Genomic DNA, 72,089 nt, shown 5'->3' with positions numbered 1-72,089 from the left:
AATTTGTACCCGTGTCCTAATCTTGCTTGCTTGAACACCTGATTGCTGTAACTTTGTTTTTTGCCTTTATAAGCCCTGTGCAATTGCAGCTCGGGGCTTCCTCCTAACCTCCGCTGTGTTGGTGGGTAGGACGAGGCCTGGGCCGTGGCCCGCTTGAATAAAGCCTTGCCTTGCTTTTGCATTTCGAAACGTCTGAGTCTCGGTGGTCTTCTTGGTGGTCGTTTAGCGACTTGGCATAACAACCTAAAATTATGGCTCCAAAAAACCTTGTCACCCACAGCCTCTGTTTACTTGTGGCTATCTTCCCAACTGCCTGCATGCCTCAGGCCTTCTTGGGGATCCCCATTTTTCCTGGACCCCTGGTGAGTGAGAGCTCACACTCTGAGAATCCCCTTGGTAGTGTGGGGACTATGGAAAGACTTTTCTGTCTGTAGGCATGTGGCATAACTTTCCCATCCTCTCAAATGCTCTGCAAACTCCAAGACAGAATGTGTGTGATTCTTGGTTGGTTCTGGGACCTGTTAGGAAAGAGGCTTTGCCAGTGATGGCCCATCTAGCTGGGCTTATGTGTCCTAAGGCCTTTGTGATGACCTCTTCTTCTCCAGCTCTAGTAAAAGGCCGAGGAGAAGTGATGACCTTTTGTTCTGATGAGATGCTGCATAGATGCAGGCAGAACAGAGAGTGGCACTGAGCTGGCTCCATCTATGCCCTGGCACAGGTGGGGCCTCCCATGCTCCTGGTGTAGTGTGACAGAAAGGCCTTCACAAGTATTGGGCTTCAGATGTGAGGGTGTGCACAGTATTTTTTTCTAAGGCAAGCATGAAAGGTATGTCCATTTGCATTTCGTCTGTCCTTTGGGGGTCACTCCAGGGCACTCAGGTTGTTAGTGCTGAAGATAAAGGATCCTTCTCTCTTGTCTCAGTTATATTTTAAGAAGCCTTCAGCACCTGTCTTGATAGTGCAGGTTCTAGGTAGTGACAGGTGAGTCTGGAGGACAGGGGCTATTCACTCCTGTTGGCCTTTCCAGGCATGCTGGGCTCCCAGGATGGGTTAGATCAGCCAGAAATCACCATCCTTTCTATGTTGAAAGCCCTTTTTCAAAGATACAATCATCTCCAAGGGGATTCCTGTATGAGGTGAGTCTCACACAAGCTGGAGGTCTCTGATGTCTCCCTGGTCAATCAGGTATGGTCTGCCTGCACACTTCTGAGGTGTGTAAAGTAAGCACTGTGAGGGCCACGCTGAATCATGCACAGATGACATGAGTCCTGGTGATAAAGCAAGTACTGTGAGGGCCACTCTGAATCATGCACAGCTGACATGAGTCCTGGTGATAAGTACTGTGAAGGCCACTCTGAATCATACACAGCTGATATGAGTCCTGGTCAAAGAAATATCACAGGTGTGTTTCCAGAGAACAATTTAGTATCCTTCTCTCTGTCCTACTTGGATACAGGAAATGGTACAAAGACCCTTCAGGAAGCAGACAGCAAATTAGTGGTGGGATGGTCAGAAAATGGAATGCTGTAGAGAATGCTCATAGAATGAACTAGATCTGTACATGTCAATAATGATAGCCTGAAAGGAAGGATATTGAACTTAAAATGCTAACAGCAGAATAAAAGGACAGTACAATACCAGGCATAGAAATCAATGCTATATATAGTCTGGAGATTATAAAAGTGAAAGCTCAACAATGGGAAGGATAGAGACTAGTTCAGGGAAGAAGTTGCCTCTGGGGAGGCAGAGAAGAGAATGAGCTGGATAGTTTTTTAAAACAAGGAGCTAACTGTGCAATAAATGTTTGGTTATATGAAACTATACAACATCAATCACATATTTCATCATAGGTTGTTTCACACTCTCGCTTGGCCTTTTACTTAAGGTTGGTGCTCTTATCACTTGAGCTATATCTCCTCTTTCAGCTTTTTGCTGGTTAATTGGAGATACAAATCTCATGGGGGGTGGTAGGAATATGGCCTAGTGGTAGAGTGCTTGCCTCATATACATGAAGCCCTGGGTTCGATTCCTTAGCACCACGTATATAGAAAAGGCCAGAAGTGGCACTGTGGCTCAAGTGGCAGAGTGCTAGCCTTGGGCAAAAAGAAGCCAGGGACAGTGCTCAGGTCCTGAGTTCAAGCCCCAGGACTGCCCCCCCCCCCAAAAAAAAGAATCTCATGGGTCTGCTATGACTGGTTTCAACTCAGATCCTCAGATCTCAGCTTTCTGGGTAGCTAGGATAGCTGGGTAGCTATGAGCCACTGGTGCTTGGCTTCAGATTTTTTCTTGCGGGGGGGCGGGCGGTGGGTGGAGGAAGGGACAGTCCTAGGGCTGGAACTCAGGGTCTGGGCACTGTCCTAGAGCTATCACTCTACCACTTGAGCCACAGCTCTATTTCTGGCTTTTTGGTGGTTAATTGGGAATAAGAGTGTTACAGACTTTCCTGCCTGGATTGGTTTCATACCATGCTCCTCAATCTTAGCTTCCCAAGTAACTAGGACTTCAGGCATGAGCCACTAGTGCCTGGTATTAGATGTTTGTATGTAGTGAAAAATATATTAAAATGAGTCTGAAACATGATACAGAATGATTGGAAGCAAATATGGCAACATGTGAACATCTACTAAGATAGGTCATAATGCTAATAAAAGGAGAAAGGTGGGTAACCTTTCAAGTTGAGCAAATGAATAAAGCAAATTCTGAGTGTCAGCTAAGCAATAAAGAACTCAGCAAGGTGACATGATGTGTGACTGGTGTAGAAGACCATGACCCTGCAGAGGCAGGACGGCGAGATCTCCTGGTCAGGGACATGCATTCTGGGCAGAAGGAGCAAGCTCACAGATTCCAGGCAGTCATGGACTGGGTAAGCATGGGCTATGCTGTATTGAGGAGAGGTGGGGAGGAAGACAGCTTGCTTGCTTTGCACACAGGATGGCTTTAGGGCTTTCTAGACCAGATCAACACATGGGATTGTTTTGTTTTCTAGACTATGGTCAGAAGAAAAGCATGGGCATATGCTAATGGAGTAATGAGACTTTCCTTTTCCTTTTGAGATAGGCTTCAAATTCATATTTTCCCCTGCTTCCATCCCCTGAGCGCTGGGATACAGGTGTGTACCACCATGCATGGCCTAAAGAGGCTTTCCAAAAAGATCAAGTACTAAAATCTAATCAAACAACTACCACTCAAGTAAGTGAACAAACAAAAAGTCATTTGACTGTCCAATGGAGACAGGAAGGTAACTATAGTTCTGTGTGTGCAAAAAAGAGTGAGCATGGCTATCCCAAAATAGGAGACAGGTGTGCTGCTGTGGAAATGAGGCAAAAACACCTCTGTGTTCCCTGCCAGTGCTCCAGCCTGCATCCAGTCACTAGCAACTATTTATCCATCTATTCCAAAACTAACAAGGCACTGTGCCAGTCAACCACCATGTGGAGTAGAATTGGGGCACAGAAGTCAGAAGACACAGCCTCAAACTCTGGGAGTTCAGTATGTAGAAGGTCAGATCTGTAACTGGTCAAATGAGAGAGAGAGAGAGTCAAAGAGGTGGAGAAAAAGACAGAGAGAGACAGACATAGGCATGCAGAGAGACAAAGACAGGGAGAGGCAGAGGTAGAGAAAGAGGGGGGAAGAGGGAGAGAGGGGAGGGGGCCTATGGGATCTATGAAAATTAGTTTATATAGCTAAAAATATTACTCTGAGTATAGCCAGGTTGAACAGTCTGAACACTTCAATAGTCTTGACATGCTCAGAAAATTTGCTATCAATATGGTCAATATCCACAGGATCTCAGAGTCATTTCTGGAAGCATTGTGTCTCATCTGTTAGCGGAGATTAATTCAGGATCTGGCTCATTGGAGGGGCACTCTCTCTACTTGCAGGCAACCTCAGACCATGGCCACTGGGGGTGATGCCTATTCTGTCCCTATAGGTGCTGTTTGGTCTTGTTGCTCTGCAGATTACCTAGCTCCCTTCTCCTTGTCACAGCCAATGTGGCCCACATGCAATGTTGCCAATACAATACCAGCCAGGTCCTCTATAATTCTGGCTTTGCTAAAATTGAGCTCTTTACTTGAAATTTCATCCCTCTATTTTGTATTTGTTTAGATTTGCTAGTCTTGAGGACAAGCTTTGTATGTGGGTATGTGTGTGGATATGTATGTGTTAGGGCTTTGATGTAGGGTCTGGGTGCTGTCTCTGAACTTTTATGCTTGAGGCAAAAGTGGAGCTGGCTCCACTTCTAGCTCTTTCATGGTTAATTGGAGATTACATTCTCATGGACTTGCCTGCCTGGGCTAGACTCAAGCTGTGATTTCAGCCTCCTTAGTGGCTAGAATTACAGGTGTGAGCCACAAGCTCCCAGCAGGCAAGACTTTTTGATATTCAGTCTGGCATTGACCTGTGTGTCAGGTACTATGTTGGTGGCACAGGACAGACTTAGCCCTGCCTTTGCAGGGCCAGCCTGACAAAAGTAGGCATGAATAACACAAGAGAGACTAAGGAAAATTAGGCCAAATAGAATAAGAAAGATAAAGGACAACCTATGAACCTGTAGAAGGGGTTTGAGGTCCATTCCAAGAGTAAGGAGACATTTGAATATCTGACTGAGCAGAAGTAAAATATGAAGAGAATAGCCGTGCTCCCAGGTAATAAGGGGTGGGGATGTGCATCCCTTATGGAGTAGAAAGGGTGCAGGCTGGAGCACAGAGGACTAAAAAGGGAGGAAGGAAGGGAGAATGAGGATGGGCTGTACTGAATCCTCTGCTGTAAACAAAAATCTAGGCAGTTTTCTATTGTTGTGACAAAATACCCTGAGATGACCAAGTCAACAAGGCACAAGATTAATTTTGGCTCATGCTTTCAAAGGTTTTGGCCCATGGTCGTTTGGCCCAGTGGGAACACAGGCTTTGGGCCTGTGTGCATGTCATGGAGGTCTGCTTACCTCATGGTAGCAAGGAAGCAAAGAGAGAGAGGAAAAGGCCAGATTCCAATATTTCCTTCAAGGGCACACCTTCTGTGACTTCACCTCCTACTTCCTATTGTTAGGTGGCTTTGGGAAAACTAATTGACCTCAGGTCACTTCTGTTCTGCATTGTCAGTAGGGTTTCTGAGGATGAAATGATAGGCAGAAAAGTGCCTGATACCCAGGTTGTATCAGATTAGTTCCTCAAGCTTTGCCTCTGCCATAAATGTACCCACACAGATGTGTAGTGATGAGGGCCAGGGAGGTGGGACTTCCTCATGCCCTACTACAGTGGCCGGGTCATGTGACATGCTTCGTTGCTGAGGGACATTGCATTGCTGCCAGGAAACCGAGAGCCACTTATTAGATCACTTTTGACGACTTGTTAGTCCTGCCTGCTGGCTGCTGTGGGATCCTTGTGGGGCTGCTTCAGCCATCTGCTACCCGCAGACCAAGAACCGTGCTCTGGTGCCACAGTGAGTAACATCTGCCCTGCTACCAGTCAAATACAGCAACAGGGACTCTGTATACTTGGGAGAAATGGCTTCTTACACACTTTCAACTTCCTTTTGGTGTGGTTTAGGCAGGCATTTAACCTCCCCTGACTTCCCACCTGCCATCCACATGCTTACAGGAGTTTCGGTGAGACCAAGTGCTCAGTGCCTGAATGCAGTGAGGCTGTGACAATCACCTCTCCTGGAGGAGGAGGGGCTCGAGGACTTGTCTGTGTTCAGTTTGAACAGTAAGCTCTCCCACTTTTCACTTCCTTCCAGGCTCCCAGAGGGCTGCCGCCTCAGATACTTCCAAAGGGACCAGTCTGTGTTGCGCGCCCACCTGTGTCAGTGTGCATGTGGCCTCAGCCCCCATGATGCTGGGGCTGTTTTCACTTGGGGTGACTGTGGGGAGAGAGGAGGAGCAGTGGAACCCTGGGGATCATCAGCCGAGGAGAGGCAGGGCCACCTTCCATTTCCAGCTCCATTGACTCAGAGCACAGTTAGACTTTTCAAGCATGACTGTCCCTGGGTGATCCCATAGCTGTGCCACTCTGCCCTTTAGGAGGAAGGGAGGTTTAGGCTGAAGCAGGGGGAGCAGAGGGTTAGAGCTGGGGGTTTCTTTCAGGCAGCAGAGGCAGTTTCCTATCATAAAAGGATTCTCCGCAGAGGCAGGCTCTTCATTACACTCAGCAGCTCACTCACCATGGCAGTTAAGCCCTTCTAGTGCCCATGGAAGTTGGCCAATTATGTCTGCCTTGGGCTATCAGAAAGATTTATCTCCTGGTCATGTTTTTACCACTGGGTGGTCTTTAAAGGAGATCCCTTCTCCCAGAGAATTTGTATTTAAAGACATGGGCCACAGCTCTGATGCATCCAGGGTGTCTGCCCAATGTGCATGTCAGGGAAGCTTTGTGAACACCCAGGACCTGGGCAGGTTATACATGCAGAGGAGTCCTGGGAAGTGCTAGGGAGCACCTTAAGCGAGTGTAGGCTATCACACAAGGGCAGGAAAGCAGGGGGTGATGTCTGGCACTGAGGTTACATAGGGGAGAAGATATACTTTCTAAGATCTACCTGAGTATCTTAATCATGAGCCACCATCACAGCACAGGCAATGCACCACCCTGACAAAAGCTGTAAGATTGTATGTGTTCTGGTAGGCCCAGTCTCTGGTTGGGGTGGGCATAGTTCCTGGTCTGGGTGAGTGCGCTCCAAAGGGAAGGGAACACTCACTCATAGAAAAATGGGCCTCACTGATGAAGAATTTCAAACTCCCCAAGTTCACCGGTGTGTGGAGTTGGGGCATGATTCAGCCTTTCTGAGCAGCACCTTGTCATTTCTACCTCTCAGAGGTCAGAGGGCAGTCAGTCTATTTAGAGCATAGGAAAGAGTTCATATCAAAGTGGCCACCAACATGTCTGTGATGGCCCACATCCCTCTAGAATAGGTGAACTGACATGATGGGCACTCAGTGGAGACATGGAGATCCTGAGGGCAAGGGAATTAATTAGTCAAGACAACTCAGTTGATGAATCAAGGCAGAAATAGATTTCTTCTGATATCTACTGAGGATGGTTCTGCAGCTCACTAGGAACAAAGAGAGGGGGCAGGTGTGCATCTCACATTGTTCAAGAACCTATGGTCTGGATGAACTGAGCAGCTATCCCCTCTCTCTGCACCAGGAAGATCCGTGCTTCCTGGCAGGACCTGTCATCTCCCCAGGTCTTCCTTCTAACCTTAAGAACATTTGGCTTGTTCTCAGGAGGTTTCCTGTGTACCTGCTGTCTCATGGAGTGGCCAGCCTACCAGGAATTGTGCAGGATTCTAGGCTGAAAGTCTCAGGGGTAGTAGGTAAGCTGGTTCAGTAGTGATGACATCTATGGTCAGAGAGGATCCAAGGCTTCAGAGGGTGTTGAGGATACGGGAACTGACACCTATGGGAGTGTTTATGTCAGAGGGTGCTGAGTATATGGGAGCTGACATCTATGGAGCATTTACATTAGACTATGCACTGCCACTAGCTTCATTATGTGGGAGCTAAAGTTGATCTCAAAGTAGAGAGTTTAATAGTGGTTATCAGAGCCCAAGAAGGGTTTGGAAGAGAAAGGGATGAAGAAGGATGGTTAATAGTTATAGGAATACAGTTAGAGAGGGAATATTTTTAATGTTTTATGGCTTGACAGGATAATAATTGTGGTTGAAAATATTAAATTTAATACTTCAATTTAAAATTTTGAACTTTTCTAACACAAAGAAATCACAGATGTTGGATGTACCAAATCCTTGAATCTAATCACTATACCTTGCATACATGTACTGATCTTTTATATTATAAACCATAAGTTTGCATATTTATCATCTGTCAATTGAAAATATACTAGTTAAAATACTGGTGGATGTTTGCAATATTCCCATGAGGCTTATATTGACAGCACTTATGTCTGACAGATGAGGGAATTGGCACAGAGTTGTAGCAATGCTTCACAAGGCACCATGGCCTGCTCAGTTAAGCCTGAGCCCCTTTACACTTCCAGCCAGGCAGCCTCAGGCCGCACCTGATGCACCTCACTGTCTACACAATCTGTTGGTTATGCTGCCCAGCAGCCTGCCTGAGCTGAATTCTTCCCACCTCCCTTCTCTCCCTATCAGACCCCATGACATTCTTGCCTGCCAGGCCTACTTTCCTAGTAGCAAAAGGACGTTTGCATCACAGAAAACACACAGGTGCTGGGAACTCATACCTGCAATCCCAGCTTCCTGAGAAGTTGAGATAAGGATCACAGTTTCAATCCAGCCTAGACCAGGAGGCTTTTGTGACCCTTTCCCAACAGGAAAAACAAAACGCATGTGACAACCAATGCAGCCACAATGGGAAAAGTGAAACAGGAGGGTGTTATCTAGATTAGCTTGGGAAAAAAAAAGCAAAACTCTACCTCAAGAACAGCCACAGTGAGCAGGTTTGGAGGCTGGGCTTGCATGGAAGAGCACCTGCTGACGACATGTAAAGCAAGACATCAGCTGAGACTCTGTGGCCACGGTGTGCCGCCAGAAAAGTCCTGTGTGGAAGGGATGTGAGAGACACATTGGCTTATGCACATACCCCTCCCACACACACAGCAAACACTCAGGAGTCTTTGAGCAAGGATGTAAATGACCCAGGCCCCTGTGGCTGGCCTCCTTTCAGAGTCCCCAGCAGGCCAGTTGCCAGCTGCACCCCCAGCACAGAAACTCCAGTTCCCTTCCATGGAGAAGCCCAGATCCCAGTCCATGCAGCAAGCACTCATTGCATGTTGGCTGCAGGCTGATCACACAGCCGTGGAAACATCAGCAAGGTCATGACATCTCCTGTGCCTTTGGGAAGGGCTTACCACCACACCCCACAGTTGCAGAGTAAATTGCTGGGAGCTGAATTTTAAACCATTGTTCTTATCTTTAAGGCTTTCCCTAGACCAGCATCTGTGCAGAGAAGCAGCACAGAACCCTGAGGACAGATTGGCACTCTGGTGGGCACAGAACCATCACCTTGAATCACAGCAAGCTGTGGCTGCCAGGAAGCATGAGGAGTGAGCTGGCATCCTGCCTGCTGGCTACAACAGCCTGGCAAGCTCCTATTCCACAAATCAGCAAGACACCCTGCATGTCCCAGACAGCCAGAAATGTGTCCCAGGGCCCGAGGGACCTCGGGGTGCCTGCCTCTGTGCTGCGCTGGCTCCTGCTTCCCTCCAGCCTGCTGGCTGCGGCCACATTTTCCCTGAGCCCCCTGCTGCTGGTGGCCATCCTCAGGAACCAGCGGCTGCGGCACCAGCCCCACTACCTGCTGCTGGCCAACATCCTGCTGTCAGACCTTGCCTATGTCTTCTTCCACATGCTCATCTCCTCCAGCAACCTGGGTGGCTGGGAGCTGGGCCGCATCCTCTGCGGCATTCTCCGGGACTGCGTCTTCACAGCCTGCACTAGCACCATCCTGTCCTTCACAGCCATCGTCCTGCACACCTATCTGGCAGTCACCCAGCCCCTGCGCTACCTCTCCATCATATCTGGCAGGGCTGCCCGGAAGACAGTGGCTGTCATCTGGCTGGTGGCCTGTTTCTTTCCCACATTTCTCCTTTGGCTTGGGAAGCAGCAGGACACCAAACTGGAGGTACAAGGGGCTGCCTGCATCCTGCCGCTGGGCCTGGGCACAGAGCAGAGCCACGGGGCCTTGGTAGCAGCTACTCACACCTGCATCCTGTGTGTTCTCTTTCTCTGTGCCACACTTGTCACCTACTGCTTCTGGAGGATCTATGCAGAGGCCAGGCCCTCGGGCAGCTGCACGCAGGGCTGCTCGCGAGCCCGGGGCACCCTGCTCATCCACATGGTACTGATTACATTGTACGTTGGCACAGGGGTGCTGTTCTGTATGGATGTCATGCTGAACAAATACCATCTCATCACGACCAGCACGTACGTGTGGCTCCTGGCAGCCAACAGCCACTTGCTCATGATGCTTCCCCGAGCCATGCTCCCGTACCTGTACATGCTGCGCTACCGCCAGCTGCTGGGGGTGGTCCGCCGCCACTTCTTGCCCCGCAGGCGCGGGGACATCTACACCATCTCCCACAACCTGGAAGGCTGAGGGGAAGGCTATGTGCGGAAGGCAGCACCGACTTCCCAGATAACCTTGCCTGGTGTCGTTGAGCATTAGACATAAAGCCTGATGAAAGGGGGCAACTGTGGAGCCTACCAGCCATGATACTCGCTTCAAGCAGGAAGGGAGACAGTCCCTTGAAGATGCTTGTGTAGACTATATCCTTTAGGTGGATGTTGAGTGAGATTTCAAACTATTTTAGTGGTCACAAAAATCTCTTGTGATTGGTATGGGTCTCCTGGGGGACCCGAACTTCAACGTAGGCCTCACAGGACAACAACCCCCAAGCAAGGAGTATACATAGTGACTCAAAACTCACAACCTGCCCAAAGATATCAGTCATGGTGTAGGAAAGAGCAAACATGAAGAGCAAGACCATGTTTCATACTACATGGAATTCCTTAGATCTTAGATGTTAATATAATAGAGCTCAGCATGCTGTAAGACATGCAAAAGTGACACTACAATATATAGAGAATGCAACACACTTTTAAAGTAATCTAGCAGCTAGGCACTTGTGGCTCACTCCTTTAACTAGCTACTCAGGAGGCTGAGGTCTGAGGTTTGCAGCTTGAAGCCAGCCTGGGAAAAAAAGTCTTTGAGACTCTTATCTCCAATAAACTACTCAAATAAAGCAGAAGTGGTGGTGTGGCTCAAGTGGTAGAGCGTTAGTCTTGAGCACAAAGAGGCTCAAGGACAGCGCCCAGGCCAAGTTCAAGCCCAGGACTGGAAAAAAAAAAAAGTAAACTAGCAGATTTGGAAAATATTAAATGGAACTTAAGTAGGTATAAGAGGCATAATAGAGGCAATTATGAATGATAAGTTGGACTTAATATAGATTAGTAGCATATTAGACACAGCAGAGAGTGAATTTGAAAATTGTGACATAGGTCCAGGTGAATAATTGGAAATGCAGCCATAAGGACAGAGGAGCAAACAATGTAAAAGAGATATTGAGGTCAGAATGGAAAAAATGTAATACATACCTAATTTGGAAACATAATAAAAAGTATTGGGAAAAATAAAGTATGGATAGATATTGGCTATTGGAATATTGGAAGAGATAAAAGATGTTAATTTTTTTCAGAAAGAAACCAGAGATGCAAGAAACTGAACTAGTTGCAAATAAGATAAATGACAAATAATGTACCTTAGATATACTGTATGAAACTACAGAAAAGCAAATGCAAGCAAGACATTGAAGGCAGGCAGGCATAAAAGATAATGGATTCCCATCATCAGGGGTCTGAGGCATGAGGATTGTTAGTTCAGGGCCAGCTTTGACTACACTAGGTTAAAATTAAAAAAGAAAAAGCAAAGTCTATCCATTAACTCAACAATAACTTCCTAAAAACACTGGGAGCCTGACACAATGGGAAAAATACTATCCATATGCTAAGAGAAAATAACTATTGACCTAGAACTTTACATACAGAAAACAATTTTCTCAGTTACAAAACACAGACAGTGACAGAATACAAAAGCTTTCAAGGCAATATTCCTAACAATACATGTGCAAAGAATTTTACAGGATGCACTTCTGGCGTAAGCAAATTTATTCCAGATAGAAACTCTGAGGTGTATGCAGACGTTGTGGGATAGAAAGTATGTACATAGATCAAACAACCCCTGTCAAGTTGGATGTATGAAAGTAATGAAAATGCCTATCTAGGCAGTTTGGGAGGCAAAGTTCTCTGCAAATGTAGTGTATACATTGAAGGCTGTAACTCTACCCAATATGCTCTAGTTCTAACCATTTTAGGACAAAGACTGTTTAAGACTTCAATGTGGACCTTAAAATGTTTGTGGTAAACAATAATAGACTAGACAAAAATGAGACAGCTTCCTAAACAATCTTAGAACTAAATGGAATAAGGAAAATATCATCTAAAAGAAGGCAAAAAAATGTATAGAAAGTCAGGGCAAAAGAAACTATAAAATAATAGGATTGAATAAAAATAAATTTAAATTGATTAAAATTTGACTGTGAGAAGATAAGTGTTATCAATTTTTTCAAATAAAATGTGTCATCTATAATAGATTAACCTAAACAAATGACAGAAAACAGTTGGAAGTAAGAAAAAAACTCAATCATTTGAAGGTGCAGAAAAAGATATATGTATTTATAATTTAGACCTAGCATCCACATATGAAAGAAAATGTGCACTTTTTGTCTTACTGTCTCATTCTTCTTTTTTTTTTTGCTTTTTAATAATTTTATTTTTTTTCTAATTTAGTTATTTTAATTTCTCATAGCACCTTGGCAATGTTGAAAACAAATACAAATACAAGGATGTACTTATTTTAACATTTTATGCATGAGCATGTGCCACAACATTTTGGGGGGAGGGGGCAGTTCTGACAACAGGAAAAACCTAAGCAATGGACAAAATAGAAATCCAGGTAACTAGTTTTGACACCCCACTCCCCAACACTTGAGATATGTCACTCAGGGACACATGAATCAAGATTTTAAAACAAAACAAAAGAAACATTGATGTGGGCATTTCTTTGTATACACTAATCAGTGTTCTCTGCTATAAAACTGAAATAACATTTAACATAGCTTGTAGATATCTGAGTTGCAATTTTTGAAACTTTCTACTTAAAGATTCATAAAAAGTTCTTGACTTTCAAAACTAAACATTATTTAATAATCAGATAAAATTCAAGAGAATTTATTGTCAACCTGAAAACAAATTCAACTTCTTAAAAAGTCCTCATTCACCTAATGAAAACTGACATGTCCAAGAGTCTTCTTCAAAGCTCAGACTACCTATATAGGCATATGCCAAAAAAAGCCTAAGTTCAATTAGTGGCAACATAACGGTAAGGAAATATAAAAAATTAGAAAAAAATCCATCATATATTATTGTGGGGCACTCCCGCCCCAGGTACTTTGTATCATTAAGAGGCGGTTCTACCCCTCCCCTTCCACCGCCCTGCCCTCCGACCCCTTTAAAAGAGCAGCTCATTTCTGCCATTAAAGGAGTCTTAGCATTGACTGGCTCTCAGACTGTCTGTTTGTCCTCCGACAAAAGGGGGGCTGGGGTGGCAGTTCGTTGGCCCTTTCCTCTTTTTGGCTGGTCCGGCTGGGGTGTGTTTTCCCATCTTTCCCTCAGGTCAGGAGAGCGTGGGAGGCTAAAAACCCCAGCAGTTGGTGCCCGAATGTGGGACATACGAGGTGAATCTATCGAGGCCAATCAAGTTATGCGGTAAGGGTACCCTTGAAAAGATGGGGTAGGCTCAAACTCAGCATGATGACTGAGCACTCAAAGCACTGAGCTTCATGCTACAAAATGTAGGTTTGGGGGTCTCGGACTCCCAGACCAGGAAGGTCTGGGAAGCGTTGAAGCACGCCACGCTCTGGCTGGCGGTTGCCGGCCTTTTCAGCCTGGCTGCTTGGGAGGGGGGCAGCCCTCCCGCTGCCCAGGAGGAGAGGGGCTCAAAGCCTCACTCCGATGGGCTCTTAGATGAGCCTCCTTGGCCTGATCCACCAGATCCCGGGCCAAGCGCCTCGGCCCCAGGACACTCGGTGGACGAGCGAGGTGGGGGGTGGTGGTGGTGGTAGCTGTGGCAGCCGCAGTGGCAGCAGCCGCCTCCTCACCCCTCCTCCACCGGAGGCTTCCCATCATCTTTTGGGGAGCTGCCCTGGGGACAGTAAAGGCCCTTTTACTCTCACTCCTCCCACTTCTGAGGCCTGGGAAGCATTTGCTAAGGAATGTCTTGGATCGAGGGGAGACAGCTGCCTGGCTGCCCAGGAGGAAAAGGGCTTATGTACTTAACATCTGTTGTTGGCTAAATCTGCTTTGAAAGAGACAAAAAAAAGGCTTTTGGTTCTTGTTGATGTTTGCGAAGTTGGAGATTCGGTTAAATTCTGCTTGTTTGGCTAAATCCTAAATTTTCTCTAGCATTGAGCACATGGTGGACAACAGAATTGGTTGGAGGTGGAGCCCACCCATCCCCCAGGTGATGGGCGTGCCAAATTCCTCAAGGTTGGGCAGGGACTTGGAGGCTCCTGATAACCCTGCCCCCGCCCCCCCAACTCTGTAATTGTGGCCTTGCAATGAAGATGTCTTGCTGTGATCCGGCTAAGGCTCTGATCAGCTCTGCCGCCATTAAGCCGTGTCATGTGTCTGTTCTGCTTGTGTCCTGTCTCCCATCTCCTGGACCTTCTCTGGTCATAGCATCCCATTTCAGCTCCCCATTGTTGCTGAACTGGTTTTCAAAATGTGGCTTCTTCATTTCCTTGCCAGATAATCTGTGAAAATGTTTGTTTCCTAGGAAAAGTTTTGTTTTCTGAGCACGTGGTTCTAAAATACGGGCAAAATAATATCATTTTGCCACTGGAATTCCAGGAGACTTACATGGCCAATTCAGAAAAAGAAATTTTTTTCTAAGTGCGCCCAAAGCTGTGCACAACTGTCTGTATGTCTGTCTCTCTGTATGTCTGTCTGTGGCTAAAACATGTAATAACTAGCATCATGGTTTAAAAATCACTTGCCTTTTTAACTATTTTATTTTTTATGTTAAACGGATCCTTGCAGCCTGTAGGTGGAGTCACAGTAAACAGCATGGAGGCATCCTGATTTATCACCAGACTCCAAGCCAAAGAAAAACAAAACAACAACAACAACAAAAAACACCAGGTTTTAAACCCAAACTGGGTGCAAGCAAATGTGTCTAACAAAAACTCCAAAAGGTTCAAATATGCAGCATGTGGTATACAATGATGTAAAATCAGTGTGTTATTTTTTATGTCTATCTATGCTAAAAGTCAAATGTACATCTGATCCTGACAATTCTTTGGTATAGGTTAAGATTTTGCTTCACCACTTTTCTCTCCTGTGCTCTCATAAACTCTTCAGGATTAATATTTTGCTCCATAGGACACAGGTCAACATGTGTGCTAGCTGTGTGGACTGTGGCGGTTCATGAAGCTGCCTCCACAGTCTGCTCCCAAACTGCCTGGCTTCACTGATTCCTTTTCTCTCTCTCTTTCATAGAAAACTTCACAGGGAATCTAGGAGTCCTGTGAAGATTTTGACAGGCCCAGAGTGCTCCTGCTCTGGCTCTGCCCCACCCCCTCCCAAGATTAGAGTTGGGTTCATAACAGTCCTATCACTCCAAGGTTGAAAACATCCGAGTTATGTTTGGTGACCACAAGGTTGCCTTGGGGTAAGCATTGGTCTTCCCCCTCCATGTCTCAGAAACTGTCGTGGCTGCTGCAGAGAGCAGACTTGGTTGGCCTTTGGTCTGTGTGGATTTTGTGACTAGGAAGATGGTTAAAGGCCCAAGCCTTCTAAAATCTGTTTAAAGTTGTCATCCTGCTTAAACCAGTAGGGCACCAGCCTACAAAAGCCAGAGTACTCAGAGTAAGCAACCAGGGAATACTGGGAGATTTCAAATGTCTTTAACCAGTCTTATGTAGAATTTTGCAGGCAACCTAGCAGGAGGTGTGACAATCTATCCAGGGGACTCTGAGGGATGCCACTACAGCCTTGCCCAGATCCAATCCATCTCTCCTGCCTGCTTCCATCACACATGACTAATGAAGCTTGCTGAATCAGGATGGAAGAGACAGCCACTGCTGAAGCTGAGACTTTTACATTGTCCTGACCCTTTGCCCTCTTGATTGTTATTCATTTGTGCTCTCTTCTACCTTCCAGTAAGGTTAAATGATATGATTTGATGGCACATGGATCTCATTCAGTCTGCTGTTCTCTAAGTGTTACAGCAGAACTCTGGCAAGTATTTTTTGGTCAATTCTCAACAAGTTACAGGTAAGCTCCATTCCTATTGTTCTTGTTGCTTTAATTGGAAATAAAAAGGGCTTTTATGGCTAAAACTCCTCAGATTGCAGTTCGAAGCCAGCCCGGGCAGAAGAAAAATAACAAAACAACTCCCTCTAAAACTCCATCTCCCAACTAACCAGCAAAGAGCCAGACTGGAAGCTTGGCTCAAGAGAACCAGTGATATGCTGAAAGCAGCACCGTGGCTCAAATGGTAGAGTGCTAGCCTCGAGCACAAGTGCTCAGGGACAGTGCCCAGGCCCTGAGTTCAAACCCCGTGAATGCCATCCCAGCAACAAGCACCTAGACCCCTGGGAATCAGCCAGTTCAGGGAACAAGGACCATGGAGAGGAGTAAGAAGAGATGAAGTCTCATCTTAAATGTAGTCAACTTAAACTTGCCCTTCCAAAATTAATCAGAGCCGGGAGATCAAGAGGAATAGTTGCTTGCCCACCTAATGTCCATACCCATCCACTTTCCATCTGGACAGGAACTTGCATTCTTGCCCTTGTTACCATATATATATATATGCTTGTTACCATATATATATATATATATGTATATATATGCTTCTGACTGGTTACTCCCAACCAGTCCACTATCTCTAAACACTTCCTTCCTGCCCCCAGTCCAGTTATTCCTCCTTCCTTGTAATGGGCCACAATTAGGTTTATGTTCCAAATGGAACTTTTCTGGCTTATGCCAAGGGTGTGTTCTCCCATGTTGTTCATGTTAACTGGTCCTGTGAACTTGTCAGCCTTTTGCCTTACCTTTTCAAAAGCCTCTTTTAACAGGATAACATCCCTCATCGAGGTCCACCACCTGGGAACTTGCAGTTCAAGGCCATCCTCTTACTACACTGCTGTGCCCAGCGCAGATCTGGACCCTGAAGACCCCAGCCCCAGGGACTCCTTGATGTGCCCAAGCTGCAGGAGGTAGCCAGAGACCATGACACCCTTTGGCCCTGATAACCATTCTCATAGAAATGATGAGGACTTTTACCAACCAAACTGGATGGTCCCAAGCCAAATGATGAATCAGGGACCCTTGACTACTTTGCCCCTTTTCAGCAGGAAGCAGTTCCAGAAGAAACAACCTCTGCCCTTACTCCCAGCCTGGTACCCATCTTCTATTATTAGAAAAACAAAAGGGGGAGATGTGGGGCACTCCAGCCCCAGGTGCTTTGTATCATTAAGAGGCGGTTCTATCCCTCCCCTTCTGCCGCGCTCTGACCCCTTTAAAAGAGCAGCTCATTTCCACCATTAAACGAATCTTAGCATTGACTAGCTCCTGGACTGTCTGTTTGTCCTTCGTCGAAAGGGGGCCTGGGATGGCAGTCTGTAGGCCCTCTTTTCCTCTTCTTGGCTTGTCCGGCTGGGGCATGTTTTCCCGTCTCTCCCGCAGGACAGGAGAGCGCGGGAGGCTAAAAACCCCAACATATTATATTTAAGAATTTATAACCACTCCTCAAAAGGATTTACACAGTCCTCTTTTGAGTTTTACCTTTTGCATAAAAAACCAAAATTGGTACTTTTAAAATATGGTTAATATATATTTCCAACACAAATACCAGAGAGACTTAACTCAGTGTTGTTTAACTGTGTCAAAGTAAAGCCAGTGGGCATTTAGGTCAAGAGACTTAATTTTTTAAGGCCATAACTAATAAAACTACAGAAAGTGTTGAATATTTTGTTTCAGGATTGTTATTATTCTCTTTTACACTGATGAAGATGCTAACATTCCATTACTAAGCCTTTTGCAAAAAAGACTTGGTTATTTAGAGTTAAAGGAATGTGAAACAATAGTCAAGCTACCTTAACTTTAGAAACCAAAAATAAATCAGAATTATGCATGTCATTTGATTACTTGCAAATTGAGCATGTAAGATAACAAACTCTTAGCATTGAAAAGTCTTATCTTTCTTCCAAAATCCAGTTGAAAAAGGAAATTTACATGGGTTGTTTTAAATACCAACGTCTGTATCTGGCAGGATGGAGATTTCTTAGATTACAGACAGATCTTAGACACTATGAAAACTTTACTTACCAAGACAGAAAATGGAGACAGGTTTTGCAATGTCTCTGAGTACCTTCGCTATGAAGTGCAAGGTGATGAGCTTGTATTTTTACTCTTTCGTACAGTTAGAACTATGGCAGAAAACTGTAGCACACATTTAGGTATCTTTAGCCTCCAAAGGCCAAGAAAATGTTAAGCCGTGAGAGTGAAAACTTTGATATTTAAATTCTTCCTTCTAAAGAACCAATAAATAGCTGAACTACAATGAACACCCACCCACATCAGAGCAGTGCTGGGAATAAGCCAATAGTTTCACACAACTCACAGGCATCACTTAGATACAAACCTTGAATTTACTGCAATAAAATAAATGCTAAATACAGTTGTGAATATATATATTACACACACACACACACACACACACACACACATATATATATATACACTATTCCTCCCTTTACATCCCATCAAATGGGAACTATTTAGATATGAAGAGGCAAATTAGTTTTATGGGGAAAAAAATCATGTCTTTCTACAGTCAATAACATTTTGGAGAAAAAGCAAGAATTACATTTTCTTTCCTCAAAAAGTTTGTATGTCAACTAGCCCCATTCAGGAGCTGGGGGTATAGACCAGTGGTAGAGCATTTGCATAGCCATGTGGAAGTGGAAGGCCCTGGGTTCAATCTCTGGCACTGTTTAAAAAGAAAGAAAAAAACAAAAAGCTAACCTGTAGATTTTTATATGTTGGTGAACTATGAATGAAGAAGCCAAAGAAGCATAAAAGTGATGCAAGACTACATCTCTCAGAAGGGGGAACCTCCATTTTAAGTGTAATAATTAACTTTATAAGTCCTTACCAAGTGATTTTTGCAAAATGTTTATTCTCTTAAATCCAAAGCATTCACAGAGTGTTAACACCTTAAATGTTAATTTCTACCAACTGCAGTGTTTGTTACCTAAGTAAACCAGAATGAGCTCTTTTTATCAGATGTAGCCAAAGATTAATTGATGTTTTTTAAAGGACCTAAAGTTCTCTAAACTTTTAGTATAAGCAGTTTTGTTTGTTTAATCTAGCAGATAATTGTTAAGATGTGTATAGAAATGAAAAGCTTCAAACTGAGTGATTATACCATGTTATCAACTTACCAAATGAAAAGCAATTGCCAAGCTGAATAAGTTACAAAGAAATCATAATAATTTTGGCTTGTACAGATATGTGCAGTGTTTTCAGAGTCCTTAATGGCTACTTGCTAAGATAAATCTCAAAAGCTTGACTTAGAAGATGAGTTTCACAGTAATATAATTTTAACCTCCAAAACAAGTTCACCTGGCATTCTTTCTTTTTTTTTTGGCCAGTCCTGGTCCTTGGACTCAGGGCCTGAGCACTGTCCCTGGCTTCTTCCCGCTCAAGGCTAGCACTCTGCCACTTGAGCCACAGCGCCGCTTCTGGCCGTTTTCTGTATATGTGGTGCTGGGGAATCGAACCTAGGGCCTCGTGTATCCAAGGCAGGCACTCTTGCCACTAGGCTATATCCCCAGCCCTCACCTGGCATTCTTGATGAACTTCCAGGCAGTGAGGAAAATTTGAAGCTAATAAGTCAAACTTTGGTGTTGGAGCTTTTGTTTCAGCTGAAGGATGAGGTCTTGGGATCCTGTCATCTTCCCATCTTCTTCGACCTCTAAAGAGTGTTCTCCTGCCCCTACCATAGTCCCCATTCTGTTCCATCTGCAAAGGGGGACTCTCCTTTGGAAAGTAAGTAGTTCTTGATTCCCTGTGACTGTAGGGTTATGCAGTTCAGGTAGAAAGTTCCTTGAACTAGATCTGTTCAATGGTCCATCCCCCAAGGACACAGAGCCCTCTGTTGAGTGTTCTGAACTGCTGGATGATCTAAAATGAGGCTTCACACAATTTTTTTTTTGAGTGGTCAACCCATATTCATAGCAACAGCACTTGTTTTATATGATCACAAAACTGCCATTGGGAAAGGGAGCCAGTGGTGTTTCAAAGTAAGGTGCAGGACTTGGAGACCAAGATTGAGGTCTTTGTCTATAGACAGAGTACTGATGGTGGGGACTACATACAGGTTGCATAAACACTGGTGAGGGATATTGGGCTTGAGTCTGGATGGGCTGACTATACATACTAGAATCCATTAACCTGTAACCATTTTTTAGCAAAAATTGTATTGATGGCTTTTATCCTTGCCATGACTGGTTTGTGCTAAAATGTTTTAACTTCTTCTCTTAAATATTTAAAAGCCTGTTGTGTATCCATGTCTGACTGGAATGTGACATACCAGTTGCTATTGTGTGCAAATTCAAAACTTATCACTTTGGGGCAGTTTTCACTTTTAAACAATGACTTCACTTCCTCTACTGGTGTTGTTTCAGGAATCTCTCTGAGGATTATGATACAATGCTTATGACTTTGTCTCACTTTCTCACCCTTCTCATCAACTTGTATGTACCATAGGAGAAGATCTCAAGACTTCAAGAATTAAATCAAGATCTCTGGTCAACTTTTTTATTTCTTCCATGTTGGCAACTGTCCAAATTGGGACAAACTGATCACTATCCATTTGAGAGATCAAGTAAAGATCCTTCGACAAATTTTCTCGTGAAAAACAGAATTCTAGTTGTTTCCTCAGACATTCTTTTAGGTCTTCTGTAGAAATTGCTGAACTTTCTCCAGAAATGTCATATATTTGGTAACTCAGATCTTCAGGTCCTAAAATCATTCCATGAGTTGATTCTTTAATGCCTGTAGTATTTCTTGCAGTTTGACAAGATGGAGAATACATTACTTCATATTCCTTATACATATTCTCTGAAAGCTCTGAATTACCCTCAGGAAGCAATCCTGATGTTGCTGTGGTTTCATGCCAAGAGCTTTCAGTTCCATGAGTCAAGGGAGTGGCATCAGAATTTCCTGGAGGAACTTCTTGCCATACTTTGGCGTTAGGATTTAAGCCAGTCCCTTTAGATGTTACCTGCTCCACGAAGAGCAACATACCTTCCTCCACTCCTTCTCCCCGCCCCCCCCCCCCCCACACCCGCCATGACTGCAACTGGCTCACAGGCCTGAGCCCCAATCGCTAGGATAAGGACACTCGCCTTGCCCCTCCACCTGGCAGTGGACCCAGCTCCTCCCCCCAACTGTCTCATTCTTAAAACTCAATGGGTAGGCAGAATTTGTTCCAAAATAAAGAAGTGAAAAATGGAAAAAAAAAGATAGAAGAAGCAAATATTTACTAAATGAAAGCTCACAAGAGAGACAAAAGCAAAGCAAAGCATCACCAGAATAAAAAGGGCCACTGCACAGATAGAAGGTCCAATTTATCAAAAGATAGAAAATTTGTAAAGCAAAAATTCATCCAATTTTGGACAGAAATTGATAAACCAAACCTACAAAGAGAAGAATTAGAGTAACTAAGAACATAAAGTTTGGAGCAATACAATTCACAAACTTTATCTAGTGAAGAATGTAAGATATAATACTTGACAATTAGTATATTTAAGCCTGTCTAGAAATAAAAATTATTATTTCTGGTGCTGATACTGAGGCTTGAGCTCAGGGCCAGGGCATTCTCCCTTAACTGTTTTTACTCAAGGCTGTTGCTCTACCACTTGAGCCACAGCTTTACTTCTGGCTTCTTTCTGGTTAATTGGAAAGAAGAATCTTACAAACTTTTCTGTTTAGGGTTGTTTCTAGCTGTAATTCTCAGATCTCAGCCTCCTGAGCAGCTAGTATTGTAGACCAGCACCTGGCAGAAAATTGGTAGCATTCTACCCCATAGAACCAGTTCATTTCAAAAATCTATTCCTACATTAATCACTTAGTTTGAGTCCAATGCAATGAAGTTAGAAATAGAAAGCAGAAAGATAATTACATAAAAATACTAAAAAAGTTAAAAATAACATTTTGTGTCATGTCAAATACTCATTAATAATAGAAAACAGAAAATAGTTAGAACTGAATATTAATGAAAGTTATCTATCACAGTGTGTTCTTTGTAGCCAACATAATTTAGAATAAATGTAATTTATTGTTCACATGTGTTCTATACAAGAGGGGACAAAATGCCCTAACACAAATGAAGGCATTAGGGAATGAACCTCAGTGTGTGTTAGTTATGACAGTGTCTTGTAGGAGCATGATGGATGTGATGAATCTTATAAGGAATTCAGTAAGGAAGAGTTTGTATACCCTACCTGAGTTGGTCTAGAGCAATGACAAGGACCTTGGGAGGAAAAGGGGTCAGGGACCTTGGGAGGAAAAGGGGTCAGGGAGTTTGTGTGTGCCAGGGAGAGAGAGAGAGAGAGAGAGAGAGAGAGAGAGAGAGAGAGAGAGAGAGAGAGAGAGGTTGAGAGGAAGAGATTAAGAGGGAGAAAGTGAGAGAGAGAGAGAGAGAGAGAGAGAGAGAGAGAGAGAGTTGTGTGGAATGGATGGAAGTCTAGCTACCGTCCTGGAGAGATGGAAAAATGTGGTGCTGTTGGCTCTGAGTGGGGGCGGGGGCCCCCAGACCCAGAGGGCTGACAGCCTCCATGCAGGGACATAGCAAGGAAACAGACTCTCCTCCAGCCACAGAAGAAACACTACCCATGCTCAGATAACTTATTAAAATCTACCTTGTACTTGTGATCTTCAGAGCTATGTGATAACACATTTCTGTTACCTTAAGCCTCTAAAGTTCTGCTCATCTGTTATAGAAGCAAGACACGAATCTGCTTCCCTGGCTCCCGTGGAGGCACATGTACCAGCCATCAACTCACTATCACTTCTGTACCCAGCAGCAAGTTTCCAAAAGAAAAGAGCCATGGGCTGATTTTTTTTTTCTGCATTTGGCACAACACGAGACTCAGGAGAGAAATGACAAATTCTGTTTCTTAATGAGAGAGATCCAGAATCAATTATGAGGGACAAAAATACTGGGAAGGGAAACACTAGGCCTATTATCACAATATGTAGTCATGCTAGAAAAAAATTTGAAGATGCTCTTACCTACCTCAGCAATTATATTCTAAGATATACTCCCTAACCAAGGGAAACACTTGTTCATGCAGTCATCCATGTATACAGTACCACCTCTAAGAGGACCCAAATGGCCATCAAAAAGAGAATGGGAAGCCAGGAGTTGGTGGCCTATAATCCTAGCTACTCATGGGGCTCAGATCTGAGGATCTCATTTTGAAGACAGCCTGGGCAGCAAAGTCCATGAGACTCATCTTCAATTAACTGTCAAAATTCTATAAGTGGACTCCAGTGGTAGAGAGCTGGTCTTGAGAAAAAGCTAAGAGACAGTACCCAGTCTAAGCCCCAGTACTGTCACAGAAAGTTGGGGGAGAGGGGGAGAATGGCAAATGCATTACAGAATATGCGTGTAATTGAGATACTACACAGCATTTAAAAATGAATAGAGTTTTGCACATCAACATGGATAAATCTCACAAGTGTACTTCTAGAAAAGACAAGTCACAGAATACATGCTTTCTGCTTTCATTCATATAGAATGAAAAGAAACTGGGAGATTAAGCATGTATTTGGTAAAAAAAAAAAAAAAAGAAAAAAAAAGAGAGATTCATATGTGATGCGGATAATATGAGTGGAGAGGTGTCCTCCCCCAAACCCTACATTGAAGCCTTAAAAGCCTCATGTGACAGATGTGCATATGGGAGGTAATCAAGGCTAATTAAGGAGTCCTGATCAAAACTTTTTGTGGACTTCTAAGACAAAAAAGAGAGTGAAGTCCTCTACTATGTGAAGACACATTGAGAAAGCGACTATCTCTAAGCGAAGACAGACCTCCACAGGAGCCCACCTACTCTACTGTAGGTAGACTGCCTGCCAGTCTCAGAAGTGGAAGACAGTGGAAGCTGCTCAGTCACCAGTATTTAGTCATGGATGCCTGAGCTAATCCATATAGTAGAGAAAGAGAAATAAGAATATATACGTGGTCAGGTGCTGGTGGCTCCCACCTGTAATCTTAGCTACTTAGGAGGCTGAGATCTAAGGATCGAGGTTGAAAGCCAGCCCATGCAGGAAAGTCCATGAGATTCTCATCTCAAATTCTCCACCAGAAAACCAAAAGTGGTGCTGTGGCTCAAAGATGTTGAGCACTAGCTTTGAGCATAATAGCTCAGGGACAGTGCCCAGGCCCTGAGTTCAAGCCTCATAACAGACCAGAAAAAAAATAGATAAGATGACCATAAAATTCAGTGAGATGGTTACTATTATGTTGGAAAAAGGTGTGATTGGGAAGGGACACTATGAACTTCTAAACTACAAGTAATGTATTTCATCTTTCTTTATTTCTTCTTTCTCTGTCTTTCTCCTTCCTTCCTTCCTTCCTTCCTTCCTTCCTTCCTTCCTTCCTTCCTTCCTCCCTCCCTTCTTCCCTCCCTCCCTCCCTTCCTTCCTTTCTCTCTGTCTCTTTCTTTCTTCTTTCTTTTGAGACACTACTGTTGCTTAAACTCAGGGCGTAGGCACTGTCCCTTAGCTTTTTGTACAAGGCTGGCACTCTACACTTGAACCACAGCTCTAATTTTATTTTTTTTGGTGGTTAATTGAAGATAAGAGGCTCATGGACTTTTCTGCCCAGGATGCCTTTGAACCACAGATCTAAACTTCCTGAGTAGCTAGGATTACAGGTGTGAGACACTGGTATAGAGAGTTTAATATACTTTTTAAGCAGGGGTGCTGGTACACACGGTTTATTACATTTGTTTATACATATCCCTGAACTTGTTTTGGTTTGACTTAAATAAGTTTTCAAGTTGATGATGGTGTGAACGTTATAGTCATTCAGTAGAAGCCATTCTTGGAAGTTTGGTGTGGGTGTTTTTCTGAGTTAATCATCCACACTTAAGTTCTTCTTTTGTGATGCTAAGCAAGCACTACCTCACTCACAACTCCCAGTCTCAGCAATGAGATCCCAAAGGAAGACTACAGTACTCTGTATTTTCAGTCTATCTGTGTTTAGAATTGCATACTGAGTTTGTAGTACCCTGTTTAATGCACAACGTGTTTCAAATCAAAGAATTACTAAATTACATCACCAGCCCTCCTACCAATCCAAGACTTATTGATATGAGAGAAAGTTCCCATGGCTACTCATCAGGGTTCCAGCTGTTGACCTCTCAGCCCTGACCACATGGCTTGCTGGCATTCAGGACTGGGGTGAGCTGTGCTTGGGGTAGTGGCAGAAAGCTACCTCCCAGACTGTCTCCTCTTCAATCTTGATCAGAAGCCAGCTACAGCCAGTCCACAGGAACATCGTAAAGTGCCTTGGTCTGCCTTTGTAGCTATTTTGAGACACATGGCATCAGATAAAGAATAGAGGTTTGTTTGGTCCAGAGTTGTGCAGGCCAGGAAGGTCTCAGGAGCAGGGCGTCAACATCTTCTTGGCATCCGAGGAGAGCTGGTTCCTGCTGGCTCACAGCAGGGGGGGCTCTTTATGACATCACTACTGCTGCCACTGTCATAACTTCATCACATCCTCATCATCCTTCAAAGACCTCACCTCCAAACACCATCAACATAGAAATTTTGGAATCAAACTTCAAACACATGAACAGGGAATACATTCAAACTACAGGACCAGGCAACTTATTGGTCCATGGCACATATGGATCTTCAGCCACCCAGCAACAGAAATGAAAGGCCTGGATGTTGACACAAGTCCTCACTCTTATCTGAGGGCTCTGTGACCCATCACAACTGACAGGAAATTTAGTCAATTTTCTCCAAGCTCTGCAGCCTGCTCCTACATCTGGTAATCCGAAAAGTGAACGTTTACTCTGGTTCTTTGACTTTCCTTCCTTTGTCCTTTTCTTTTTTACTTTTATGACTGAGAAGGGAACTAAGGTCCCTTCTCATGCTAGCAGGTGTTCTATATCTGAGCTACATCCTCATCCATTCCTCTTAAAAATTAATCTTCCAGGTAGCCTGAGCTCTTTACAGCCCCTGGGTGGTACCTGTAGCCTATGAGCAACTCTGTACTAGAGATTATGTCTCTCTGCCTTGCTTTTCTCTGTTTCTACCACCCACTGCTTCTGGAAGCCTGCAGGAGGCAAAGTTTAGCAGTCCTTGAAAACCTCAACCCAGACCTTGCCTGCAGGAGAAAGTTGTGGCAAGCAGCCCTGAAGGCAAGAAAAGCTGTGCCAGTCTTGACTTATGACCTCTCAGCAAAGCACTGGAGCTCTTACTCGCTTCAGAGTAGGCCTCAGGGCCCAGAGAAAGTCTTCTCTTGCACAGCACAGAAATAGGAGAAAATATCTTCCTTAGCTTGCTTCAGGGACCTGAACTCTCAACGGTCCTTGCTTTTTTCTGACTGCATCCAGGACAGGCTTTGCCTGTTGCCAAAGCCCCACAGGGCAGCATCTGAATTGCAAGCTTAAACAAGCATAGGTTAAGAGAGGACAGGTATCTGGGATTTTCCAGAGTTGCTGAAATGAAAAGGGGTCAAAAGATACTTGAAAACATTTATCTTCTTTGGTAGATTCTACTCACTGAAAGGGACTAATGAATATGCTTTATTTTTTCTAGGCCTGCACAGGGAAAGGCAGTTATTGAGTATTTACCTGGGAGGCTGACGTGCTCCTCATCCTTTCACCTTTGTGGTCTCCTGCCCAAGGCCCAAAAATGGAACCTTGCGGCCTGGACAGTCCAGCCAGCATTTCAGAAAACAGACTCTGAAATCTGGAACTAGGTTAGGAGGGGCCCAGAGCCCAGGCTTGTAGAACAATCCTCCTCTCAGCCTGATACTCCCTCATTGCCTCTAGGTCCTTGCTGGTTGGGAATAAGTGACTGAGCCCCTAAAACCCATCCTCCTGGGTGAGATGGGCTCGTGCACAGGATAAACCCAGATCATTTCACTTCTAGGGCTCTTGGAGCCCGTGTATTATGTCAAACTTTCCAGGAAAGGGCACTGCAGTGGCTCCAGCCCTGTACCTCCATGTGTTCCAGAGCAAACAATGAGAAGGACTGTACACTCAGGATGGGTATTAATTAAAGTGGCAGATTGAACAGGCACACTTACCTTTGTGCTCTTAATAAGCCCCACAAAAATGTAGCATACGCATAAATAACAGATAAACTCATAAAGAGGGGGAAGGGAGGAAGGAGAAGGAGAGAGGGGAGGGTGAAAGAAGGAAAAAAAGAGGGAGAACAACATAGATGAGAGAGAGATCAACTCTGTGCTGGAAAAGAAGCAGGCAGACAAGGTATAGGGAGCAATTCAGCAGGTCAAGGAGGCTAGGCCCACGTCCACCACAGAAGGTGAAGCTGCTGGAGATAGGAACAAGCTGAGCCAGAGCCACCTGCTGGAAGAGGAAGAGGGACCTGAGTTGCTGGCAGCGGCCTGTGCCAGGAGCAGTGAAACTCCTAGAAGAAAAGGTTGAAAGGAAGAAGATATCAAAAAGAAGAGAAAAGGAAAATATCACAAAGATTAAAGAAAGATACATTACATTAGACTTGCTACTTTAACCTGGAGAGTTTGTTTACATAGTCATTAAAGAGTTTGAATAGCAACAAATTCACAGAAAATTCAACAGCAACTACATCAAACAACAACAGAAAGCCCAAAGAATGAGCAATAATTACCTCCGGGGTGGGGGGGAGGGGGGTTGAACAAGGAAAGAATCATAATACATTATTAAACAAGCAAGTAAATAATGTTTACATAATCATATTGTGAAGCATTATGTGAATTATAATGTACAGTACTGATCTAATAAAGTAAAAAATTATTTCTATGACCAAAGACATTTATTTACAGGTAACTTTGCTGAAGCAAAAAGTAATGACCAGAATCCTCACTCACTACCTTCTTCCTGATGAGCCACTATAGGGTGGTTCTCTTGCTAGAATAGGCAGCTCAGTCTGGCCCTATGGGGGAAAAAAAGAAAAGAATTCCTCTGAAGTCTGCAAATACAGTTCTTAATCCAACCAATGACCAGTTTGACATGGCCAGAAACTGAGTCCTAAAAACACAGACATGCTGTCTGTACATTCTTCCCACTTTTCCAAAGAGTGGGGTACAGTGATAGATTTGGGTTCTAGATTCTGCTCTGTCCAGAATATGCTGCACCATTTCCTTCAAGCAAGCCATTTGACTCTGGACCTTGTTTGATCCCCTCATAGATTAAGATGAGGGCATAGCCCACAAAGCTGTTGTGAAGGCAGTTGACGGCAATACTATCACTAACTAAGCACTTCCTGCTTGCCAGATTTAGTGACATTTGCTTAATTTTTTTCTTGAAATTTATCTATTTATTTTTCTTATCTTTAAGTAGTTGTACAAAGGGTTTCATTCATCATGTGAGCTCATAAGTGCAATGCATATCGACCACTATCAGCCCTTCTATCATTCTCCCTCTTCTGTTCACCCAGCCCTCAAGGTACCTGGTCCCATTTTTACACATGTAAACTGGATAATATGACTGTATTTGCCCACTCTTCTTCTCCATTTGTCCGCCCTAGTGACCTTATTTGGTTCTCACAATGAGCCTATTGTTTTCCCCAACCCACAAATGAGAAAATGACAGAAACACCTCTAATCAATCAGTTCTCTCTAATTATTCTTTCAAACTTTAGTCAGAAAGACCCGTTTGACCATGTACAGGTCTCAGCAGTCATTTGCCTGCCCCTCCAAACCCTTTGCAAATACTCTAAGTCTTAATGTTTGCATGTTTCCACTTCTCTTCCAACTGAATATCCAAAAACAATCAGGAAAAAGAGATACAGAGTTGCTACCTTTGAAAATTTGAAGTGACATCTGCAATTCAAAACCACATCATAGAAGGGAGGGCAGCTGGCCACATATGGGCACACTATCCAGGACAGAGGAGGACTGGAGTATAACTATCACACCACACAATTCACTGACAGCCAGTAGATCCTTAGAGCAAATTGGGAGTGCAAAGCCCCAGAGTCTTGTCAGAATCCACTAACTCTGGATGAAAGCGATGCTTCCTGAGATTGAGTTTGCAGGAGAAGTTGATGGGCTGTGCATAAAATTAAGAACAGAAGCTCCATTTCTTAGGAAAAGATGGCATTGTGGTAGGCCAGAGGGAAGTCTACATTCTGAGAAGCCATTAAGTGCAGATCTAAGCTGAGAAAAACAAAAGGGTAAACATTCTGTAAGAACCGCCTGCCAACAGTTGGTCTGGGAGAGTTTGCTCATAAAAAGGTTGTCAAAGGAGTTATGCAAAGGCATTATTGCAAAGGGAAGAATGAAGGGCAAGCACTCACTACAGGAAGAGCATGTGAAGTGCTGTAAATGTTAATGAGTTCACCATCTCAAAATGTATCTACTATCTTTCTCTTGGTAACCACAGAGATAGCTTGCAGGACCTAGGTATCCTAATCCATGATAATCAAATCCTTTATATAATTTGTCTATAACTTATGCACAGATTCCCATAAACTTTAAGTCACCACTAGATGACTTACAATAACAAATACAGTGTCTATACATAGCTTCATTTACATGGGTGTGGTATAATATTTGGTGAAACTTAAGTTTTACTTTTTAGATCTTTCTGGAATATTGTTTCCAAGTATTTTATATTTGCCATTGATTGAATTCAAAGATGCTATGGCTTAGAGATGAAATGACCCCTCTATGTTCAACACTTGGTTCCTAGCTGGTGGTTCTGTTTTGGGATGCGGTAGGAACTTTAGGAGGTAGGGAATAGGTCATTTCCTTCAGGAAATAGGTCATTGTGGGTGAGGCTTTCAAGGTTACACCTGGTCTCCAAGCCATTTCTTTTTACCATAAAGATGCTCCTTGTCCACATGCTCCCACTGCCATGATGTTTTCCCAAGCAAGGTAAGGCCAAGCAACCATGAACTGACTGATGGCTCTGAAGTTATGAGCCAAAATAAAGTTTTCCCTTAAGGCTATTTTTCTCAGATATTATCCCAGTAAAAAGAAGTCTGATTAATACAGATGCAAAATCTCTATTACAGAAGACCAAATACACATATTGCAAAATATTTCATATGAAACATATCTGCCCATTTTGCCAATGAAATAATTGGTATTTTAAAAAGTTTTGCCATAGAGAGCTAGTTTGATTGCATATTCAAAGGGGTGAAATGTAGCCAGGTTTTAATTCCTTGAGAGTATTTGGTGAACTACCTTGAGGGTAGTTGATGAACACTATCACCTTTCAATTTTCCCTACCAATTTTCTGAAGCACTCATGGCCTAGGAAGACCATCTCCTGATAAGGACCTTTGGGGCCCATTTTTTTTTATATCCCCTGGGAACATATTTCTCTAGGGATCATTTTCTCTACAAGTCATCCACACCATCCAAGGAAGTTAGCCTTTTAAGATGGACCAGCAGGAATCATGAATAGACAGATGCAAGAAGATTTCCAAAGCCATTTATATGAACCTTGAGTTCCCAAGGAATGCTGCCTTTCAAGCAAAGAAGTGGGAGTTTGAAGAAGGGAATGGGCTCATGTGAGTCTGATTTGTCCCTTAAACAATGTTATAATGCCCTATTCAAAGTGCATCTGTAGGCAAGCAACAATAGATTACTAAAAGTAATTAATTAATTAAAAGTCAAACTGACCAAACAAATATATGACCAACAAGTAGCAGAAAAGGTATTTGTGATGGGGTGAAATAACTTATGGAAACTGAAGATGGATGGCTATAATATATCAAACACAAAGAAAATAGCCTCAGCGGAGCAAAACCAAAACAATAACCGCACTAATTTTTTTTTTCCTAGTGTTGGGATTTAAACTGTGGCCTGATGAGTCTGAAGCAGGTGCGGTACCATGCTATACCTCCAATCCCAGGCAATTTATTTCTTGTCAGTACAGGAGTTTGAATTCAGAGCACAGTGCTCTCACTTGGCTTTGCTCTCTCACCATGCACGCTGAGCTACATTTCTAACCCAGCTTTTTGCTGGTTGTTTTGTAGAGAGAGTCTCATAGTCTTTTCTGCCTGTGCTTGACTTGGAAACAAATTCTTCCAGTTATCAATCTCCTGAGTAGATAGTGTTACAGGCTTGAGCTGCTCACTCTCAGCTGTTAGTTTTTAATAGGTGTATAGAGATGCCTGTGGTACATGTTTTTAATTTATGTGCCTCTAGTGACGAAATGCTGATCTTTCAGATAGATCTTTGAAATCATGCCTATGAAAACTCCTGCTCAGTTTTTACTGCATTAGTTTTTTGAGGGTTGTGTGTGTGTATGTGTGTGTGTGTGTGTGCATGCGTGCGTGTATGCACATGTGCACATGTGCATGGTACTGGGGCTTGAACTCAGGGCCTGAGCATGACCCCTTAGCTTTTTCATTTAAGGCTAGTGCTCTACCACTTGAGTCACAGTTCTCTCGAGGTTTTCGTATTTAATTAGAGGTGAGAGTCTCATGGACTTTCCTACCCAAGCTGGCTTAGAACTGCAATCCTTAGATCTCAGCCTCCTAGTAGCTAGGATTATAGGCATGAGCCACTGGTACCTGGCTTTTTGACTTCCTTTGAGAAGTCTTTACATGTACTGAAAAGTGCGCCCTTTATGAGACATGGTATTTGGAAACATTTTCCCTGTAGTGTTTCATTTTTATAAAAAGTAGCTTCTTCCAAAGAGTAAAAGCATTTAGTTACAATATGCTCCCATTTATTTGTTTTTCTCTGTTATATATTGTACATTTGTTGTTATACCTAATCCAATATAATATTTCTTCCTATGTTGTCTTCCAGAAGCTTTTTATAGATTTTAGATTTTACCTTTACATCTATTATCCACTTGAACATAAATCTAGTATGTTTGGTGAGGTAGGCATCCGTATTTTTGGCTTTCAGTTTTGTTTTGCTTTGTTGGTAAATGGATGTCCAATTATACCAACACATGCTGAAAAGATTATTCCTTATTTTGTATATATACACACTGGAATTTTATTTATGTATTCCATCACTTGAAAAGAAATGAAAGGATCCAAGAAAAATCATGCTAAATGAAGCAAGCAAGGCCCAGAGAGACAAAGGATCCATGTTTTCTCATATGTGGAATCTAGAATTCATATATAAATATATAAGGAAACACTTCATGATGATATCTAAGTGTACATAGGCATATTAACTGAAATATGTTAGACTCAGGAGAATACAAACAGTGTAATTCTATAGAAAAGCTAACTCACACTCCAACAAAATAAACACCAGGAAATGGGCATTTAAAAGGGGGATCAAAGAGAGGCAGGTAGATGAAGGAAGAGAGGAAGGCAGGGAGAATGCAGTCATAAAATTCAATGCATATCTTGCAAAAGGAAGAAAATTGAGGCAAGGGTAGGACTGTGAGTGATGGGGAACATGATAAAAGGGGTGGCATTGATCATGAAGCACTGTGTTTATAAATTGCATTGTTGAATGGCAAATTTTTTGTACAGCTACTTTAAAATAAAGAAGGTAATATTTCATAAGTTCTTTCTTAAGGTTAAAATTTTATTTTGTACATGGAGATAAGTAACAAAGTAGATTTTAGGTGCTCTCACCAACAAATTAATAGTAAATGTGTGAAGTAATATAAATATTAACTTGAGTTAGCCATTCTACAGTGTATACATATTTCAGAATATCATATATAGCACAAGCATATACAATTTTTCCTCAGTTCAAAAATACTATGTTGAAGAAGAATGAAATTAGAGGCTTTATTCTACTATGAGTTTTTGTTCCTTTCTATGTCAAAGTGATAATTCTAATAGACACAGAAGAGATGCATATTAAAATGTCCATCTCAAATATTTAATCCTCCCTCCCAAATGCTAGGTAATAGTGCCATACTATTTGTGATTTGTTATTTCAACATTTTGAATGACCCCCATTATGCACCTTATCTTTCCCACTTGACTTATTTGTGGAGCAGTTAAGGAGGCTGTGCTGAGCCATGTGATATTCCCATTCCTATCCACCTCAGTACAGATGAGCATCCCAAATCAGATTATCTCAAACCCAAAATGCTCTAAACTTTGAAACTTCTTAATAAATACATGAAGCCACACTGAAAGATTCTATATTATGAAGTATTTCTTTACATTCAAAAAATTTAAAATATAATATACATTATAAAAACATATGCTACACATTATACATATATGTATATATTTATATGTATATTATATGTATTAATGTGTGTGTGTGTGTGTGTGTGTGTGTGTGTGTGTGTGTATCTCCAGGTGCTGATGGCTCACAACTGTAATCAGGAGGCTGAGACCTGAAGATCACCAGCCTAGGCAGGAATATTCAGTGAGGCTCTTATCTCCAATTAACCCCCTGAAAACTGGAAGTAGTGCCTTGAACAAAAATGTTCAGGGACAGCACACAAACCCCAAGTTCAAGCCCCATGACTGACAAAAAAAATTATGTGTGTGTGTATGTATGTGTATGTGTGTGTAAGTTTTTCTTTTTGCTTGAGTCTGAGTCTCATTCCCAACATATCTTATTCTGTATAAGAAGATATGCTAATATCTAGAATCCCAAACACCTCTTGTACCAATAATTTTTTCTAACTATAGTTTCAATCTGTCCCCAAAGGAGCTGAATCAGCTTTGAAGCTTCTTGAAGCTTCTAGTACTCAGTTCTTAAAGTGGCTAGAATTAAGAGAACCGAAGGTGGGTATGGAAGGGGCCAGGGATGGTGTTGCCGTTTCCTGAGCTCTGTGTTGCGTAACTGTCCTGAGGCTGGTAGAGACAGAACTGTGGTATTATGGCCACTAATTGAAGAATGAAATTTGTATAAATTGAGGACTCCCTTTCTGTTACCCTAGGAGCCATTTGGACTTTAAGTTGGTCTCTGAGTCTATGAAAATGCAATGACCAAATGCAACTCAGCATATTCGATGAGAATTTTGGCCTCTGTGATTCTGGAGCTGCAAACATGGAGAAACACTTGCAGCTTTGGCCCAAGACCCTTCCAGGACACCAAAAATATTCTTTCTGTTCTAAATTAACAATTTGGAAATCAGTTATACATGGGTTATTCCATCTATCTTTCCATCATGCTTACTGTGGCTTTATACTGAATCTCCATACCAGAGAATGTCAATGCTACAATTTCATTTTTCTTCTAGGAAAATATTGGCTATTTTAAGTCCTTTGTCTTTCCATATGAAATTTGAAGTCAATTTGTATATTCCTACCAAAAAATTTTTTATGTTTCTGATTGGAATTGTGTTCTATCTATATACGGATTAAGGGAGAATTGTCCTCTTTATAAGCACATTATGTACTCATGTATAAGGAATATCTTTCCATCTGTTTAGGCTTCTTCAAATTTCTTTTAACAATGCAATATAGTTTCTTCGTATATGTTTTGAAACTTGAAATGGTATTTGTGTGCAAAAAATTGAATTTAGGGTCTCAAATGTTCTGGTGCTCTACACCTTCAGCCTTCATTTCTGACTGCTCACTCTTAGCATACAGAAATAACCATTATAAGCTGGGCATTGTGGCTCATGCCTGTAATCCCTGATACGCAGGTGGCTTAGACCTGAGGATTGAGGTTCAAAATATGTCCAGGCAGAAAAGTCCATGAGACTCCAATTAACTAGCAAAAAGCTGGAAGTGGATCTGGGGCTTAAGTGGTAGAGTGCCGTGGGCCAGCCATAGCACTTACAAGGATTCTGAGGATGATGAAGGAGATGGAGAGAAGGCTGAATGGCACAACTCTGTTTATTTCAGCAAAATCCTTTAGTTATATACACCTTCTATATTTGTCACAAGTTTGCATGCTACCCTGGGACCCTCTGCTGGGAAAAGTGCAGACAGCAGGCATTCTATTTCATTCTATTTCAATCAAGCTTTGTCTAGAATGCCTCACCAGATAAGCCCCCAGGCCCAGAAGCTGAAAGAAGCACTTCCCCAAAAGGAAAGGGCAAACCTATGCAGCCCTGAGGGTTGGCGACAATGGGGTGGAGCCTTTGCTCACACCTATCCAGCTCCTGGCACCTCAGGGTCTGCACAAAAGGGCAGGTACCTGCAACCCCAAGGGTTGGAGTCAATGGAGGTGAAGCCTTTGCTCACACCTTGCCAGCTCCTGGCACCTCAGAGTCTGCAACAGTACAGCTCCAGTCTTGAGTGATAAAGTCCCCAAGTTCAAGAACCAGTACTCACTGACACATGTGCTTATACACACACACCAATAATAATAATAATAATAATAATAATGATGGCAATAATAATACTTTCACATAATAAATAAATATAACAAATTCAATTCATATAGTTCAAGATCAGCCACTGAAGACATGTCTATACTTGAGGGAAAGTCGTGCAGCTCTGTTGTTCTTCTAACTCCTGCCCACTTTTCCTGAAGACTAGGCACACAATGTTTATCTTCACCCTGACATCTTGTAGGGAGGGGCTACAATTCTTTACAGCCCTGCTAGACCACAGGTGACAGGTGATCTATTGTATTCTTGTAGCTCAGCTGAGCCCATCCTGAAATGTTCTAATAAGCCTGACTAAAGGCCTGAGTATGCCAATGATGGAAACAGGCACATGCCCGTCACTGGATGCAATGTGAGTGCAGCTCACTTACATTGAGCCTGATACTTCAGAGGTTCTCTTGAGAGCTGATGGTGTGGGAAGGGACTCTGAAGTGAGAGAATGAATTCGTTCATCTTGGAGAAATAGTGGAGCAAACAGTTTAAGCCACCTTCCTTATGAAAATAATTTAAATGGAAAGTTCCAGTATTAAAAAGAAATCTGAAATGACCTCAGGAAGTGGTACTGCTTCAGTAACTTCTGTCATAAAATGTGGAAGCATGATTCAGAACAGTCAGAATCTGCTGGACCTCCAGGACCAGGGACCAGGGAATCCATATGCCTCCTCTTTGAGCAGCAGGGTCCATAGATAGCATGCACAAATCTTCTGTGGGCAGTGGAAAGTGTGTCTTCATTTACTTGTGAAGCACAGTTTGTTGAGTGTCCACTGCTTTCAAGACACAGTTGGGCAGAAAGAAGAAAACAAAGCTGTAAACAGATGGTCATGATAAAATCTACAGTAACTATAGTTATGGGTTAAAAATACAGTTCAATTAAAATTATTCTGGGAAAGGACTCGCAAAAGTTAATGTACCTGAAGACTGTTGCTGTTCCAAGAGCAAGATAGATGGTGAGGAGTTCCCTTTTTGTTTTTTTCTAAAAATACATAGTTATTGATCAAGTTATACCGTATTAGTAAATTGACATTGAATTGAAATTTCTTTGTACAACTAAAGATAATAAAAATAAAATTATAAAAATATAAAAATTTATGTCAAAAATGTCTTTAAAAGTGAAGGGAAGTAGTAAAATAAATCTAGAGGAAAAAAAGTTCAGCTTTAGTGAAGCCTAAAAGTTTTGCTGGGCACTGGTCTGAGTGCTCACTCCTTAATCGTAACTACTCAGGAGGCTGAGCTTTGAGGATCACTGTTCAAAGCCAGCCTGGGCAGGAAAGCCCATTATCTCCAGTAAACTACCAAAAAGCTAGAAGTGGAGCTGTAGCTCAAGTGGTAGAGTGTTAGCCCTGGGAGAGGGGGGCAGGAAGTTTAGAGACAAGGCCCAGGCCCTGAGTTCAAGCCCTGGGACTTGTACATACACATAGAAAAGTTAAACAATTTTTTATTTATTGGTCGCTCAGACATCCAAAGAAGGAAGTGACCAACACAGCATTTCTGGTGGAAACTATGAATGGTTGTGGAATCCATCATCGCAGTGCAAAATTTAACCAATGTTATAAAATATAATTAAGTAAAAGGTTTATATTTCTTTAAATAGAGCCCATGCAAATGGGGTACTCTAAACCTTAAATTTTGTCAGTGTCTAAGTGAATCCCCATTTGCAAGGACAGCAGAGCCAGTACCAGGAAAGATAAAGGATGCAGTTCCAATTGAAATACACACAAGAAATCAAAGTCAGTATCTTTCAAAAGTAAATTTATATTAGAAATTGTTTCAGGAAAACCATTTCATAATACCTGAACTGGGAAATTGGAAAGCTCTTTTCAGAGAGGGGTCCTCAGAAAAGATCTGATCCACATGTTTGGGAAAAAATAATTTAAATATATATTTTCTTTCTTTTTTAAATATATATTTTTCTTGCTAAAAATGCCCAAGTGAATGTTTTAAAATTCTATGAAAGGACAAAACAGATGGCTTAGGATAGCTCTCATTGGCTAATACATGATGATGTGAGCAAAAGAAAAAGAGCTGTAATCACTTATTGGAAAAAGGTGAATCCATACTTAATTATCCCCATCATTATTTTATAAGAAATACAGCCTGGCATTGATGGCTCATACCTGTAATCCTACCTACTCAGGAGTCTGAGATCTGAGGACTGTGATTCAAAGCCAGCTCTGTCACAAAAGTCTGTGAGATTCTTATCTCCAATTAATCAACAAAAAGCCAGAAGTAGAGCTATGGCTCAAGTGGTAGAACACTAGCCTTGAGCAAAAATGTTCAGAGACACCACCCAGGCTCTAGGAACTTCAAGTTCCAAGGACCATCACACAGGAAAAGAAAGGAAGAGAAAGGAAGAGAAAGGAAAGGAAGCTCTTAAATGCAAAGGAATGATATCAGAAAGAATGACATTGTCCCATTTAGAAGGAATAAGACTTGGAAAAAATTTAAGTGAGGTAAGCCAGGCCCAAAGCAATATAGGTTGCATGGTTTCCCTCATTTGTAATAACTACAATGTCTATGATATTCTTAGCAGGGGATCACAATAGACCAATCACTAAGCGCATATGACTATATAGAATGAAGCATATAAACATGAACTCCAAGAATTGGAAACAAGAGGTTCTTATTATGTTCCTGCATGCAGCTATTTCTATTTTCTTTCTTCTGTTTTAGTTTTCTGTATCCTGTGTCTTGTATATAAGCTTATTTGATCCATGGAAGGGAAAGGGAATCACAGAAACAGCAGGACAAAGGATGAACTAATATAACAATGGTACTCACTATACCCACTATGTTGGAAATAAACTTTACAATGATGGGAGTGGGAGTGGGGAGTGATAAGTGGAGAAAATGAGGGAGGGGGTAACAATGGTCATAAAGAAATGTACTCATTGCCTTATTTTTGTAACTTTAACCCCCTATTCATCACCTTTACAATAAAATTTTTAAAAAGAAAGAAAAATGCAAAGGAAGGGAAACCATAATAAATGATGGTTGTTTCTTCACTGTAGGTGCGTAGTGAGGAAGCCATCCCTATCCTTGATTCCTAGGAGTGTGACCTAGATGCGAGATCATCCATCCACCTTTGCTTCTGTCTAGGAGAGAACTGATTATGCAGGAACCTGAGTGTCTACAGATTGCCAGAAGAGATCAGCACTGTACCACCACCACCAGAGGGAGGGCGGGAGAGGAGGGGAGAATGTGTGTATGAGGGAGAGAGGGAAAATGGGAGAAAAGGGAGAGAGGCAGAGACAGGGAGAAAAGGAGAAACATTGACTCATTCGGTAGAAGATTCGACCATAGGAAATGGTAGAATGTAGCTAACTCAAAACTAGGAGTCCTCCTGGCTGGAGGTGTTTGAGTCCCTGTGGACTCTAGTGGGTTGTAATAAAACAGAGCAGTACAACCAAAGGGAAACGATGTGCTGGGGATTGTTTGGGGGCACAAGAAGAGGGAGGGAGCACTCCAACCCAAGGCAAGGAAAGGCTCTTGCCCAACTCAGGAGCCCTGACCTCCTTTGGGCCTCCCACAAGTCTTAAACAAGGACTTCCAGTCCCTTCCCTCTGAGTCTGTCTGCCTCTGTCTGGCTCTCTGTCAAAATTAGCCTGTCACCAGCACCAAGACTGCTCCGCCTTCCCTTACCCGCACCAACGCCTAGACTGCACTGCACTCCCCCACCCCAACCTCCTCACCAAAAAGAGTACACTGCCTTCCCCCACGCAAACCCCCTCACCAATAGCTAGACTGCACCACTTTCCCCCAAGCCAACCCCCTCACCAACACCTAGACTGCTCCACCTTCCCCCACGCCAACTCCCTCACCAACACCAAGACTGCTCTGCCTTTCCCCAAGCCAACCCCCTCACCAACACCAAGATTGCAAGGCTTTCCCCCACGCTGACCCCCTCACCAAGACGTAGACTGCTCTGCATTCCCCCATGACAATCCCAACACCAAAACTACACTGCCTTCCCCTCACTCCAACTCCCTCACTAACACCTACACTGCACCGCCTTCCCCCACGCCAAGCCTCACAACACCATGACTGCTCTGCATTCCCCCACCCCAACCTCCTCACCAACAAGAGTACACTGCCTTCCCCCACGCAAACCCCCTCACCAATAGCTAGACTGCACTGCCTTCCCCCACGACAACCCCCCCACCAACACCAAGACTACTCCGCCTTCCTCCAAAGCCAACTCCCTCATCAACACCTAGACTGCACCGCCTTCCCCCACGCCAACCCCCTCACCAACACCAAGATTGCAAGGCCTTCCCCCACGCTGACCCCCTCACCAAGACCTAGACTGCTCCACCTTCCCCCACAAAAACCCCCACACCAACACCTAGACTGCACCGTCTTCCCCCACTACAACCCCCACACCGCCACTCCCTGGCCAGGCAACGCAACCAGCCAATGGGCCCTTGTCTGCAGCTCCTAGAGGAGGGGTCCCTACCGCGTTCTTCCCCTCCCCTGAGAGGAGGGGTCCCCACGGCGTTCCCCCTTCCCCTGAGAGGAGGGGTCCTCACCGCGTTTTCCCCTCCCTCCCCCAGGACTGCGGCAGGCAGCAGACCTCACGCATGGAGCGCTCTGTGGGCGCTGCCTTTTCATTACTATTAATAGTATAGGCACGTAAAGAAGGCTCGGAACCGCGTGCCATGCCTGGCTAACCGGTTACACCCTTTCTCCGGAGCCTGCTCCGACCCAGGGACCGGACGGTGTAGCGAGGCTGGCATGACTTAGCCCCTGGGGAGAGGTGGGGTCGGCTGGTCCCAGCGATCTGCACAACGGAGGAGTGGGGCACCCACACTTGTTGGGGACGCATTGGGGGCGCACTGCGGACCCAGGCGGGGAGAGCAGGCGACAGGGCCCGGGGAAAGCGAACCCGAGGCCTGTGCGGCGCAGAGACGCAGCACGGCCGGGTGAGAAGCACAAAGCTAGCCGCGGGCGATCGTGACGGCGGCTGCACTGAGGCGGAGCCCCCTGGAGCAGCTCCCCAGGCCGCGCATCGCCTTCCTCGCCGCCGCGTGAGTCGCCAGCGCCCGCTGGCCTCTGCCTGGCCCCGCCTCTGCCGTCGCCGGGAAGCTCGGCCCCGCCGAGGCGCAGCCGCGGAGCCCCGAGCAGCAACGGGAGCGTGCGTTCCCCGCCCAGCCGCCCCGGGCCCAGCGGCGCCTGGAGCTGACCGTGGTGCTGACCTCGTGGCTCCTGCTCGCGCCCGCGCGGGTCTCTGTCACGGCCGCGCCCTTCCACACTCCGAGGCCCTTGCGGTAAGTCACCCACACCCTGAGAGGACGCGCTGGTCCCCGATCCACTGATGTGGATGCAGGAGGGCGGGAGGGAGCGGTTATACGTTGGCTGGAGAGCATGGGGGAGCGCGCAGATCCCGGTGGGTGGACACCCCTCCACACCGCGGTGCCCTGGTGCTGATGGCAGGAGCCTGAGGTTTGAGGGCGGCGACCCGTTAGGGCTGAGCTAGGGACTGGGTGGTGCTGGGGTTGTGAAGGCGCCTAGGGGTTGTGAAGGCCCATCTCCCCACTCAGCAGTTGAGGAGTGCCCAGGGGCCCCTCAGAAGAGACCCAGCCAGGATCCAGCACCTTTGCTCCCCAAAAGGCTCTTTGTCTTCCAAACGTGGGGGTGGGGGGCTTGGTGATGCCTTCAGAAAAGATTCTATTTTGCTTTCTCTGCACCTCACTCCCACTGCAGACACAGGAGCTTTTCCATTTCACAATGGTCTGCACTCCACCCACCCAATTGATTACCCAGTCTGTTTCAGAGACAATCCACTGCTCAAAGCCTCACCTCACTCCAATCTCCATCAGTCCCTCACTGGGGCTTCTCCCCCACACCTGCCTTTTCTATGCCCCCCCCCCCATATCACTGCTAAGGCTTTCCTGGATATTGGGAGCTAAGTAAGGGGGAGGCATAGCAAACATTAAACATCTTAGTCCAACACTTATCTCAACACATCTGAGTATATACACGTTAGTCCAAGGTTTTTAAATTTTTCTCCATAAAAATAATTTTCACGCTCTAAGGGGAGAGAGAGGAAGGATTACACTTACTTTCTTTTTTCTCTTTTTTTCTTGTCATTACTGGGGCTTGAACTCAGGACCTGGGCACTGTTGCTTAGCTATTTTGCTCAAAGCTAACACTCTACCATTTGAGCCACTGCTTCACTTCTGGCCTTTTGATGATTAATAGGAGCTAAGATTCTCATGACTTTCCTACCTGGGGTGGCTTTGAACCTTGATCCTCAGTTCTCAGCCTTCAGTATCTAGGATTACAGGTGTGAGCCACCAGGCATTACTATCTTAAAGGGAAAAGGAAATCCTAGACAGCTGAATTAAATAATGTTAGTCATCATGTAGATAAATGGCCAGCAGAATACATTCATGTTCTCAATTTGCAATAAATTCATCTCTCTCTCTCTCTCTCTGTGTGTGTGTGTATGTATGTGTGTGTGTGTGTGTGTGTGTGTGTGTGTGTGTGTGTGTGTGTGTGGTGTCAGACACAGACGACCTTTTCTTCACTGGCCTCTGGTGTGGTTCCTAACCCAGTTCCTTACCGCCTCTCTTGCCCCAGGTTTCAACTTTCACTGGCAGCTAGTCAGTCACCTGTGAGAGCCAAACATTGACCATGACACTTGCTCTTCATTGTGGCTCCTTATGGCTCAGAGGACAAATGTCCAAGGCCCTCCAAAACCTCCAGGATAGATGTTGAGTGGCCAGTCTCTTGGCTTCCTCCAGCTGGTTTACTGCTCTTGTCACTATAGCTATCACTTTCAAATTCCTTATCATTCTTTATGCTCATAGGGCCTTTTTATGGGGTGATGCTGCTGCCTGGAATATGCTTCTCACATCTCTTGCTTGATTGTCTTCTGATATATTTTAGGCTTTGTGTAAAGTATCACATCTCCGAAACAGAATTAATTAAATACAACATGTGATCCCTGTTGTCATGGAAGTTATAAGTTCATATTAGAGATGAGAGACGTAGCCTAGTAAGGATTGGGTCTCACTGAGACCCATCTGGTGCATATAAACTGGTTCATAGAATTAAAACCTCAGAGCCAGTATTTATTTAGGAAATATGTTACATATATGGCCAAGCTATCTCAAACACACAAATTACTAATTTAAATAAGCATAGCTCACAGTCTACTGTGGTTGAAGTCTTGGGACTTAAAGAATTGTCTGTCTTGCTTGGAGGTAAGATTAAGTGCCAGAACGAACAAGTAGTGGCTTCTGCATACTGTCCACCAAAAGAAGGGCATCTCTTTTCTTTTGAGGGAAGAGAGTTGCAGCACATGGTAGAGTGAACCTGTCATTTTACATGCTGACTTTCCACCGACGTGCCTTCAGCCACAAAATTACAGTGAGGACATTTGCAACTGAGAACCTAAACGCATTTGGTCTCTGCTCCCAGGCAGCAGCAGTGCCAGCATCTGGCTGTCTACACAAATTCCAATGTGCCCCTGAGAACTGTTGTGGGAGGCAATTGCTCATCCTGCCTCCAGCCAAACGGCAGACCGTCTGCCCACTTAGAGCTGTCACTCACGCAATGTGTGGAGCACACATTTCTAAAGACAGGCTCAATACAATGTTTTCATGTGGAAATTTCCTACAGTGGACATGGACTGGAGTGTATGTGCTTGTCTTGGTCTCGGTGTCCTCAGTTTATTGCCCTGTGCCTCAATACTTGTCCTGTCATTGTGCAGGGTACTAAAGAAACTCAGAAGTAGGTCAGTTAATAGCATTGACAGACTCCAATAATTTATCAATAACAGATATTTTCTTTTTTAGGGTTGTTTTCTTCCTTTTTTATTAATTAAATTTTTTTGACATGGTGTTGTGCAAAAGGGGTACAGTTACATAATAGGGCAGTGTGTACATTTCTTGTGATATCTTACACCCTGTTTTTCTTTCCCTTCCCTAGATCAGATAGACATATATACAATACACAGGGTACCAAAAACATATACAGTATCTATGTGGCCTACGCCAAAGGAAATTCACTTAGAACTTTAAATGTAATGTCAATAATAGAGTTTGCTTATCCTTGTCTTATATGAACATACATACATAGCTTTTGAGCTATTGTGATCCACTGAGAGGTCTATTTTTGACCTTTATATGTTGAGTAGTTGTTTGGTTTTAGTTACATAATATAGGGTCACTGAACCAAACCTGAGAGAAATACCATTTGACAAGAAGTTTTTGGTTTCGCAGACCTGGTCTCTACTGTCTCCCCTTACCCCCACCTTAACAGTCATATATCAAGGAGATCATGCCCCTTTGTTTTCTGTGTTCTAGGCTTGTCTCGCTCAACATTATTTGTTCAAGTTCTGACCATTTCCCTGCGAATACTAATATTTCACCATTTCTAATCGCTATGTAGTATTCCATTGTGTATAAGTACCATATTTTTTGGATTCATTCATCTGTGGAGGGGCATCTGGGTTGTTTCCATATTTTGGCTATTGGAATTGTGCAGCGATAAACATGGAAGTGCAGATGTCTTTTTGATATCTTGAGGCCTGTTGTTCAAGATAGATGCCTAGGAGTGGTATGGCTGGGTCATAGGGTATGTCTATGTTGAGCTTTTTGAGGAACCTCCATACTGTTCTCCAAAGTGGTTGTACTAATTTGCACTCCCACCAACAATGGAGAAGGGTTCCTCTTTCCCTGCACCCCTCCAGCATTTGTTGTTGCCTGAGTTCAGAGTATAGGCCATTCTAACTGGAGTGAGGTTGTATCTCAGGGTTGTTTTTATTAATGACAGATATTTTGAAGGATCATTTTGCAAGTTTCAACTATTCTTGTGTTTACATTGGTTTACCTTGAGAACCAGGAAACAAGTAGTTTTATTTACGGGGAATTCTGGCAAACCATTTGAAGTGTTAAAGCTGCAAAGTCTGAACCAATTGAAATAATCATCATTGTAGCATTGTTGAGGTTATTTCTGAGAGGAGAGAACCCAAAATATCCTTTCAAAACATAAAAATGATAAAGTGAAAAATATGAACTCAAAACAAATACCACTAAAATTTTTTAATACCTTCAATTTCATCGTTTTCCAAAATTCTGTATTATTTATTATTCTAGTTTTTGTTTTATCACAAAAGAAAATTTGAGATAGACTTGGTGACACACACTGTAATCCCAGGATTCAGGAAGCTGAGGAAAGATTTGAGAGTTCTAGGCTAGCCTGGGCTGCAAAAGAATAGCCGGGGGTGGGGGGGGGGGGAGGAAGGATACTGTTGTTTCATAGTATGCAATATTAAGATCCCAATTCTGTCACTTACCACCTAACAACCTGGGTAATAGTTGACTTTTTCCAAACTGAATTTATTGTTTATAAAGCAGAGATTATAGTAGTACTTCCCTTATAAAGTTATAGGCCAAGTTTTCTGCCTGTTGAGTTAGGTGTGACCAAGACTCAAGTGTGACCAGAATCTAGTTACTGAGCACTATGGTATATCCAGCAAAGTCTTGTCAAGGTGCAACAGAACATGTCAAGTGGAAATGGGATGGGCAGGTAAAAGGTGGAGAAAGATTTTGAACATGCCATCTGCTAAGCAGCAGAAAAGCCAACATGGCAGCCAGAGGTACTGCTCTTTATTCAGAGTGCCACAACCAAGAGCTGAGCTGCCACTGAAATGGGACCCGGGTTCTTCAGCTCTCCTGGGCCTGATGCCTGCTTCTTCTTTTAGTCTCTAGCCAAAAGTCCCAAGTGCACTACCCACAAGTGGGAGCAGGTGAAAGCCAGTAAGCTTGTCCCATGACCCCTCCAGTGCCAGCTTTGCCAATTTAGGGCTGTGAGGCAACCCAGTTCCACCCATGTGGATATTCCTGCAGAAGCATTTCAGGAACTGTCCTTGATTCTGCCCACTTGCAGCTGTCAGTTACCTGGCAGAAGCTTCAAGGCAACCTTGGGGCTGGGTCTAAAAGTTACTTAAGCTGACAAGGCCACTGGCTTCCTGCCTTTTGCAATCCCCCTTCAGGCTGGGAGGTGGAGAGAGTGCATCCAAGGGCTTACCACCAGGCAGTGCTCCCAAGGAGTCAGAGGAACTCTACACCACCTCTTCTTTGTCTATCTCTGGATATACTGACTGAGGTAGACTTTCGGGCTACTTATTACCTAGGGAAGGGAACAAGGAGGCAGTGACAAGCAAATAGCACTTCTGTTTCAGGCAATAGGAAAAACCAGGAGGTTCTATTGTGCTCTTTCACTTTTTTTCCTCTTGCTGGGCTCTTGGAGTCTCCAAACTAATCCACGGGCAGCATGTTTGAAAATGGACCTCTGCTTCTCTCCCTGAATATACCCCCTGTGCAGGCCCTTCTGTCTCCCTTAGCTTCTGCCCCTCATTTCCTTAGCTTTACTCATTTGCTGTTTCCTACTCTCTTGGTATGAATTCAGTCCTTCAGCACCCTACACTCTCTGCCCCGTTCTCTTTCTTCATGCAGTTGCCAAATCCTGGTTGTTTCTTTCTTTGATAGATCCCATAACTTTTCCTTTATAGTGGCATCCACCTTATACCCCATCCTCAGCACATTTGGACTGCCTCTTTCCAGTTGTCTCTGCTCAGTTTTTTTTATCCTCTATCCAGATGTCAGCCTCTATAATGCCTCTGCTTCCACTCATCAGGATGTTCTCCCCGTTTCTATGCCATACCTTTGCTGCCTCATTCTTCTCTGCTCTTAAATTCTGCATACATGGTGCCTTTTGCCTGAAAGCCTCTATGTAGATTGAGTCTTGCCTCTCTCAGTAGATCCTTGGTCTTGTATATTACCACCCCACCCCTCACCCTAGCCACCATGGATGGGCATCTGCCTCAGGCTTGGGAGGCAGGTAGGTATGGGGTTCCCTTTCATCTGGGTCCCTTACTAGATGAAGGGAATAGCTTATTTAATGGTGTCCTCTCCTCTATGCACTTGAAAAGATCATGACATGTCCCTCCTAAGAATATGGTAAGTTTGAGCTGAAGTGCTGTTGATAATGAGCCTTTGTACTGGGAAGATGAGCTGAGACAAGCCTGAGCAAGCTAAGAGTTCATGGGTGCAGCCGTTGCCATGACCCAATTGGCTCTAGTGATGGTTTTCACGGTGTGCCTTTAGGCATGTAGTTTAACTGTTCTGGGCATCCATTGTCCATAAACAGCAGTGGACTCTGTCAGTGTACAGCTCAAGGGGAGGTCACTTGTCCAGTATGTGTAAGGTCCTGGGTTCTAGCTCAGTGATGAAAATGAAAAAAGAAGGCAGAGCAGCGCCTCCATGGAGAACACTGGGTGGAAAAGGAACCACATGAAATGCAGTCAGTAAACATCTTCTGGGGCCAGTCTTCCAATCTTGGATACTAAGTGTCTCCTACTTTCTCCTACAGTGGTCAGAGCACTAACATCATGGAGCTGAAGAGAGGAAAGACTTTCATTAAATCCAGCTTTTCCACAAACCTTCCCTTGCACATTTCCCATGAAAAACCTTCAGACCTGGTAGCTGCTGCTCTAGCCAGAGAGGATGCAGATTCCTGGTCCATCTCTCTGGGAGGACAGCAGAGGCCGTTCAGTGAGAAGAGCTCCCAGGCTAGTCCCAGCACCCAAGGGTATACCAGATGCCCAAGCAAGGAGGCACAGCCTGGCTCTGAGGACAGTCCTGTGGCCCTCTGTGGAACCACCTTCAAATTGGTAAGAAAGAGCAAGACTCACGAGAGTGTTCCTGAGGCTGGGAAGGCAGCCACTAGCACTAGCACAAGACAGCTGGTGGGCAGCATGAGCTTCTCAGGGTCCCCTAGTGGCCAGCGCATGATTGACTACCGCCACTTTGTGCCCCAGATGCCTTTTGTGCCAGCTGTGGCCAAGAGTATCCCAAGAAAGAGGATTTCCTTGAAGCGACCCAAGAAGTGCTTCCGGAATCTATTCCACATCCGCAGAAGCAAGACAGAGGACCTGGTTTCACTGACTGCCAAAAAGAGCCTGTTCTCTCCGGGGGTCTCATCAGATGCTACAGGGCAGCAAGGCAAAGCCTTCCTCTCCCTGGGTGAAGGTCTGGGATTAGACACTCTGTGCCAGGACCTGTCTGACAGTGAACTTCTTCCTGACTCGCCCTTTGACCTCTGTGGTGCCTTGTGTGAGGATGTGGCCTCACTCAAAAGCTTTGACTCACTCACAGGCTGTGGAGAGATCTTTGCAGATGAAAGTTCGGTGCCATCCCTGGAGCTGAGTGAAAGCCCTGCTGAGAGCTCAGCCTGGGCATCCCAGGCCCCGGAGAGCAAGACTCCCCGGGGCCCCTTCCACGGCAGTGTGGAGCAGCTGGCAACCCCTGCCCAGAATGAAGTGTCAGACTTCACCAAGTTTTGGAATAGTGTGAATCACTCGGTGAGGCGGCAGCAGCGTGCTCTGCTGGGCTCATGGCTGGTAGGTCCTCAAGGGATGAATACGGAACAGCCTAAGCCAGATGTGGCTGCGCTGGCTGAGCTCCCCCTGTTTCCCTACAGGGGTCCTCCCACTGACTCCAAAGCCAGTTCCATAGACACAGGCACACCCAAAAGTGAGCAGCCGGAATCTGTGTCCACAAGCGACGAGGGCTACTATGACTCCTTTTCACCTGGCCTTGAGGAGGACAAGAAGGAGAGCCCGAGCTCAGGCACACTGGCAGCTGTCTTTCCCAGGGACAGCTACAGTGGGGATGCTCTCTATGAGCTCTTCTCTGACCCCAGCGACGGCCCTGTGGGTCCCAGCCTAGATGATGACCTGTGTGTGTCTGAGAGCCTGTCTGGGCCAGCTGTGGGCACACCATTGTCCATGTGCAGCTTCCATGTGGGGGCTGAGGAGAACTTGGCCCCTGCCCCAGGCCCTGACCTGCTCAGCCAGAGCTTCCTGCAGAGCTCCTGGAGGGGCAAGGAGTGCCTGATGAAGCTCTGTGACACTGAACTCTCCATCACCATGGGCATTGTCAACTGGCTCCGCCGCACCCCACCTGCCCCTCCTCCAGGAGAGGCCATACCCCCACCAGGCCCCCACAGGGCCTTCAAAGGAATATCAGAGAAGCGAGAGAGCAGTAAGGATCAGGCTTCAGATTCATGTAGGGCCACCGTCTGCTCAGCACCTAACAGACAGGAGCCATGGGCACGCCCTGGCAAGATGGGAGGCAGAGAGATTCCAATGGGGAGGGTATCAAAGGACCTGTCTCTAGAGGGAGAGATGCAAGGCTGCACTAATGGCTTATTCTCTTCTGAGGTGTCTGCAGTCTCCACAAGTATTTCCAGTGAAAGCAAAGTGCAAAGCCCTCAAGCCTGGCCCAGCTCTCAAAAGGAGCCTGGGCCATCTGAGAACCCGAGACGTCCTGAGGACCTGCAGTGGCCAGATCATGGAGGAAGCACTCCAGATGCAGGGTGTACACTAGCAGGCTGTGTGGAGCATGTGTCAGACCTGCAGGCCTTTCTAGTGGGTCAGCCTCTGAGGCAGGACATGGGTGATGGGCTCTTCAGGCAGCCTCAGGACTGTGGCCCTGACATTCTGCAGCAGAAACAGGGAGCTAATACTTGTGGCCTGCCCTCCTTGGCCAGCCAACAGGATCAGAGATATCCAGACCTTTTCCTTGAGCTGAGCCAGCTGAGGTTGGAGCCCTCTGGGATGGACACCCAAGCTCTTTTCCTCAATGGGGAGCCAGCCACTAGAGCTCAGCCCTAGGTCTATGGAGCAGGGAGGACACAGGGGTCAGCTGCATGCCAAGCCTCTCTCAGCCCCTGCAGCTCAGTGAAGCCCCTGGGGCTTTCCTCCAGAAATTCTGGGCCTCGCTTTGGACAGCTAGCAGTAGCGAGGCTTCTCTGTGACTTCCCCAAAATGCCACTACAGCCTCAGCCCAAGAGGGACAGCCAGAAGTGTGGGCCTACAGGCCAGCCATGGCCAATTCCCACCTAAAGGACAGGCTCACTCTCACCAGAGCTGCATCTTTATGGCTAAAGCAGGAGAAGCTAGGACTCAAATCCGTACCTTTTGTGAGGACTGTGTTAGGGAGGAAGGGGACAAGGCTCAGACAAGCAGAACGGTAGGGCCTTCCCATGTGGAAGCCTGAGTCCAAGGCCAAGCAAGCACCAAGCTGCCCTTCATGCAATGTGTCAGAGAGGAGTTCAGGCTTCAAGCTGATGGGAAGGGAATGGTCCACATTGACATGGAGGTTGAAGCGGCCAGTGTGTCTTCTTGGGATGTGTGGTAAAGGTGAGGCCTGGGGCTCAGAGGTGGAAGGCAGATGAAGCTGACAGAGCAGAGCCCACCACTCCTATCCCAGCAGCTTACTCTCTGTCCCAGACAGGATGCCACAACATACCAGGCATGGGAAGCAGAACCAGCCTCACCTCAGCAACAACCTTGAATCAACCAGCATCATGTGTGGCTATCCAACCCTGGCCAGACCCTGTTGACCTTTGTTGGCAGACAATTCTGGATTATCTGCCACAGATCTGCCTGTACAAATAATGATTCCCCTCAACATGTACCGTCTTACACCTCTGAATGGAAAAATACTCTTCAGGAAGAAAATGTACACCATTCTTCCCATTCTGCCTTGGAGAAGCAAAGTCCTTGAACCTGTTTCCTCCACATTGTCAGCATCCTCATCTCCTTTTCTAGAAAATTCCCCCTTTGAAAAGGGCTGCCCTGCCCCAAGCCACAACAGCATACACCTAACACCAGAACATTCAGAATCAAGAGAAGAGACAGTGGCTAGTGTCTCCGGGAAGGGTAGGTGTGGTTTCTGGCTCAGCCTCAGGCCAGCAGGTATGGGAGTGAAAGACTCATCCCTTTCCCTAAGATTGAAATCTACCTCACCCCAAACATCACAGAACTGAAGGACAGGATGTTGCAGACAGCTTTGAAGTTCATTTCTAGGGAGAATGGGGTAGCAAAGTCATTCCATGCCAAGTTTCCATGGGGAAGGAAGGAAAGTACACTAGCTTTGACAGCTGGAAGAGACAGGAGAGGAACTAAAGACAAGAATTGCAGTCCCAAAAGGTGGTAGAGGCTTGGTGCCTATTCTAGGAGTCTGACATTTGACTTCAGGCTAGAAATGCTCTCAAATACTCTCAAATGTTCCTCCAGAGCAAAACAGCTTGCTAATATCTGCAGGGTGCTGGCTGTATGCTGTGAGTTTTAAAGGGTCATGAGTGGGCCTGTCCAGATCTAGACAAAGAAGCTTAGGTCTGCCTCCTGTGCAGACACACTGACATCTCCTCCAGGGTTAAATCACCCAGCTTGTCCATGCTGGAAGGCTACACTCCCATCAGGCTATCCAACTCCTGACCAAATTAATGTAACCCAGAAACTTGAGTTAGAGAATGCTGATGTGAACTGCCCATGCCCCACACAGGTAGTGTGAAGTTTGCAGGGCTCTCTCGAATCCCATTCTTGGCTCCAGAGGCCTTGCTCTGCCACAGGCTCTGGAACTTCTGGCTGAGTTCTCACAGCAGATGCCCCTCTGAGCACAGGTGCCAGAGCACCTGCAAGTCTTAGTCATGTGTTTCCTGTAAAGAGGCTGAGCGTCCAGGGGCAAGTCACCCTTCCTTTATTCACAGCCCTATGGATTTGTACTGTTCTTGTCCGAGTATGTGCTCAGTAAATACTTGTTGAAAGAATGAAATGTTTAAGTGTCAAGTGTGTTTTCTGATTTCTTGTTGACTATGAGCCTTGTGTCTGGAGAAAATGTAGTTGAAGTTTAAACCCAAGCTTGCTTGAAAAGCAGACATCCCAATGGCGAGGGCAGTGTTTCCTTACCGTGACTTGGGATGCTCGAGATTTTGGAGAACCAAGCCAGCTTAGAAGTAAAGTGCAAGCACCAACCAGTTCATGTCCTAGCTACATGAGAGATGTAGATGAGGAAATCATGTCTGTACACCATCCTACATATAAACATTTGTGAGTCTTAACCAATGGCTGGAAGCAATGGCATGTGCGTGTTATTCCAGCTATGTGGAGTATGGGGGGGGCACAATATCTGGGCACAATGGAATGTATTTGTCCCCAGCAACATAGATGTGGAGGAAGTTTAAACATGAAGACCACAGCCCAGGCTGGCCCAAGTGTAAACAGAGACTCTACCTTGAAAAGAACTGATGCAAAAGGGGAGATGGGGAATTGGAGGCAAAGAGTGCTGGAGGCATGACACAGCTTAAGTGGTATAGCACAAGCTTGAGGTCCTGAAGTCAATTCCCAGTACAGCCAAATAAAAATGCAAACCCAGACAGGAGGGCATGGTATCAGCAGCAAGGACCGAAGGGCACCTTGAACTTGGAGGTACGGTTGGAGGTCTTCAGTGACCTAGCAGGGCAGTGGAACTAAGCACCCAGAGCCATGCCTTCTTGAGCAGAATTGTAACTTGACATGTGGGGGCACTTTAAACAATCTCAGCACCCCGAGATTACCATTCAGAGTTTAGGTGGAGTCCTAGGTGGGTGGAGAATGGAGGGTGGTGTGAGTTTTCATAGGGTTTCTGTGTCTGCTGCCCAAACCTCAGAACCTCAAAGCTGCCTTCCCATGAGATGGTTCCAGGCAGTGCCAGCCTGGCCAGCTCAGTAATCCTCAGGGTGACACAGTGAGAAGAAACGTCAGGGCCAACTGAGGAGCCTGGCCAAGCGCTGGGAGTGGAAGAGGCCTGGCTTCATCTGTATTGCTATAACTTTGCTCATTTCTAACCATTTCCTCACATATGGCTGTGGAGTGTGTGTGTGTGTGTGTGTGTGTGTGTGTGTGTGTGTGTGTGTGTGTGTGTATGTGTCCTGGGGCTTGAAATGGGCATTGTCCCTGAGCTTTTTTTATTCAAGATTAGAGCTCTCTCGCTTGCGTCACAGCTCAATTTTCAACTTCTAAGTGGTTCATTGGGGGTTAGAATCTCATAGATTTTTCTGTCCTGAGTGTCTCAAACCAAAATCCTCAGACTTCAGCCTCTTGAGAAGCTAGGATTACAAGACATGAGCCAGCAGCTGTGGAATTTTACCTTCTGTGAAATAAAACCTTAAGAGCTAGGGTCAGCCATTCCACAGAGCCTAAGTGACTCAACCATGGTCACACAGCACTGGGGTGAGCCAGGAGGCTAGAAAACTTGAGTGAGGCCAGGTGTTCGTTGAGAGGGGCTGGTGAGGGGTTTAGATGAATAAGGGTGGAGGTGGATTGAAGTAGGTGATAGAAGAGTATAAGAAGCAGTGAGAAAGAGGATTGAAGGCCAGGACAGGGAAGAAGGAGGAAGAAGAGACTGAAGACTGTACCAGGAAGTATTTCTCATCTTTTCTGATTTCCTATTTTACTTTCTGTAATAGGAATAAGTATGTAGAATAGAAAGCCAAACAGTACAGAAGGGAAAACCTCAAAACTCAAATTTCCACCTTTTTTTCTTTCCTGTTGTTACAAAACTAAGCAACATTACAAGCAACTCAAATATGCCCTTAGCAGCCCCTCTTCTCAAATTCTGATGTGTGTTCCCAGTGTCCTTCCAAGCGCACAGCATGAACACACATGAACTTCACCCATTTCACTGATCCAGCTGGTCCTCTTTGGCACAGAGCTGTCTTTGAAGAAGCACAGGCAGTTTCAGGAGGTAGAAATGAAATACTTCTTAGTCTGTGGACATTCAAATGATTCCCCACTTATTCTCTTAAGTACTCACTGTGAAAATCCTCTTCACATTTCTAAAAGCAAAGCTTCCCTTCATGCTGAAAAGATGAATGTTTGTTGTTGAAAAGTGCCTCTGGATTCCATGGCCCTGCCTTGCTTCCCAGCTACCTTGGGCCTGCTCATACCTGTACCTACATTCACAAGAACACGCCCCTTGCATCATTGGAAGAGAGCAGTTGCTTTCCATTATCACACACACACACACAAAAATGCCTTGGAAGTCATCATCCTACCTCTCAAGAAGAAAAATCTGAACAAACTGAAAACCAGTGGCTTTCCTTGGTGCAGTAGAGAACTGACAAGGGAACATGGCCACTTTGGAAGCTAGAGGAGTGGCATGTGTCCAGAAATATGGTCACCAGGAGCCATGAACTGGAACCAAAGTCTAGAGATGCCAAGAACTGGAAAGAACAGTTGACTAGAGATTTTGACAAATTGTTATAGGCTGAGTGGGAGGCTAGAGTCATAAAACTAGTCAATAAAGAGAAGCCCCAGAGCCACTCCAAGGGCTGAGGGTGAGGGCCACATGGCCCTGGTAGGGGCACTAGGAGATGGCCAATGTGAAGCCCTCTGACCTCCTCCTTAACAGAGGCAGTCATTGCAGGGGGTGAGCTACCCAGTGAGCAGAAGGAAGGGACTTTATCCCACTACAGTCCTCCCCAGCCTTCCTGGTTCATCTAAAGAAAAGCAAACAAAACAGACCAGAACTGGAGGACCACCTATAATCCCAGCACTCCAGAGATAGGAATGTCAAATATTTGAAGTAAACTTGGATTACATGTTGAGTTCCAGGCCAGTCAATTTGGGCTCCATAGTGAGACTCACAACAAAAAGTGAACAAACAACAGCAAAATATACAATGGAATATGATTCAGCCTTAAAGTGGGATGAGATTCTGGCATAAGCTGCAGCATAGATGAACCTTGAAAACATAATATTAAGTGAAATGACCCAGGGATGGTATATTATTTTTAATAAGTTCAGAGTTTTAATTTGAAGTGATGAAAAATTCTGAAAGTCAGACACTAATGGCTAACACCTATAAACATAGCTACTCAGAAAGCTAAGATCTGAGGATCAAGATTTGAAGACAGTTAAGGCAGATAAATCCAAGAGACTGCTATTTTCAATTAAACTGCAAAAAGCCAGAAGTGGAGGTGTTGCTCAAGTGGTATAGCATCAGCCTTGAATAAAAAAAGCTAAGCAAGAGTACAAGCCTGAGTATGGGCACACAGAAGAAGAGAAAAGTTCTAGAATGTATTTTGGTAATGGTTTGAGCACTCAAGGCCATGAATTGTACATTTTAAAATGGCTACAATGGTAAATTTTGTTATGTATATTTACAATAGTAAAAAAAAATCAGTGAGTCTTAAGAGAGGTAATTGAAATGAACAAAACAGAAATGAAAAGAGAAAATTATCTGGATGGAGGAGAGGACTAATATCCTGGAACTGAGACAGATGAGAGGATGTATCATTCATGCACAAATCCAGATGCCAGAAGCAGCTACAAAGGAGGATAGCATAAAAACTATTGAGAAAATAATGACTGAATCTACCAAAATGAAAACTAAGACAACAAGCCACAGATCTTGGAAGCTCAGGGAATACCACCAGACCATCCCATACACTACATCTATCTATGTATCTGTGTATCTATCTATGTATCTATGTATCTATTTATCTATTCATTGATTGATCTGCTAGGATTACCCTAGATGTGTACTAATTATTCCCAATGAGGGAGACCATAGAGTCCATGTTTCTTTGGGTCTGGCTCACTTCACTTAGTATGATTTTTTTCCAAGTCCTCCCATTTCCTTATGAATGGGGCAATGTTATTCTTTCTGATAGAAGCATAGAATTCCCTTGTGTATATGTACCACATTTTCTTGATCCACTCATCTACTGAGGAGCATCTGGGTTGGTTCCATATTTTAACGATGACAAATTATGCTGCAATGAACATAGTTGTGCTGGTGGCTTTGGTGTGGTCTTGCTTGTAATCTTTTGGGTAGATGCCCAAAAGTGGTGCTGCTGGGTCATAGGGGAGATCTATGTTTAGCCTTTTGAGGAATCTCCATGCTGATTTCCAGAGTGGTTGAACAAGTTTACACTCCCACCAACAGTGTAATAGGGTTCCCTTTTGGCCACATCCCCTCCAGAACTTGTTATTATTAGTTTTCTTGATAATAGACATTCTTACTGGGGTGATTTTCATTTTTTTAATGGCCAGTGATATTAAGCACTTCTTCATGTATCTCTTGGCCATTCTCATTTCGTCTTCAGAGAAGTCTTTTTTAGGTCTTTAGCCCATTTGTTGAGGGGGAAGTTGGTTCTTTGAGGATTTGTTTGGGAGGAATTTAATTTTTTGAGTTGTACATATATTTTAGATGTGAGGCCTTTGTCTGTTGTATGGCTGGTGAAGCTCTTCTAATCTGTGGGCTTTCTATTTGTCTTGCAAGGCATGTCCTTTGCCATACAGAAGCTCTGCAGTCGGATGCAATCCCATTTGTCCAACCTTTCTTTGATTTGTTGTGTTTCTGGGCCTTTATTAAGAAATATTTTTCCTGTGCCAATGAGCCCAGGTGTTTCTCCTATACCTTCCTGCAATGTTTTCAGGGTATCTGATTTTACCTTGAGGTCTTTGATCATTTGGAATTGATTCTGATGCAGGGTGATATATAAGGAGCTAGTTTTAGTTTCAACAATGATTTTAAATGTGAATATCAAATAAAAGAGATCATAGAACTGGATTAAAATGTGAAGACTCATTTACTTGCTGTCTGTAAGAAAACTTTTAACACAATAACCCAGTCAGATTGAAAGGAAAATACAGAGAAAGAAATATGCTTGCTAACACTAGACACAAGAATAGTAAAATCACATATTGATTTTAGACAAAGCTGCTTTTATTCCTAAGGGATACAAATGACCATTGCATGAGCATAAAGGAGTTAACACTCCAATAAGATGCAACAATCCTTACAAGGTAAGCATCTGACATAGACCTCAAAATATGTCAAGCAAGAATTAGGCATATATACTACTACAAATGAAGATTTCAACAGTCCTACATAAGTGGTGGATGAATTCTATAAGCAGAACATCATTAAGGACAGAGATGAGATAAACTTTGAGAGTATGCTATTAAGCACTATCAACCAAATTGATATTTATGGAACACTCCAATAGCAGCAGAATGCATGAGCACACATGGAACATTTACCAAAAATAGACACTTGGATGGTGAGACACATCTTAACAAGTAGAATATAACAATACAAGGAATGCTCTCATTTTACATGAATACTGGGGCTTGAAAGGGTGGTGAAAAGCAGATGATAGGAGCCAGGTTTATCATGGTAAGAGGTGGACATTACAGAGAAGCAAGAAGAAATATTGGGACAAAACCTGGTGGTGGGTTATTCAGAAAGCTCCCCATGAACTTCAGCTTGTCTCACACAAATATATTAATGGACACATACTGATGGTGCTACAAATATGAGTCTGTATGAGTTAGCGCACATAAATACATTCCTGGTTCTGTCTATTGCAGACCTTACAATAGTGCCTTGTAGCAATGAACACACCCAGATTCCAATATTTATTTATTGCCAGTACTGAAGCTTAGATTCAGTGTTTTGGGCTCTTACTTGCTTTTTCAATAAAGTCTGTCACTTTAACACTTGAGCCAGGCCCATGCTTGCTTTTGATTTTCTTATGCCATTCTCCAATAAAAAGGAACTAAACTTTTCAGAAGAAAACAAACAAACAATGGCTGACTGGAAAAGGGTGTGGGAAGAGGTAACATTGTTTACAAAAAAATGTAATCTTTTTTTTTTTTTTTTTTTTTGGCCAGGCTTGGACTCAGGGCCTGAGCACTGTCCCTGGCTTCTTTTGGCTCAAGGCTAGCACTCTGCCACTTGAGCCACAGTGCCACTTCTGGCTGTTTTCTATATATGTGGTGCTGGGGAATAGAACCCAGGGCTTCATGTATACAAGGCAAGCACTCTTGCCACTAGGCCATATTCCCAGCCCCAAGAAATGTAATCTTTATCTGACTTATGTAATTATCACCCCTCTGTACATCACCTTTATAATAACATAGAATATATATATATTATATATATATATGAAAACAATGTAAGTAATTATTGAGCTTCATCTTCTGGTCAAGAATGCCAAGTTAATCTCTCTTCATAAAAAGTAATTACAATCTGAGGACACTTCCTATTCACCTCTTTTGAATCTTTCCATTTCAGGAGAAAGATTCTCCACTACAGTCTATGGTACCACTTTTCATCTGGGAACACCTAACAAAGCCCCTTGGTTTGTCAACCTCATCTCTTTCCTCCTTTGATTTGCTATCACTAGATTCACTGTCAGATAAAGATTTTTTTTGTGTGTGCCATCCTTTTCGTTTCTATTTTTTGCCAGTCCTGGGGCTTGAACTCAGGGTCTGAGCACTGTCTGGCTTCTTTTTGCTCAAGGCTAGCACTCTACCACTTGAGCCACAGCACCACTTCTGGCTTTTGCTGTTTATGTGGTGCTAAGGAATTGAACCAAAGGCTTCATGTATATGAGGCAAGCACTCTACCACTAGGCCATGTTCCCAGCCCCAGCGCCATCTTTTTCTTTACCAGCTTTGTGAGAATTGAAAAAAAAAGACATCTATTAATTCTACATGACTAAACTTTCTTCAGGTGCCCACATATCTATTATCAGCATTTGTGAATCCCGTCCACTTCAAGAAATATTCCATCTTCCCATTTGCTACATGTTGGTCTAGGACTTTTTCCACAACAAATTCCTCAGGCTCTGTATTTTCCAACCTTTTTATTCTTTCCAGTCTTTCCCATTTCGTGTAATGCAGTTTTGCTGTTGCAATGTAGTTTTATTTATTTCACTTTTTAAAACATTTTACTGTAAAGGGGATGTACAGTTACAAAAGTCAGGTAATGGGTACATTTCCTTTTGAACAGTGTCACCCCTCTCTCATTTTCTCCACCTTTCTCCCTTCTGATCCCTTTTATGTAGTTCATTATATAGTTCGTTTCTGACCACCAAGTTATATAGTTCATTTCCAACATAGTGTTTGGGGGTTTCACTGCTGAATTGGTCCACCTTTTGTTCCTCTGTTTCTGTACTTTCCCTTCCCAAATCAGATAAACTTATATACAAGACAAAGGGTACAGAAATAAAAATCAGTGGCAGACAGGAATAAGCCAAAGAAAAAAGGAAAGAAAAGAAAAAAAGAGCCACAAACAATTCAAAAAAAAATTCTCACTTCCATTTCTTGGAGTTCATTTTGATAAACATTTTATATGGTCATATGTACTTAGCTATTGAGCCCTTGTGATCTTCTCCTAAGAATATCTTCCTTTGCTTTCACTGTGCAAATGCTTAGAGTGCTGTTTAATCTATTATGTCCAGGTGTGATTACTTGTCTTTTACTGTCCCTTGAGTTTACTTGTAGATTTATAGGCACATTCTAATAATTACAAATGAGGGAAACTGTGTGGTCTATGTTTCTCTGGGTCTGGTTTACTTCCCTAAATATAGTATTTTCCAAGAGACTGGATGAACGATTACTCAGATGCTCCAAGTCACAGTCCTTCCACAGCAGCGTCTCTGGCCTCATCCTTTGGGCACTGGGCACATGGAGTGTGGGTGGTGGTGACTGGGGCTGGGCACTGTGACCCGAGGAATCCTGGTGTTGCAGCACCTTCAGCAAAGCCCAAATAAGACTCTCTCCATTCCCCACCCCAGGCTGGTAATGAGGAGATGAGAAGGGCACAGGTGCTCTAGATGGGTTTACCTAAAGCCAGCATTCCTCAGGCTCTCCAGGGCATGGTGAGCTGTAATATGTTGAAATCACTCTGGGAGTTTCTACAAAGGGCTGAGTTAGTCCCCTGTGTGGGAGAAAGGAATAACAAAAGGAAAAGCTGTCGGGGCCTCTGAGGACCCCTTTTCCCCCTACCTCCCGGGGAAAATGCCTGAACCCAAAAAACTATGAAAGAGCACTCAGCCTTGTCTTCCACCAGCAGAAGGCAAAAGCGTACTCTCATGGATTACGCTAAGTTGAGGAACGGTTGCCGATGCCTCCCCTCCCTCCCCCCCCATCCCCTCACGTGTCAGGAGCTGCGGCAGGAAGAGAGACATCAGGGAGACACCTTGATGGTTGAATGGGTCTCAGCCGCCCAGGGGGTGGGGAGAAGGATTTATTACGGTGACGGAGGCGGGAAGGCGGGAAGGGAAGGACTTGGCTAATTGGCTGAGCCGGGCTGTCTCTGCAAGAGTGGCATTCTGGGACTCCCCCCACAGGCTGATGTCATGCCCCAATAGGACCGCCCCTGGGCTCCAGCAGCGCCATCTTGAAGGTATTCACGTGGACCCAAGATCAAGATGGGAGGTAGGCCGAGCCAGAACTACTCCTTCCGGTTCTGGGCCTGGAAGGCGTAGGAGTGGCTTCCAGCCATACGGCCCCAGGACGGGAGGAGGGGAGGGTCAATCGGGGACCACCCCTCTATGTATGCAGCCAGCATCCCCACATCTCCCCCTCTTTTATTTTTTTAAACAGCAGGAGGCACCTTACTCGAGGGCGCGCCTGTCTTAGGTTGCCTCCCCCGAGGGAGATCTTACCCGTCATTGGCAAAAGAACGCACTGGCACTTCAGGCTAACCTACCTGCCGGGCGTCCAGCCCGATGAGAGAATTCGGGGAGAGCGGGACTGGCATTCGAGAGAAAGCCCTGGTAGTTCACAGTAGCTGATAACTTAAACATAAACATTTCTTTTTATATAAACATTGAAGCGAAGGCACTAAGCCTTTGCTCTTACTTTTTTCAAAACATTTCTATCATGAAACATTGGGGCTGAGTGTCAAAACCTTCAGCTCCTATTTTGTAAACATCATCACAAATATTAAGACAAGGTGTCAGAACCCTCAGCTCTGATTTTCTTTCCAACAGGACTCCCCAAGTCTAGCAGCAGGGGGAGAGGAAAAGAAGAAACACGGTGCAAAATTTCTTTAGTCTTGTGTGATGCTGTGGGCAGTAACGCCACGGCAAAACATTGTGCCATGAGATGCTCAAGAAAGAATCTAGAAAGCAAACAAACAGGGAAGGGAAGCTGACTGCCTTTTTACCGCTACCACTGTTGCTTGCAGGCAGGTTTTCTGTATTCTCTTAGAAGAGCAGGAGAAATCCAGTGTGTTCCTTGTTTTCCTGAAGAGAACAAGAAGAGACATTTCTCCAGAGCGGGTGCTCTGGGTTTAGTTTTCCAATCTGGCAAAACACATATACAGTACTCCATCCCACACTGATTCGGGATGATTTAATTTTTTTTTTATATTTAACATAAGCATAACTATCCTTAATTAATCCTGGGGGCTTCCCCTAACTAATCCTGGGGGCTACCCCCCCTTTTGTTTTTTAAAATTATGACACTGGCGGGCACCAGGCAGGGAGTATGGGAGGAGGTCTCTTCCTCTGTAGCTACTTCCTGCTGCAAGGGGGTGACATAATCAAGGGCCCCTCAGCCTAGCACCGTCCAGTGTGGCTGGCAAAAGGTCCCATCATTACCACAAGAATGGTTACTGGGGCCAGAGAGTGCTATGGTTTCCTCTGGCCACTCCTGCATCTTGGGCATACCCAGAAGTTTCCAGGACTTGGGCCTCCAGGGTTCAGGTCTGTGTTAGGGTGACGGCTATGAACGGCAAATTCCCAGGTGGTGATCTCAGCAAGAGATTTCATTCTGTTAAAAGAAGCTTTTGAAAAGGTCAGGCAAAGTATTGACAAGTTCTCAGAGCTGATTGGCATGAATGACGTAGAACACACCCTGGGCATAAGCCAGGAAAAGTTCCTTTTGGAGCATAAACCCAATTGTAAAATGAACAGGTAAGGAGAAATGACTGAAAGAAGTGTTTAGTGATAGAAAACCGGTTTGGCGTAGCCAGTCAGAGGCAAAAAATAAATATATATATATATATATAAATAAATAAATATATATATATATATACACATATATACAACTGGCAGAAAAAGGAAAGTGGACAGGTATTACCTCTCTCGATTTCCCGGCTCTGATCCATTTTGAAAGGGCGAGACAAGGCAGCTCCGTTTATGATATGACACCATTCTCTCACTCCACTCCACATTCCATCTCCTGGACTGGCTAAGTCCCAGGACTTCCAGCGTTTGTTGCTGGAATGGCATTTTTCCACCTGCATTTACAGGTTTTGAACTCGGGGCCTGAGCACTGTCCCTGAGTACTTCTGTTTGAGGCTAGTGCTCTACCACTTGAGCCGCGGTGCTGCTTTCAGCATTTTGCTGGTTCTCTTGAGCCAAGCTCTCAATCTGGCTCTTTGCTGGTTAACTGGGAGGTGGAATTTTAGAGAGATTTTTCTTTTGCCCGGGGTGGCTTTGAACTGCATCCAAGGAGTCTTAGTCATACAAGCCCCTTTTATCTCCAATTGAGCAACGAGGAAAACAACAGAGATAATCCATTTATAACTTGTTGAGAACTGACCAAAAATTGCTTGTTAAGGTTTTGCTGTAATACTTAGAGAACATGAGACCTATGCGCCATCAACCTGAATCACGCCATTTAATCTTACTGGCAAGAGAGAGATAGGACACAGATAAATGACAATCGCGGGCAAAGGGTTAAAGCAGTGTGGAATCCTCAGTCCCAGCAGTGTCAAGTTCCATGCCATGTGATGGATAGATCTGGGCAAGGCTGTAGTGGCATCTCTGGCTAGACTGTCACATCTTGTCCTGGGTTACCGGCAAGATTTCTACACAGACTGGTTAAGGGCATTTTTAAACAGATTTTAGAAGGCTTGGGCCTTTAACCATCTTTCTAGTCACAAAATCCACACAGATTGAAGGCCAACCAAGTCTGCTCTTTGTAGCAGCCGGGACAGTTTTTGAGTCATGGAGCGAGAAGACACCAATGCTACCCCAATGCAACCCTGTGGTCGCCAAACACAACTCTGATGCTTTTAACCTTGGAATAAGTCTCGGTTGCAACTCTGTCATGATAGGCCTGCTATAAACCCAGCTCTAATCTTGGGGCCAGGCAGAGCCAGGGTAGTAACCTTTGACAGCCTGGGCCTGTCAAAATCCTCACAGGACTCCTAGATGCCTGAGAAAACCAGGCAGTTTGGGAGCTGATTGTGGAGGCAGCTTTTTGTAGCCACAGACTGCCATGGTCCACTCAGCTAGTGCACATGTCAACCTGTATCCTATAAAGCAAAATGTTAATTTTGGGTCAGGAAAATTTAGGTTAATAGTCACAGTTGTATGAAGCTATTCCAATCTCTTGATCTTGAGAGTTTATGAAAACACAGGAGAGAAAAATGGGAAGGTAAAATCTTAATTTATGCCAAAGAATTGTCAGGACTAGGTGTACACTTTACTTAACATACTGAATATAAAAAATAACACACTGGTTTTACATCACTGTACTTATACCACATGCTGCATATTTTGAACCTTTTTGGAGTTTCTCATAGACACCTTTGCTTGCATCCAAACTTTGGGCTGAAAACCTATTTTGTTCTGCTTTTAAATCTTACCAACAGACAGACAGACACACACACATACACACATATATAAACCCTGAGCGCTCTTAAAATTGCTTTTTTGATTGGCCATTTAAGTTTTCTGGAATTCCAGTGGCAAATGGTATTAATTTGCCCATAATAGAACCACGTGGTTGAATAAAAAAACAAAAGGGAAACCCAATCCCAAGACAAATCTGTGACTCCCAATATGACATTTTTTTCAAATCACAGCAGACAAGCCAATTTTTCCATCCATTCAGAAAAACTCCTCCAGTTTTTGGTATCTTTGAACTGGTAATTATAGGAAATCCAACCAAATTACTTATTGCTGTATCAAAACTCTTTGTTTCCCTCTTTAATATTTCGTTTTAGTTCACAATTGGAAGCTTTCCCTGGCTTTAACCCCGCCTGCAGCTGTAAGTCTGACCCGGATGGTGTAGGAGTGGCTTCCGGCCATACGGCCCCAGGACGGGAGGAGGGCAGGGTCAATCAGGGACCGCCCCTCTACGTATGCAGCCAGCATCCCCACATCAGCCAGATTTTTAAGCTGGGAGAAAGCCAAACATTTAAAAAACAAACAAACAAAAAAAAGCCTTGCTATATTGCCCAAGTTGGCCTCCAACTCCTAAGCTCAAATGTAATCTTTCTATTTCAGCCTCCCAAACAGCTTGGACTACAGGTGTGAGCCACTGCACCCACTTTAAATAGGCGCATGAATGCACCCCTGATGCTGGCCTCTCTTCACTGTGAGTACACAGCCACACCATGCTGCCACGCCGTGCAGAAAGCACATTAACTTTCTAGTCACTGAGTGGTGACTGCTGGGTGGTAGGCCAAGGCAGGTAGGTTCTCAGGTGAACTTTTAGTCTCTCTCCTGCATCATTCATCTGCTCAGCTAGCATGGTCAAGAAGGATCCACCAGTTTTCTTCAAAAGACAGTCCAATTGAGTGTTGTTTTGTTAAGGGGTCACTTCTATTAATGGACTGGTAACCACACTTGCTTCTGGCAGAAACAGTTCATTTCCAGTGGCTTTCGTGTGCTTCTTGTTCGAATTTGAGGTGATTGTCTTAGTTTGCTCAGGCTGCCATTAACAGAATATCACTGATAGCATTTATTTCTCATGGTTCTGGAGGCTGGAAGTTTAAGATCAAGGCACCCAGAATTGAGGTTGATTTCCACTGAATCATTTCTTCTTAACTTGCAGGTGACCCCCTTCCTGCTGTGTCTTTTGTTGGGAAAATGGAGGAGAACGGAAAAGGAATAGGCTGGACTCGATCATCAACAAGCAAGGACTGTTTATTGAGGAATAGCAAGGGGGCACAGACCTTCCTGCGGGATTGGAGGTTGTGTGGGGGGGTGAGTTTGGGACCAGGCTTATATGGGGTCTGAGCCAGGAGGCAGAGGTTATTGAAAGCGCCACTAGGTCTCAGAAGTTGGTGGCTTTTCCTTAGGCCCACAATGGATTGTTTACAGCTGAGCTTAGATGACTTGCCTTGCCTGCACATCAAAGCAGGTCAGCACAAATCTGGGCTTTTGCCTGATGCCTGTATGGGACGGGGAAAACTGGATGGGGGTCAATCCTTCATATTCCATCTTTGAATACATAGAAAGAATGGGCCTAGATCAGAGAGACAATTCCTTCTTCCTTCATATATCCCAGCCCCAAACCTTGCACGTATGCATCGCTGTAAATCTTCTGTTCAAGTATCATCTTTTACCCAGTCCTGAATTCAGGCGCTTTCATTTTGATTTTTTTGTTCATGGCTAGTGCTCTACTACTTGAGACATGCTTTCAGTCTAACACTTTTGCTAGTTAATTGAAAATAAACTCTCATGAAATTTTCTGCCTGGACTGGCTGCAAATTTTAATTGTCACACCTCAGCCTCTTAAGTAGCTAGGAATACAGGTGTGAGCCACAGCTACCTGGCTCAAATATCATCTTTACAGAACATACTCGATGAATGGCTTCACTTTGTCTTGATCATTTCTTTAAATACCCTCTCTTAAAATGCATCACATTTTGAAGCTCTAGGGATTGGGGTTTCCACATAGGAATTTGGATTTGAGTAAGCACGATTCAACCCTGATAGTAGTATTGCAGCTGGTAGGTGGCTTGGACTGCATCCTTGTTGGTGGCTTTCATTTTCTCCTTCTGCTGGTGAGGTAGGCAGAAAGACTAGCTGAGCTGCCCCTTGCCTGTTAGCAAAACAGTGACCTTGGGGGGGAAAGAGCCAGGAAACTCTGAAGCCCACAGTAGTACTTAGTTTACAAAATTACTAGCAGCTGTCTACAGCACTAAGGACTGAAGTTGTCTCCAAAGTAGAATATCTCATTAAATAGCATAAGTCAGGGCTCAGGCAAGGGGTTGCTCTGAGTTTCCACTTCCATAGTCTTCTAGGCCTAAGACCAATAGAGAGGATCAAGAATCTGCTTGCAGCAGAGGCTATGACTATATATAACCAGCAGTAAGTTCTCCATCACCAAAATGTGGCCCAATGAGTCTTCAAAATCGGTGTAGTCCTCACTGTATACTATTGTAATTTTTATTGACATTAGTTGTATACAGGTTTTTTCTGTGTGTATGCACGCAAGTGCGTGCACATGCGTGTGTGTGTGTGTGTGTGTGTGTGTGTGTGTGTGTGTGTGTTAGTTCTAGGGCTTGAATTTAGGGCCCGAGCTTTTTTTCCCTCAAGGCTAATGCTCCACCACTTGAGCCACAGCTCTCCTTCTGGCTTTTGGGGTGATTAATTGGAGCTATGAATCTCATGAACTACTCAGGCTGGCTTCGAACTGCTATCCTCAGATCTCAGCCTTGTAAGTAGTTAGACATGAGCCACCAGTTCCTGGAAGGGTTTTTATTTTTAACATTTCCATTTGTGCATATAATGCTTCTTGATCACCTTCCCCTGAGTAGTTTACAAAGAAACTCTAACTCTTTTCTTTTATTTTTATTTTTATTTTTGCAAGTCCTGGGCCTTGGACTCAGGGCTTAAGCACTGTCCCTGGCTTATTTTTGCTCAAGGCTAGCACTCTGCCACTTGAGCCACAGGGCCACTTCTGGCCATTTTCTATATATGTGGTGCTGGGGTATCGAACCTAGGGCTTCATGTATACGAGGCAAGCACTTTTGCCACTAGGCCATATTCCCAGCCCAACTCTAACTCTTTTAATGCAAAAGATTTCATTCACAGTGAAGCCTAAAAAGTAATACTTTAAAATAAAGTTGTATCCTACTTTTAAATTTCTTCAACAGAATCTTTGCCATTGTAATTCAGTGACCATCTTCCAATTCTGAAAGACGAGTGCCTTTTTTTATTTTACATTGCTTATTTTTTCTCTTTTCTTCCTATTCTTTTTTATTCCACTTCTTTGGTAATGCTTCCATTTGCAGTTGTGACTTAGTGTTGCTCTGCCTTCCATAGGTATCAGCAGACAGTAGTGTGAAAATAGGAGTGTGTGGATATTGAGGTCTAGGGTGAGGAATGGCAATCAAGCACACTGATCTGTGCTGCTCAGAGTCGCACAGGTGCATGCAAGTCCTGGTGTCACAGAAGGCAGGCAGGGGCTCCCTACGGTGGATATATAAAGGCATGATAAGCAGAAGGCAAAGTAGAAGGCAAGATGGGAAGATCCAAGCTCCAGTGCCCTGGTAAAAAGCAGACGGGAGGTGGGGGGTGGGGGTGGGGGGTTGGGAGGTTGGGAGGGGGGAGGGGGGGCAGAGGTGCAACAGTGGGAGACTGTTTACTTAACATGCCCCAGATGAGGCCTGGGTTCAATCCTCAAGATTAGAGTGAAAAGGTAGGGAAGAAAGGAGAGAGAAAAGAAGAAGACATGTATCTGCATATATGAATAATAAAGAATGAGATAGTGTTGAATTTTTTTTACAGTAACTACAAAGGTCACTTTATGGTCACTTAAGAGATAGTGCCAAGGTCTCCCCAACTCTCTCTCGTTTCCGTCGCCTTCACTCAGAGCCCCAGGAAACCTAAGCCAGCTAGCCAGGCCTCATGCCTTATCTGTGTAGCTGTTGTTGTGGATCCACCACCGTGTTCGAGGCACACTTGGTCCAGAGCTCCATCCTGAAGAAGGTGCTGGAGGCACTCAAGGACCTCATCAATGAGGCCTGCTGGGACATCAGCTCTGGGGGGCGGGAGGGGGGGTTGTGAACCTCCAGAGCATGGACTCATCACACATCTCCTTGGTGCAGCTCACCCTGTGCTCCAAAGGCTTCAACACAGTTTCACTGAGGCTGCAACCTGGCCATGGGCGTGAACCTCACCAGCATGTCCAAAATATTAAAATGTGCTGGCAATGAAGACACCATTACACTAAGGGCTGAAGATAATGCAGACACATTGGCACTAGTGTTTGAAGCACCAAATCAAGAGAAAGTTTCAGACTATGAAATGAAGTTAATGGGTTTAGATGTTGAACAACTTGGAATTCCAGAACCAGAGTACAGCTGTGTGATAAAGATGCCTTCTGGTGAATTTGCACTTATATGCTGAGACCTCAGTCATATTGGAGATGTAATTGTAATATCCTGTGCAAAAGATGGAGTGAAATTTTCTGCAAGTGGAGAACTTGGAAATGGAAATATTAAGTTGTCATAAACAAGTACTGTTGATAAAGAGGAGCTGTTGCCATAGAGATGAGTAAGCAGGTCAGCTAACTTTTGCAGTGAGGTACCCGAATTTCTTTATAAAAGACACTCCACTCTCTCCCACAGTAACACTCAGTATGTCTGCTGATGTACCTCTTGTTGTAGAGTATAAAATTGCTGACATGGGACATTTGAAGTACTATTTGGCTCCCAAGATTGAGGACAAAGAAGGATCTTAAGCAATCATAAAATCCAAGAAAATAAATACAACCTTAAGAACTGCTTCTGAGACACAGCACCTACTGAAGTCTTGGCTGTCACCAAGTTTGTATCTGAGTACATATGTAGATACTGCTTTGTAAATATCTATTTTTTTGCTCCATTCCTGTACAGTTTGTTTAAAAATTAAAATCCAAAGTCAAATCTTAACATAGAAATCATTTTGCCTTACTTAGAAATATTCCTGGTGATTTTTGTATAACAAAAGGGCCATAAGTGCTTTCCAATTTAAATAAAGTTACCTGAATTTCAAAAATAAGAACAAAAAAAAAAGAGATAGTGCCAAGAAGAAAAACCAAAAAAAAATTTTCCTTAAAAACAAGAGTATTTTTATAGTTAGTCTATATCGAGAGGGAATAAATTATAACAAGTGCCTGAGGTGATCATGAGTAGGTTATAGTAGTTTGGTGAACAAAATTCAATTTTCCAGGACAAACAGTTGATAATTTGGAGTGAGTAGATGCCGTTTTCTATAACAAACATTCTGCAAATACATTTTCCTATAAGGATTGCATGTGCATTTTCACATAACAATCTCAAAAATGAAAGTTCCAAATCATGGGACATGTATGCAAAAGCAACAATGATCATTATTATCAAGGTGCCTTTGTGGGAGCCTTCTTGGGAGCCACTGGCTATCCTAAGCAGTCTCCCTCAATTCTTGAGGTCTTCAGTCTCTTGGGTAATGAAATGACGGTGGCTCAGGATTGTGTAACAGGAAAGACAGAGGAGTTATCCATTTCATAAGCAGCTATTTCCCTTCTATGCAGATCCTCAGCTATTTGAGCTCAACAAAACATGATGAATAGGCTGGAAATGTGGCATAGTGGTAGAGTGCATGCCTAGCATGCTTGAAGACCTGGGTTCAATTCCTCAGCACCACATAAACAGAAAAATCTAGAAATGGTGCTGTGGCTCAAGTGGTAGAGTTCTAGCCTTGAACAAAAGAAGCTCAGAGAGAATGCTCAGGTCCTGACTTCAAACCCCAGGGCTGGAAAAAAAAAAAAAATCCCGTGATGAATAAAGGGCAGTCCCATCACCTACTACTATAGATGGGGTCTGGGAATAGAAAAGGCTAGTGGGGGGGGGGGGGAATGACAGAGCCTATGGGTAGCCAAGTGGCTACCAGCCAGAAGCACAAAGGCAAAACACTTCAGAGTTTGTGGGACCCAGCGGTCCCTGAAGCCATCGAGCAGGGCTACAGTTCTGATTTTCTCACCCACTGAATTTGGCCTGAGAGCAGAGAAGATTGACCTGGAGAGAAGACAATGAGAACAGAAACCTACATTTTATGGAAATTCCAGCATAGGAATAATGTCTACTACCTCTTTGAGCAATACTACCCAGTGTCTGGGCAGAGCAAGCCTTGGCTCTTAGCAACACTCCTGCAAGGTGGCTGTGTTTGTCTCTATTTCAGGCTTAGGGAGATTTGGAGATATGCTCTAAACTCTGGCCTTGCCTCCAGCTCAGGAGAGCACCAGCAGGTTGCCCACACAGAGGACAATCCAGCCCTTGCTCATACCACAGGAAACTGAAGAAAGCCTGGCTCCAGCTCTGCCTGTGCCCAGATGACCAAGGAGAAAAAGGCTCAGTTTATCCTATGGCAGTTGTCTGGGCCACTGAGGTGAGTCTACTGTGGTAACAACTGCTCAGCATGCAGTTTTTCTCATGTGCTGCATGCTGGTTTTCACATACAAATTCCCTTAAACTCTCTGTCTCGGTCTTTCATGCCAGGCCTTGAACTCAGGGCCTTGTTTTTTTTTCCCCAAGGCCAGTGATCCACCACTTGAGCCATTCCTCCACTTCTCTACAATCTCTCTTGCATGCTGGGATGCAAAGGGGAACGTGGCAGGCTTTGTATGTGCTCAAAGCCATTGCCAGTGTGGCACACGTGTCTCAGAAGGTAGGTGATCCTTGTCCTTTATGGTTAAAGACCAGCAGAGAGGACACAGCAGCTGAAGCTATGGGAAATGGGGACATGGACAATAAAAGTGAGAGTGCCTGTTGGGGAATCCCCAGGCTGCGAAGAGGCATTAACTGCTGACAGCTGGACTCCTGAGCCACCACCATCAGCCATCTGGAGTCTGTTTACCAATCAGGGATGTAAAGCAAAGGCAAACAAGCCCTGCTGGGTGGTATCCTCACTTCATGGCCACTCAGGCCTGATATGAAGGCACCTGCTGACTTCTGGACAGCAAGAGGTCTGTGGCACCCTTTGCCCACAGCCTCCAGGGCATTGCACTGATCTAGCTTTATTCAAAACAGTGGCATTGACAGGTTACTTCCATATCATAAAAATCACCCTTTTATAGAGGGTGATTGATGAGTCACCAGCACCAGCCTAGTTTTAAAAATAGCATATAAAATGAATATTTCTACGTTAGTTGGTGATATTTTTAGTGTGTGTGGCATTCCTGGGGCTTGAACTCAGAGCTTGAGTGCTGTCTCTCAGCTTTTTTAGCTCAAGGTTAGCACTCTATCACTTGAGCTACAGCTCCACTTCTGGCTTTTTGGTGGTTACCTGAAGATGAGTATCATGAACTTTCCTGCTAGGGCTGGTTTTAAACCAATTTTCTGAGATCTCAGCCTCCTATGTGATGTTTTTATGTATAATGTTGCATAATGTTCAAATTGGGATATTTACAAGTACTTCCTCAAACATTTCTTACTGCATTGCTGTGATCCACCTAATACTTAAGGATATTTTCTTCCCCCTAAAAAGAACTGTTTAGCAAGTGGCAACCACCAATTTATTTTATGCCTTTCAGAATTTGCCTCCTATTGATATTTCCTATACATGAAATCACACAATATTATTGTATTACCATTTTCCTTCAGCTAGCACAGTACTTTCAAGATTCATCTGTTGCATGTAGAAATATTTAATTCATTTTAAGGCTAAGTAATATTCCACTGTATATGTGCATACATTGGTGAATATTTGAGGGTTTTTTTTTCCACTTTGGGAGGGGAATGATCTGGAGTCTGAACTTAGTACCTTTAACTCGCTAAACTAGCATGATACCACTATTTTTGGATAAGATCTAGCTTCCTGCTTGGGCACATGCCTACGTCTCATCTACCTGCTTTAGACTTCTCATTGCTGCTCAGATCATACCACACACCCAGCTTCACAGTGGTGACAGCCTGGAGTGACTCGGAGTCCTGATCTTCTAATCTCAGTGCCTATATTACCTGGGATTTCAGGCACATGCCGCTGCACCCAGCAGTGGGTAGAGAAAAGATCTCTCAAACAGCTTGCCTGCTGACCTAAAACCTGTGTCTCCCCATTCTTAGCTTCCCAAGTAGTTAGGATGACAGGTATAAGTTACCAATGCCAATCTGCTTCTACCTGCTGGCCATTATGAGTCATGCTGCTATGGATAATTATGTACAAGTTTCTGTATGCATTCAGTTCTTTGGGGTTTTTATACTCAGGTGTGGAATTGCTGTTCCAAACAGTAACTTTGTGTTTTACATTTTTAAGAACAGCCAAACCACTTTCTAAAACAGGAATACCACTATGCATTCCACCAGTAGGGTAGGTAGGTATGTTCCTCTTCTCCATACCCTCACCAATACCTACACCAGCCATCTTCAGGGACCTGGTGTGTGTGTGTGGGGGGGGGGGGTGTTTCCTAGCACTGGTGGGGTTTTTTTTTTTGGTTTTTTTTTTTTTTTTTGGCCAGTCCTGGGCCTCGGACTCAGGGCCTGAGCACTGTCCCTGGCTTCTTCTTGCTCAAGGCTAGCACTCTTCCACTTGAGCCACAGCGCCACTTCTGGCCGTTTTCTGTATATGTGGTGTTGGGGAATCGAACCCAGGGCATCATGTATACAAGGCAAGCACTCTTGCCACTAGGCCATATCCCCAGCCCCAACACTGGTGGTTTTGAATTGCATTTTCCTGAGTATTATGTGTTTATTGACCATATAAAGAAACGCCAAAATGAAATGTAGTCCTGTTTGAATTGGGACATTTGTCTTTTTAGTTGTGAAGGTTTTCTATAAGCATGGAATTCTCTTTTAATTAGGTATTTAATTTTGTTCAACAGCATTTCATAGTTGTCAATGTAATTTTGTTCAATGTATCCATTAGTGTTTTCTTATCTGACCTGCTGAGCACCTAGTGTTCTGTTTGTTTTATGCCCATCCTGGGCTTGAACTCAGAGCCTGGGTACTGTCCTTGAACTTTGCTCAAGGTTAATGCTCTACCACTTGAGCCACAGCTCCATTTCTGGCTTTTTTGGTAGTTAACTGGAAATAAGAGTCTCACAGATTTTCCTGCCTGAGTTGGCTTCAAATTCAATCCTCAGATCTTAATATCCCGAGTAGCTATTATTACAGGCATGTATAAGCCACCAGCACCCAGCTTAGCAGCTAGTTTTTAAGAAAAAGAAGCTATGTTGGAAATGAAATATGCAACTTCAGGTGAGTCTGGAGGGGAAAACTGGGAGAAAATGAGGGATGGGTGATGGTGTTGCAAAAGAAATGTACTCATTACCTGATTTATGTAACTGTAACCCTTCTGTATATCACCTTTACAATAAAATTCAAATTAAAATATTTAAAAAAGAAAGAAGCCACTGGAAACAAATTGTTTCTCTTTAGTCTAACATTTTAAAGTAGGAGAGGAGTTCATTTCTGTTCCCATCACTGGAGTTCATGGTGCAGACCAGCAAAAGGAGGGGTTCTGGAATCCAGACCACCTGTGTTCGACACAGCCCTTAGCACTCTCCATTCCAGGAAAGGGGCCAGTCACACTCCTCTCCTACCACACTGCTCAACACCTTGCCCTCTGGCAAGAAGATGAATAACTTACCCACCCTACAATGTGAATAATATGGATAATTATTTTTTGAAGAAAATCTCAGGTCTGGCCCACTAGTAGCAGATGAGTTGTA

The 72,089-nt window shown here is 44.2% G+C and overlaps 2 protein-coding genes and 2 pseudogenes across 2 annotated transcripts; 3 read left to right on the top strand and 1 right to left on the bottom strand.

The window, feature by feature from the left end:
- Positions 1 to 9,013: 9,013 nt before the first annotated feature.
- On the top strand, positions 9,014 to 10,072 carry Gpr148 (G protein-coupled receptor 148). Its single transcript, XM_048345769.1, has one exon. The coding sequence runs from the start codon at positions 9,014 to 9,016 to the stop codon at positions 10,070 to 10,072; it is 1,059 nt and encodes a 352-aa protein (XP_048201726.1).
- Positions 10,073 to 19,960: 9,888 nt separating this feature from the next.
- On the bottom strand, positions 19,961 to 20,905 carry LOC125350059 (annotated as a pseudogene).
- Positions 20,906 to 46,478: 25,573 nt separating this feature from the next.
- Positions 46,479 to 48,764, top strand: Amer3 (APC membrane recruitment protein 3). The gene has a single exon (XM_048345768.1). It carries the CDS (start codon positions 46,479 to 46,481, stop codon positions 48,762 to 48,764), a length of 2,286 nt encoding a protein of 761 aa, XP_048201725.1.
- A 17,549-nt stretch (positions 48,765 to 66,313) lies between these two features.
- On the top strand, positions 66,314 to 67,444 carry LOC125350902 (annotated as a pseudogene).
- The last annotated feature ends 4,645 nt before the right edge of the window (positions 67,445 to 72,089 follow it).

The sequence above is a fragment of the Perognathus longimembris genome, chromosome 4 (assembly GCF_023159225.1).
Source record: "Perognathus longimembris pacificus isolate PPM17 chromosome 4, ASM2315922v1, whole genome shotgun sequence".
Taxonomy (NCBI): domain Eukaryota; kingdom Metazoa; phylum Chordata; class Mammalia; order Rodentia; family Heteromyidae; genus Perognathus; species Perognathus longimembris.
Note: the sequence above shows the minus strand (reverse complement) of the source record. Positions and strands in the feature narration are given on the sequence as shown.

Bases quoted from the DNA above. Each gene is read 5' to 3' on its own strand.
- Gpr148 (XM_048345769.1), top strand. From the start codon at position 9,014: ATGAGGAGTGAGCTGGCATCCTGCCTGCTGGCTACAACAGCCTGGCAA.
- Amer3 (XM_048345768.1), top strand. From the start codon at position 46,479: ATGGAGCTGAAGAGAGGAAAGACTTTCATTAAATCCAGCTTTTCCACA.